Source organism: Lynx rufus, unplaced genomic scaffold, assembly GCF_022079265.1.
Source record: "Lynx rufus isolate CCGP_SWC_20201006 ecotype Redwood Valley unplaced genomic scaffold, mLynRuf1.p SCAF_2, whole genome shotgun sequence".
NCBI classification, from domain to species: Eukaryota; Metazoa; Chordata; class Mammalia; order Carnivora; family Felidae; genus Lynx; species Lynx rufus.
The window spans coordinates 208,024,338-208,095,096 of record NW_025814834.1 but is presented as its reverse complement, the minus strand read 5'-3'; the positions used below and the strand labels follow the sequence as shown (position 1 = coordinate 208,095,096).

General features: G+C 47.6%; 2 protein-coding genes across 2 annotated transcripts; one reads left to right on the top strand and one right to left on the bottom strand.

Annotated features, from left to right (window-relative positions):
* Positions 1 to 21,401: 21,401 nt before the first annotated feature.
* On the top strand, positions 21,402 to 51,389 carry OTUD3 (OTU deubiquitinase 3). The gene is made up of 8 exons (XM_047084605.1): positions 21,402 to 21,688; positions 30,139 to 30,287; positions 34,592 to 34,704; positions 38,695 to 38,817; positions 42,756 to 42,887; positions 43,349 to 43,445; positions 45,126 to 45,310; positions 46,347 to 51,389. The coding sequence occupies exons 1-8, from the start codon at positions 21,468 to 21,470 to the stop codon at positions 46,521 to 46,523; spliced, it is 1,197 nt and encodes a 398-aa protein (XP_046940561.1). The 5' UTR covers positions 21,402 to 21,467; the 3' UTR covers positions 46,524 to 51,389.
* A 6,297-nt stretch (positions 51,390 to 57,686) lies between these two features.
* Positions 57,687 to 60,931, bottom strand: LOC124514894 (group IIE secretory phospholipase A2). The gene is made up of 4 exons (XM_047083260.1): positions 60,892 to 60,931; positions 59,985 to 60,123; positions 59,712 to 59,818; positions 57,687 to 57,829 (listed from the first exon to the last, which is right to left on the bottom strand). Exons 1-4 carry the CDS (start codon positions 60,929 to 60,931, stop codon positions 57,687 to 57,689), a joined length of 429 nt encoding a protein of 142 aa, XP_046939216.1.
* Positions 60,932 to 70,759: the final 9,828 nt, after the last annotated feature.

The following is a 70,759-nucleotide window of genomic DNA, read 5'->3' as shown; positions in this document are numbered from 1 at the left end:
TGAACTCATGAACCACGGATCATGACCTGAGCCAAAGTTGGGCACTTAACCAACGGAGCCACCCAGGCGCTCCATCCTGGGAACCATTTTGATTGCTTGGCATAGATTCAGAACAGACGAGGTTGTAGTGGGAAATCCAAGCTAAGATGATAGGATAGTATCTCTACTGTTGCTCTTTTCCCTCCTGCTATTTGTGTTGTGGGATCTGTAGACTAGTTACAATAAATGAGATAAGTAACATAGCCCTCAGGGGGGCTCAGCATCTTCTTCTAGCCTTTCAGACCCCTCCTTTCTATCACATATCCTCTTTTTCCCTCTTTGCTACCCTCCCACCACAGAGTACAGGTAAGGGGCCCTAAAAATTATCTAGCACTGCCCATCAGTTTTACAGACGGAGCACCAACCTGCGGCTTCTCTCCTCTCCCACCTTCTAATCCATCAGTGTTCTTGCTCCTCAAGAGACAGAATTAGGTGGCATTAGTCTTTCTAGACCAAATGTTAAAAGTCTCCAAGTTCAAGTCCCCAAATGACAGAAGTACCAGTTGCAATATAGCCTGAGCTTACACTCTGGTGCCACGGTGTGTGCTGAGCCCTTTTGAATATGTTTTTTTTTTCTTGGCTGATGCCAAGACACCCAGAAAGATGTTTGAAGAAAGACAGCTTCACAGAATAGTTAATTCTAAAATATTAACGAATGCTAGCAGGGCCAATCCTCTGAATCCAGTGATTTTTAAAAAATTGCTCAGGTGCAAAAGTCCTTTTAGTCATAGTGCTTTTTGTAGAACATTGTAAAACGCATATCTACTCCCCCCAAGGAACAAGCTAATGCAACTATGTTATATGTTCATCTCCATTAAAAATTTTTCAACGTTTATTCATTTTTGGGACAGAGAGAGACAGAGCATGAACGGGGGAGGGGCAGAGAGAGAGGGAGACACAGAATCGGAAACAGGCTCCAGGCTCCGAGCCATCAGCCCAGAGCCTGACGCGGGGCTCGAACTCCCGGACCGCGAGATCGTGACCTGGCTGAAGTCGGACGCTTAACCGACTGCGCCACCCAGGCACCCCTGTTGATCTCCATTAAAAAGAGAGAAAGAGAGAGGTGCCTGGGTGGCTCAATCAATTAAGCATCAAACTCTTGGTTTTGGCTCAAGCCATGATCTCACAGTTCATGAATTCGAGCCCTGTGTCAGGATCTGTGCTGGTAGTATGGAGCCTGCTTGGGGTTCTCCCTCTCTCCGCCCCTCCCCCACTCACGCTCTCTCTTTTTCCCAAAATAAATTTTAAAAACTTAAAAAAGAGAGAGAGAGACATTAGGTGAAGCATGGATTTGTTTCAGCTTTCTCTCTAATTTTAGGCTGATACTTGTTTATTGGTTTAGTCATTTTTGGGCATTCATCAGATAGCAAACAGATACTGTTTATTGGGGGCCTTTAAAAATTTTTTTTTAACGTTTATTTATTATTGAGAGACAGAGAGAGTGCAGGAGCATGGGAGGGAGAGACAGAGAGAGGAGGAGACACAGAACTGAAGCAGGCTCCAAGCTCTGAGCTGTCAGCACAGACCCCAACGCTGGGCTCGAACTCACAAACCGCGAGATGGTGACCTGAGCCGAAGTCAGATGCTCAACCGACTGAGCCACCCAGGCACCCCTATTGGGGGTCTTTTAAGGGTCAGACTCTCAGCAGACAGATGGTAGTAGGTTCCAAACGTCTGTGAAAAGATATATTTATGTGGGAAAAAATGAAGATGGGCAGAAATTCAGGACCCTCTCTAGGGATGTTCACATTTTGGAAGAGGTTTCAGTACTTTTCACCAGAAGAGGACAACTCTGGTCGTGGGGCTTCAGCCAGTGTGATGTGTCAAGATAAGAGATGGATTTGGGGGCAGAGATACCCTTCCAAAGCCACTCAGCTCATCCACCTGAGGCTTCACTTTCCTCGTCCTGGGAGAGCGCTTCCCAATGGGGGGGGGGCTTGGTGCCAAAATACATTTGAAGCTTCATCCTAAGGTGAGATGGGGGCAGGGATCCTCGGGAGCTCCTTGATGGGATGTGGCCTTTGTACGAGTCTGAAGAAACAAGAAGAGAATAACTGGAAGAGGATGACCTGGTGGCACTTGCCCCATTAGTGGCCACCTGGGTGGTGGAGCAGGTGTTTCCAGGTGTGTCCAGATTGACATGTTGACAAACAGGTCAGTCTGCACCCACCCTGCTGTTTTCAGAGAAACCCTCTCCTGTTCCTCGTGTCCTTTGCTCTGGGGTTCAGCTTCCTCAGCTGTGACTCGGAATGAACCCAGGCCCCAAGAAAGCGCTATGTCCCCACTCTGTCTCTCAGTACCTACAGACATGTCTGTAGGTGGGGAAGGAAAGGTAATAGAAGATCACTGACTTCAGACTTCTCCTGGGCTGCTTCTCCCAACCAGGTGGCCATGGCAGGTTGTCTCAAGGCCCTTCCGGGCCTCGGTTTCCTAATATGAAAGTGAGAATAATAATAGAATCTTCATTAGAGGGTTGTCTGAGGATTTTTTAAAAAATGCATAAAGGTGCTTTGGCACACTGGTGAATGCTCAATTAATAGTAATTTGGATGGTTATTAATGTCCTAAAAATTCAAGATATGGGACCGCCCAATCCCCAGAGAGACTCATGGATCTTGTATGAATCTGTCTCCCACTGCCCTCTCCCTGGCAACCCCAAGTCTACTTTGCATATTTCTTAGAAGAGAAGTGGCTTTCTTTATGGGGTAAAGTCCCCCACTGCAAGAAGGAATTCAGAGGGGTGGAACAGACTGGGTGTTGGATTCTGATCTCTGTGGGTGACTCACCTGCTTTGGCTTGGAATCTGCCTTTGCCAAATGGGGACAATAAAACATTTTCTCCTTCACTGCCTCACCCTTGTTTCAATTTATGAGACTGGCGGGAGCACTGATTAGCCTATAAACTCTTCTGGTCTCCCGTGGAGAAAAACATCTGATAGACGATGAGGATGGCTGTAGTTTATAGAACTGCAGATTTGTTTTCAAAGCAATCCTTCCCGATAACTGGAAGTGAGGACTTTGTTTTATCTGGGCTTAGGAAGGTGTAAGTAAAAATAGTTTGGAAAACCAATCTTGGAGAACCCATAGTCCTAGAATTGATATTTGTGACTGAATCTATGTGGTAGGTTACATGATTCTCAGGCCCTTGGCAACAGGACAGTTTTGTTTAAAACTTTGCACTTAGGAGCACAGGCTCTGGAGTTGAACTCAGGTTTGAATTCCAGCTCAATCCTTGCTAGATGTGTGACTTTGGGCAAGTTTACTTCATCTGTTTGTGCCTCAGATTTCCTCATCTGTAAAATGGAAATAATGATAGCGCCTAACTCATAAGATGGTTGTAAAGATTGAATGAGTTAAAAAATCTAAAGTTTTTAGAACAGAGTGTCTACAGAGAAGAGGGTTAAGAAGTGTTAGCTTTTATCTATCTATCTATCTATCTGCCTATCTATAACATCATCATCTGGATTGAGCAGTGCAGTGTAGAACAAAGAATGTAGGATTTGAAACAGATCTTTCCAATCCTGCCTGTACTACTCAGAAGATTTGAGATCTCTGGAACATATACCATTCTTAAGTTTCTATATTCAGTAATGGCTAAAAGCTGATGATACTTAAACGAGCTGTATAAAATACAAAAGCATCTTAAAAGTATCAAAGAGCTAAAAAGATGGTGAAGCATACTGGCTTAAATCTGGGAACAGATAGGATCCCAGAGAGGTGAGCCATACACTTGGGGCCACCTTTGCTCAGGAACACTTGCTGATATCAAATAATCAGCTGAGCTATTGAGCTGTCTTTTGGCAGACCCTCAGAGCTTGGAGGACTAAAGTAGGATTTTGAATCCCATCAAGGGTAGTGATCCTAGTCAACCATTTCCATTTTTAGCTGAGACTCAAAAGTGCCATGTCCTGGAAGAAAGCGTGGAGTGGAACTAAACCTGCTCAGACTGGCACTAGTCTTTGAGTCATAAGAATGGTCCAGAAAACCCCAATCTTTTGGATTTGATTAAATTGTCCCAAGCAGTTAGTACCCTCAGGTATTTCACAGGAGCTAATGAAAACCTTTTTTGCAGAGAACATAACATCATTTTAGGCCTTCAATTATTTTAACAAATATACTTAAAAATACAATATTCAACGAGTACTTGAAGATAACTAGGCACACTAAAAGACAAGACACCACGAGCAAGTGTCAACAGAAACAACAGACAACAGAAACAGACCCATATGGAACATAAGAATGACCAGAAACCAAAAATAAAACAACAACACTTACTTTATTCAGGGAGATACAACCTAAGCTGGAAATTTTGGTTAAGAAACAGGAAATGATAAAAAAAAAAGTGACATAATAGATTTTAGAAAGAATCAAACAGAAATTTTAGAACTGAAAAATAGAAGAATCAAAACTAAGAATACAATGGACAGTTGTTTTTTTTTTTTAACTTTGTTTGTTTGTTTAGAGCAAGCAGGGGAGGGGGGAGAGAGAGAGAATCCCAAGCAGGCTCTGCACAGCTAGCATAGACAGAGCCTGATGTGGGGCTTAAACTCACAAACTGCAAGATCACTACCTGAGCCAAAATCAAGAGGCAGATGTTTAACCGATTGAGCCACCCAGGCACCCCTACAATGGACAGTTTTACCATCAGATTAGGCACAGCTAAAGAAAGGATTAACAGTGTATGCTATAAGACAGGTAAAGAAAATCTCCAGAAAAAAGGATGGGAAATCAAAAAGGTCTGAACCACAGAAGAGGTAAGCGACATAGACTGCCTCATTGAGGATTAATTCAAATCCCAGAAGGAAAAACAGAATGGAGCACAGGTTGTATTTGAAGAAAATGACTGGAAAATTTCCAGAGATGAGGGCACATCTCTCCACAGACACGAGAAGCCAGGAAATTCCCAGACAGAATGAATAGAAAGAAATCAGACTCCGGGCACCTAGTGGTGAAATTGCTCCAGTGGTTCCTATATCCAGAACATTCTTCCCCAGTGCCCATTCTAGCTAAATCCTATCACAAGTTATATCTCAATTTATATCTAATGTAAATTAAAATGCTTCATTTCTCACCTCTCCCCATTTCTGAGTTGGGTGGCCCTTCCTGTTTGCTCCTATAGTGTCTCGAGCTTACTCAGAATTTTATTTTTATTATTTATTATTATTTTTTTCATTAAAAAATGTTTATTATTTTGAGAGAGAGACAGAGCATGAGCAGGGAGGGACAGAGAGAGGGAGGGAGACACAGAATATGAAGCAGGCTCCAGGCTCTAAGTTCTCAGCACAGAGCCAGAGGTGGGGCTCGATCTCACCAACCGCGAGATCATGACCTGAGCCGAAGTTGGATGCCCAACCGAGCCACCCAGGTGCCCCCTTTTTTGAATTAAAAAAAAAGTATTTATTTCAGAGAGAGAGAGGGTGTGAGCCAGCGAGGGGCAGAGAGAGGGACAGAGAATCTGAAGCAGGTTCCATACTGTCAGCGCAAAGCCGAATGTGATGCTCAATCCCATAAACCATGAGATCATGACCTGAGCCGAAGTCAGACACTCAACCAACTGAGCCACCCGGGCACCCCATTTTTAAAACTTATCATACTAGAGACTGCCTCTTTACCTGGCTGTATCTCACACCAGGCTGTGAGCTCTATGAGAGCAAGGAACGTGTCTTTATTGCCTACTGTTGACTCCCAACACTCCAGCACAGAGCCTGGCACACACAAAAGTACTAAAGAATGTTGTCAAAGAATGAAAGTTGTTTATACTCTTTGAACCTCAGTTTTCTCATCTGGCAAGTGGGTACAATAATACAAATCTCATGCATTCATATATGGTTGTTAGAATTAAATAAACAAGGTATCAGACATTTACTGATATAATAAAGCTATGTATTTGACCTCCCTTGAGGCTCTGTTTTCTTATTTATCCACTGGGGAAAATAATACCAGTTAAGCCATTTTTATTATGGCTGAGATAAGCTATCAGTCATGTCATAGTTGGCAATGAACTAACAGGAGCTAAATGAGCTAAAGGCAGATCAGACTGATTTGTCAAATTTCTACTATGTGTCATTTGCTGGGATGGGAGCTGTATATTCATTATCTCATTCTATCTGTTTGTTTGTTTATATTTATTTTTTTAGTTTTTAGAAAAACCCCATTCTTTTTTTTGTTTGTTTGTTTTTTAAGCTTATGTATTTATTTTGAGAGAGAGGGAGAGACAGAATCCCAAGCAGGCTCTGCTATGACAGCACGGAACCTGATGTGGGGCTTGAACTCACGAACCATGAGACCATGACCTAAGCTGAAACCAAGAGTTGGAGGCTTAACTGACTGAACACCCAGGCACCCCCATTATCTCATTTTAAAATGGATGAAAAGGGATGCCCGGGTGGCTCAGTCGGTTGAGCCTCCGACTCTTGATTTCGGCTCAGGTCGTGATCTCATGGTTCGTGAGATCGCACCCCGTGTTGGGCTCTGTGCTGACGGCACTGGGCCTGCTTGGGAGTCTCTCTCTCCCTCTCTCTCTGCCCCTCCCCTGCTCGTACTGTCTCTTTCTAAAAATAAATAAACATTAAAAACTAAATAAAAGGGATGAAAACACGAGGCCCATAGTTCTTTTCTTCCCTTTTAGACGCCTGAGAACAAAAACCCGTATCACAGAAGAGTTGTCCTGGAGGAAGAGGAAGTAAAAAGAGAAAAGACGTTTTACATTCTGGGTGAAGCTCTTGATTTTCAAGCTCCACTGCAATCTCTGAGCTCAAGGAGGAGAGAGGTGAGAAAGATTCTTTTCTCCTGTATCCCCATCAATTAAAAAAAAATTGTTTTTTGGACAATACAACTCTGCTAAGTCCAAGGAACCTAATATCCCCATGTCCTATAGCTACTGATCTTCCCAGAAATAAATATCCAATATAGTAAAAAACCATCCCCTTCTGCAAGGGTGAGGAGGGGCAGAAGGTCAAAATCTCATGTGGCCCACTGGATGGGATTCAAAGCCCTGTCCTCGGTTATGCTCAGGCAGCTGCCACTTCCGGGGCTGCATGACACACACTGTAAGGCTGTGTGAGCAAGTCCAGCAGCGTGGATGCCGTCACGAATACACCCTTGAACTTCAGTCGCTGCACACAACCAACGCTTGTTTTTCCCTGACTTGGTCCAGTGAGGGTGTTCCTGGTCAACGGGTGCTTTTCCTCCTTAAGGTGACTCAGCGACCCAGGCCTGGAAGTGGCCCCCATAACTTCCATTCACATCTCAGTGGCAAAAATGTGGGTTTTGGCTGAATCTGGAGGCAAGGGGGGCTGGAAAATGGACTCCATTGTGGGGCAGCTGCCTTTTAGCAACAACTTGACGCTCTAGAAGAAGAACCATGGACTTTTGGTGGGCAGTTAGTGATGCCTTTTGTAAAAGTATTATTGCTAAATATGAATCCTCCTCCTCCTCCTATTTGGGTGGGGAAACTGAGGCTCCAGTGCTTAGGTAACTTGTCCCAGATCTGCAGCTGGTAAGTGGCGGAGGCAGGATTTGAGCCCAGGTAGTGCGGTTGCCAACAGGTCGCGGCGATGAAGGAGACCGAGTGCCCACTGTCAAGAAAAAGGTGATGTCAGGCACGTTCCTGGAATTCTATTTTCAGGATCGGAGCTCTTGACAAAAGCTAAATAAGTACTTGAAAACGAACACTTTCACGGTCATCCAAAGTCAGAGCTCAAACGCCACCTTCTCCGAGGGGCCTTCTCTGCCCCCCTTGCCTTCCAACCACGCCGAACCCCAAGGCACTCTGTGTCCTGTGCGTTTACAACCTCTGCAATTTGCTCATAGCGCTATCACCATCTGAAAGCAGACACGCTTGTGTTTCCTGGTGGATTGACTCTCTCCCCAGCTAGCATATAAGCTCCCTGCAAGCAGCAGGCTTGTCTGTCTCCCTTGATGTCCCAGTGCCCATCACAGAGCCTGGCGCACAGTAAACCCACAATAAATTTTTGTGAAATGAACAAGCAGTCGTATCTACAAAGTGGTGCTGGAGCAGACGCATGATCTTATTCATTCACTCATGTTATTAGTCACTCACTCATTCACAGAATCTTTCTCAATTGCCAGAGTCTGATCTGAGGATAGAGAGATGATAGTCTTTGGTCTAAGAGTAGCTTGTGAAACCCGGGAAGGCTTCTTGTAGTTAATGGTGTTAAAGGGGGCATTTAATTATGAGTTGGGGAGGAGGGTGTCATGTTACCTCTTTGGATACTTTTACAGCTTCACTTGACCTGTTACCAAATGTGTTGCTGCCCCTGGCTTTGTAAACTACCATGGTTCGGCAGGGAGACTAGCCTGGATATCGCTTTATGGTTGCAAAGCTCCTGAGCTGTAGAAAGACGGACTCACAATGGGACAAGGTGGGTTTGTCCTTTCTGTCTTATTTAGAGGGGCGTCGCAGGCAGGTTCTAGGTTCCTAGCAAACAGCTGGCAGCTTTTGTTAGCCTATAAATAAAATGACCCAGCCATTCACGGATGGCCAGCCCATCTCCAATTCCAGATGCCACAGCAATGCCAGCGTCACGGCTGTAAGCATGAGCGTCCCCAAGGAAAGGTACGTGATGTTTTTCTGAAAAATCTGAATTCCTACTCTCCAAGTTGCTTTTTGGGCAAGCCAAGCCAATGGGTACGGCAGCTCTTCATTCCTGATACTAATGAAGATGCTTAGACACTGTCCAAAAGGGACATGCATGGCGCAATCCAAAGTTAAGGTCAGCGACTAGAGAATGAAGGGTTTCCTCCATAAGAGGCCACTCCAGCCCTGGCCTTGGGAGTTCTGGTGCTGAGGGAAGCTTTCAGGAGCAGGTTTGGAACAAAGACCCGCGTGTTCCGATGACTACGCACAGCTTTTGGGAGGCATTTTTCTGACAACCATCGTAATAAAATTCCAGTGCCTAGAATTTAGAAAAATACAAACACTCAACAATGTAAACCGAAGAAAATAAAAGTCACCTCCACTTCCAAGAGCTCAGACATGATCAGTTTGGCAGTCTGACATCTATTCCTTCATTCTTTCTGTGTGTGTGTGTGTGTGTGTGTGTGTGTGTGTGTGTGTGTTTTAATTGTGTTTTTTACCTCTATAGAAATGGGATCCTTACCTTTGTGCAAACTGTTTTTTTTTTTTTCCTACTAATCCATTGCATACATTATTCCATTCCGTTTTCATTGATTGATTGGCTATTTGGTGTGGCTACAAATTGAACCATGCAGGGGTTAGGAGCACTGGCCCCATGCAGTTGAAAATTCTGCACTCCCCAGAAACTTAACTACTGATAGCCTACAGTTGACCGAAAGTCTTGCCGATAACACAACCAGTCGATTAACACATACCTTGTAAGTTATATGTATTATCTATTGTATTCTTACAATAAAGTAAGCTAGAGAAAAGACAGTGTTATTAAGAAAATCATAAGGGGGGCACCCGGGTGGCTCAGTCGGTTAAGTATCTTTGATTTTGGCTCAGGTTGTGATCTCACGGTTTATAAGTTCAAGCCCCGTGTCTGGCTTAGTGCTGACAGCAAGGAGCCTGTGGGAATTCTCTCTCTTTGCCCTTCCCTCTCTCTCTGCCCTTCCCCCGCTCACACTCTCTGTGTTTCTCTCTCAAAATAAATAAAACTTAAAGAAAAAAAAGAAATCATAAGGAAAATACATTTACGGCACTGTACTGTAAAAAATCCGCATACCTGTGGGCCCATGCAGTTCAAACTCGTGCTGTTCAAGAGCCAGCTGTGCTCTGTGGTATGGTGGCACCCTAGTTTATTTGAAAAAACCCCCTGTTGGTGGATCTTTAGGATGTCTACCACTTTGCCCACGATAAATGCCACAGTGTGGGTTTTTAAGGTTAGGCATTGAGTCAAACGGTGTGTACATTTAAAATTGTTTTAATTTATATATTTATGTTTTATTTGCGAGGGAGAGAGCGAGCGAGCACAAGCAGGGGAGAGGGACACAGGGAAGGAGAGAGAGAATCTCAAGCACAGAGCCTGACGCGGGGCTTGATCCCATGAACCTGGGATCATGACCCGAGCCTAAATCAAGAGTCAGATGCTCAACTGCCTGAATCACCCAGGTGCCCCAGGTGTGTTAATTTTTGTTGTTGTTTGAGAGAGAGAGAGAGAGAGAGATAAAGAGAGAGAGTGTGTGTGAGGAAGGGACAGAGAGAGGGGGACAGAGGATCCAAAGCGGGACCTGCGCTGACAGCACAGAGCCCGATGCAGGGCTCGAACTCATGAACTGTGAGATCGTGACCTGGCTCAGCCGACTGAGCCACCCAGGCACTCCATTTTTAAAGCGTAACTTAAAATGGCAGCATAGCGGGTAAATCCCATGGCTCTAGCTGTGCAAATTAAAAGACCAATTTAAGTGAAGTGTGTGTATAAGACATTACGATTAACTAAATACAAAATACAGACATTAGACGTTAACTTCTTTGAATAGATCTACCCCAAGGGGGTCAATTTGACCTCAGTTTCTTTTTCTCTAACTGGAAGAGAGAGAGAGAGAGAGGGAAACATGTTTGCCTGGGAAGCAGTAGGTGTGTTGGAACCAGCACATGTCCCCTCCTTTCAGGATGCTTGTGAGTTGTGCTTTTGCAGCTGGAGATTTCACAGGGGACACTGACGGGTGTGGGAACAGTCCATTTTACTTGAGACATCTTATCTCTAGGTCTGGGTCTCTGCTGAACTTTGCCGATACATACGCTTTTACTCAATCTTCTCGAAGAAGAGAAATGAACCCAGAACCCAAGGCAGCTTCCTGGGATGCCAAAGGACCGACGAGCTCTTGAGGGAGAGCCGAGAATGATGCTTCCCAGCTGCGATGCAGGACGGGAAGCTTGCAACACAGGCAGTCCTGGTGAGATTCTGGGTTTTCCTCACCAGGAGCAGTGTTTGCTCTTTCGCAACAAGCAATGTGCAGCGTCAGTAATCAATGGCAGCTCCCTGCCAACTCAGCTTGCTAATAAAAGCTGCTCCCATTTATAGAAGGTGCACCGGGCACCACACCTGGCAGGGTGCACCCAGCAACTTGCAAGGTGGTATCTCTGTTTTGCAGACAAAGAGACAGAAATTGAACGAGGTTGGCCGTTTCGGCCACGGTCACACATTCGGGAAGTGGGAGAGCCCGGCTTCTAACTCTGATTCCAGAGCCCCTCATTATGCCTCATTGCCACCATGGCTCACGGTTATCCCTATATTTTATAGTCCAGTTTACAGGCAAACTTTAAAGTCCTCGGGGTCAGGAAGATTTTGACTCTCAAAGGAATTAGTTGTTTGTTTGTTTGTTTCTGGTTGCCTGTGTTCTCAGTGTCATTGTGCACCACTCATAAGTTATAATTGTCTGAACAACTTGGAGATGAATATAACCAGAGAATCCCGCGAACACGTCACTGCCTTAATCTGAAAATGTGGGCTGTGGGTTGTGATGGTGAAAGGGACCTCTTCCTCTTTCAGGAGTGGGCTCAGGACCCTCAGGAAGCTTTTCTTCATGCTCCTGCCCTTCCCCTGCAGCTCCGGACAGGATGCCCTAGCACCTGTGTCTGGCACCAGGGAGGTGACATCCTAATGCTCTGTTCAGCTTTGACGTCTGCCTGTCAATCACTTCTCGGCCTTCTGGCTGAGATCAAGTGCAGCTTTGACATCTGCCCGTCTAGATCCGAGAGCCTTCTTGTCCTCAGGGTGCTCTGCCTTGGGTCCTCAACAAAGGAGGCTGGGTTTTTCTAGCTCAGTGGTTCTTACTCTTTCGCTCCCTGCATTTCTGTAACACCCATTTGTGGGCCCTCTCAAGCTGCAGGTAACTAACACAGTCTCGGCACAGAGAAGGCCGGCCTAGTGGAGAGAGAGGCACATAGTGAATCTGAATATTTAATAGCAAAAATGGAAAATGCATGAACAATGGGAATGCAAGCTGGTGCAGCCACTCTGGAAAACAGTCTGGAGGTTCTTCGAAAAACTAAAAATAGAACTACCCTACGACCCAGCAATTGCACTACTAGGAATTTATCCAGGGGATACAGGTGTGCTGTTTCGAAGGGACACATGCACCCCCATGTTTATAGCCGTACTGTCAACAATAGCCAAAGTATGAAAAGAGCCCAAATGTCCGCCGATGGATGAATGGATAAAGAAGATGTGGCATATCTATACAACGGAGTATTACTTGGCAATCAAAAAGAATGAAATCTTGCCATTTGCAACTATGTGGAGGGAGCTGGAGGGTATTATGCTAAGTGAAATTAGTCAGAGAAAGACAAAAATCATATGACTTCACTCATATGAGGACTTTAAGAGACAAAACAGAGGAACATAAGGGAAGGGAAACAAAAATAATAAAAAAACAGGAAGGGGGACAAAACAGAAGAGACTCATAAATATGGAGAACAAACTGAGGGTTACTGGAGGGGTTGTGGGAGGAGGGATGGGCTAAGTGGGGAAGGGGCATTAAGGAATCTACTCCTGAAATCATTGTTGCACTAGACGCTAACTGATTTGGATGTCAATTAAAAAAAATAAAAAATAAAATAAAATAAGTAAAAATAAATACATAATTTTTTTTTAATTAAAAAAAATCTTGGCTAGCAAGTTTATTAGCATTTACAGGAGGAAGGAAAGGAATGTGTTACAGATCCTTTCCCATGATGCACTTCACCTGACACAGTACAAGTCGTGGGGAGGTTGCTCAAAAAGCATTTATTGAATAGAAGTTACTGTAATATGGAGACCACCTGAATGGGCCACTTACTTTGCTTGGATGATTTGACTGCTCGGTTAGAGTGTAGGTTAGATTTGCTTGCTCTCAGAGGACGTATAGTGTCCACATCCAGAAAAAAATAAAGTGTGACCTAAAATTGCAGATAGTCCCAGGATCCATCCACTGGTGTTCAGTAAGTGGGAACTGGTTGATGGCCTCCCTAACAGCTGAAAATGATTGCTATTTCTGGTCACAGCTCTCCTCCCATTTTTAAATGGCGAGTTTATTTTAAACATATCTTTCAGTTTTGGGGCACTTGGGCAGCTCAGTTGGTTTAAGTGTCTGACTTCGGCTCAGGTCATGATCTCGCGGTTCGTGGGTTCGAGCCCCACGTCGGGCTCTGCACTGACAGCTCGGAGCCTGGAGCCTGTTTCAGATTCTGTGTCTCCCTCTCTCTCTCACCCTCACCCACTTGCACTCTGTCTCTCTGTCCCTCTCAAAAATAAATACACATTAAAAAAAATTTAAACATATCCTTCAGTTTTTCCCCATCCTGACATTTTCCTATTGATTGCACCACAATTGTGTTTTTATTTATTATTTTTAAAATATCTACTTATTTATTTTGAGAGAGAAAGAGAACAAACAAGCTGGGGGGGGACAGACAGAGGGGGAAAAAAAAAAGAAAATGTATGAACAAAAGCTATATGTCTTGACACGGATAAATGTTCAAAAGTATAATGTTCAATACGGTATAGAAGTCACAGGATGATAGGTCCTCTTTAGTATCATTTATGTAAAATTAAAAATGTTAAACGATCCTGCGTACTGCGTGGTGATGCAAACCTATGTATGATAAACACCAAGTTTATGAGAATGGCTCCCTCACGAAGATACGGAGGGGATGACCATCGGGGAGGGGCCTGTCTGGGGCTTCGGTTGTATGTGTGACATTTTATTTCTCAAGGGAGCAGTGGTAGTCGTGCTTGTGTACATACAGACGTTTGTTACTAATATTTCATTTGAAAAGACAGGTTTTGAAAAAATGTTTATTTTTTGAGAGAGTAGGGGTGGGCAGAGATGGAGAGGGAGAGTGAGAATCCCAAGCAGACTCTGTGCTGTCAGCACAGAGCCCGATGCGGAACTTGAACTCATGAACCATGAGTTTGGCTCATGACCTGAGCCGAAACCAAGTCACCTGAGCCACCCAGGCGCCCCTGAAAAGACAGGCTTTAAAGATACACACACATGTGTGCATATAATCCCATCTTGAATTTGTGTTTAAAAATGCATTTATGGGGCACCTGGGTGGCTCAGGGTTGAGTATCTGACTTTTGATTTCAACTCAGGTCATGATCCCAGGGTCATGGGATTGAGCCCCTCATTGGGCTCTGCAGTGAGCATGGAGCCTACTTAAGATTCTCTCACCGCCCCCCCCCCCCCCGCCAACTTGCACTCTCTCTTTCTAAAATTAAAAAAACAACAACACATTTGTGTTTGTCATACAGAAAAGGTGTGAGAAATACTAGGTTAAACCACATGAAATTGTCATTTTTTAAGTTAAAAATGCTCAGGTATCAGCCATCTCCTATGATTCAAGTCAAGACACAAACAGGCCTACAATCACTATCTCTGAGAGTGGGATTGTGGATGGTTTTCCTCCTTCTTTATTCTTTAATATCAAGATTTTCTCTCATGAACATGCCCCCTTTTTCGCATCAGAGACCTTTCCATGTGCGTTGTTTGAGAGGAAGGAGAGAAAGCTGCGTTTCTGCTGCCCCCTCGTGTGCCCTCCAGGACAGAGCTCCTCTTCCCTTCGCCCTGCCCTGCGGGGTTAACGTGGCCACAGGGCGGGGTCCTGGCACAGGTCCGGATGGTGTGGTGGCAGGTAGTTTACGTAGGGTCACCCTAACAACAGACTGTGTGAGCAATTAGGCTCTTTGGCACAGAGAGGCCAAACAAAGAAGTTGCTACGGAGCTGTAAAGATTAATTCTGCAGTTCAAGGACCAGCAAAGTCACTGAATGAGTATGAGTATCTAAAATCTAGCCCAAGGACAGAAGCCCCCATTCCCTCACCCCATGACCTTCCCCCCTCATCAAGGGCCATCAGTGAAATGGAGAGATCGAGCAAGGATCACCCGAAAACAAAAACTGATGCCTTCATTCCCCACGAGAGCAATGAATGTTCTCTTTAGTTGCTAGGAAAAAGAGGAATGGAGAATATTCAACTACTCATTTACATATTTACATCATTTAGTATATACGACATATTTCAGTGGATTATAGTATAGGGTATATAGTCATTTAAGAGAAAGTGGAGAGAATGGGTGGTGGTGAGATAGGACAAAAAAGAAGGGAGAGAGGAGGAAGGAAACTGGTATTTATTTAGTTATTTTTACTTTTTAAAAGCCTATTTATTTATTTAAAAAAATTTTTTAATGTTTATTTTTGAGACAGAAAGAGACAGAGCACGAATGGGGGGAGGATCAGAGAGAGAGGGAGACACAGAATCTGAAACAGGCTTCAAGCTCTGAGCTGTCAGCACAGAGCCTGACGCGGGGCTCGAACTCACAGACCGCGAGACCATGACCTGAGGCGAAGTCGGATGCTTAACCGACTGAGCCACCCAGGTGCCCCAAGCCTATTTATTTATTTTGAGAGAGAGAGAGAGAGAGAGAGAGAGAGAAACAGAGCACATGAGGGAGAGGGGCAGAGAGAGAGGGAGAGATTGAGACTCCCAAGCAGGCTCCGCGCTGTCAGCACAGAGCGCGATGTGGGGCTCAAACTCATGAACTGTGAGATCATGACCTGAGCTGAAGTCAAGAGCCGGAGGCTTAACCAACTGAGCCACCCAGGCGCCTCCCGATATTTACTGAATTAGGCATGAGTCTGTTAGGGTCGTGATCTCAATGTCTCAGACCAACTCTGAGAGGAAGTCATGACTGCTGTCATTTTCCACACGAGGAAACTGAAGCTGGAAAAGATTCTGGAAAATACTGCCGGTCACAGGGGTTTAAGCAACAGACATGGGATGTGGATTGATTTCAATGTGACCACTCCCCCATTCTTGTGCTTTTGGTCCACCAGGTGCTAAGTGAGTGGGACAAGGGGGTGCTGTTGAGGGCAGAGAAAGAGGATAAGGTCCAGGAGGGAGAGCGGGGCCACGGGACCAACCCCACCACCAAGAGCAGGAGCCACAAATGGAAAAAGAGACGGAGGAGTGACAAAGCTCCCTGTGTACACGTGCACAGATCCGCACACACGCGCGCGCACACACACACACACACACACACACACACACACACACGACAACAATAAACGTAAAAGATGCAGAAACAAAGAATGACCAAGAGAAAAGACTTTTGTTGAATAACATTCTTCCTGGTGGCCTACTATGGGACTGTCCCAGAGAGAAATAAACTGTGTGACATTTTCACCAGGGTTAAGTACAGGGGATGAAGTTAGAGACGTGGCTTTGGTATCAGAGGCTCCCTGCCCTGAACCTGTTCTTCTCAGACACTCTGCCAGTCAGTGAGCTGCACACAGCACCCATCGTGGCCAAGTTCACTTGGGGAGTGGGTCTGGGGGTGGGGGTAGGGTGATGATCTTCGTCCTGAGTATTTGATGTCTACATATGGTCTCTGTGTCCATCAAATAAAGGTGGCGTCTCGTTAATTCAAATTCTAGTAGCACGTAACCTGTGATAGTTTGGACATGGCTGAGTTGATACCTGATTTTGTTTCAAAGCCCTGTTCTCATAGGAGGAGCAAAATGACAATAAAACAAGATCGATCCAAGAGCGACATGGTGGAGATACAAGAGAACAAGATGCTGTGAACTCTAGAGACACGAAATACCCACTTCTCAGGAAAAGCAATATGCTTATTCCAAATTCATGTTGCTGATAAAGCACTCCCAAAAGAATTCTGTAGGGCTTCAGTGTGAAGGAAGGAATAGATGGTTAGTCCAAGGAAAATAATTTAGGTAGTGAAATTATATACATCATACACAATTACGCTGCCTTAATTAAAAACAAAAACAAAAACAAACCACATTGGGGCGTGTGGGTGGCGCAGTCGGTTGGGCCTTCGACTTCGGCTCAGGTCATGATCTCACGGTCCGTGAGTTCGAGCCCCGCGTCAGGCTCTGTGCTGACAGCTCAGAGCCTGGAGCCTGTTTTAGATTCTGTGTCTCCCTCTCTCTCTGCCCCTCCCCAGCTCATGCTCTCTCTCTCTCTGTCAAAAATAAGTAAACATTAAAAAAAACTTCAGAACGGATAATGAGATGTGGTGTCTCTGGGTCATCAGGCATTTAAAACCTTACCAGAGACTGTCCCGTTGCCCTCCAAAGTGGCCAGACTAGTTTGCCTCTGAAGAGCAGTGTGTGACAGTTCTCATCTTCCCATACCCTTCATGATACATTCTGGCATGTCCTAAAGCTGCATTTTTCAGGAAAATTCTGCCAATCACACTTTTTTTTTTCTTTTCTACTCATCCACAAGTAATCCCCACTTATCCACGGTTTTGCTTTCCACAGTTTCAGTTACCTGTGATCAACCCCAGTCCAGAATCAACCCCAGTCCAGAAGCAGATGATTCTCCAGATGGGTCATTAACAGACTGTCAGAAGGTCGATAGCAGCCTAGGACTACATCACATGACCTGTCATTCCTCGCAATTCACCCTGTCACGCGAGCATTTTATCATCTCACATCATCACAGGAAGAAAGGTGACTACAAGATATTGAGAGAGACAGACAGACAGAGAGACAGAGACAGAGAGACTCCACATTCACATAGCTTTTATTACAGTATCTTGCTATAACTGTTCTATTGTATTATATGTTATTATTGCTAATCTGTTACTGTGCCTATTTTATTAATGAAACTTTGTCATATGTTTGTATGTATGTATGGGGAAAAACATAGTATATACAGGTTCAGGTAGTATCTGTGTTTTCAGGCATTTGCTGGGGGCTCTTAGAATGTGTTCCCTGCAGAGACGGGGAGACTCCTGTACTAAATGCCACCCATGAGGTTTGATGAGTCTTTGGATGATCTCTGATCAAGCTGGCAGAGCATTCATGTAACTCACAAGGGCTCCTTCCCTTCCGCCTTTAGCTGTAATATAGAAGGAGTATTCATTTGCATTCAAAGGGTGATAATGGTCTAGCATAGGTCTCTGCTGACAGAAGACCACCTGTGGTCTTCTAGGTAGACCTGTAGATTCTAGGTGTGGGCTGGAAGGCCACCGACCTGTGGAAGACCAGAATTTTCCAAGAAGGGCAAGTATTTGCATTTCCACGTGTTTCCTGAAGACGAGCCTCCCTCTTCCGGTTTCCGAAGTTGCCAATGGCAGGCTTTGCCTGGCTCCCACGACCTTCCTGCCACAGAGGAATGATTCAACCAACATCGCTAAGTTGGCAGGCCTGGGGCTTTCCGTTCCTATTAATGTTGATAGCTCTCCCTCCCATTCCTACCTGAGTATGGCCATTTGACAGGGTAGAAAACTGAGGTGCAGCAGTGCAATAACTCAGCTGTGGTGAGACCAGGATGGAAACCCGGGGCTATGAGGCTCTAAACTGTGATCCGCTTTAGCGCAGAGAAAGTTAAATAGAAAATTGGACAACAGTGACGTGTGACAATAGGGGTGGTTGAAAGACCGTATCAGCGATGAATGTGGGACACATCAGAGAGTTAATAACAAAATAAATGCATGTGTTACGTAGAGTTTTGTGCAGTTTATGGAAAGGTATATGTGTGGTGGTTAAAAGCCTATGGTCCTGGGATACCTGGCTGGCCCAGTTGGTAGAGCACGTGACTCTCAATCGAGGGGTCATGAGTTCAAGCCCCACAGTAGGGCATGGGGCCTACTTAAAAAAAAGACAGGTACCTTGGTTAAGTGTCCAACTCTTGACCTCAGCTCAGGTCTTGTTCTCAGGGTCATGAGTTCAAGCCCCGCGTTGGGCTCCATGCTGAGCATGAAGCTGAAAGAAAGAAAGAAAGAAAGAAAGAAAGAAAGAAAGAAGAAAGAGTATATAGTCTGGAGTGAAATGACCTGGCTTAGGGGTGCCTGGGTGGCTCAGTCGGTTGAGCGTCTGACTTTGGCTCAGGTCATGCTCTCACAGTTCGTGAGTTTGAGCCCCGAGTTGGGCTCTGGGCTGACGGCTCAGAGCCTGGAGCCTGCTTCGGATTCTGTGTCTCCCTCTCTCTCTGCTCCTCCCCTGCTCATGCTCTGTCTCTCTCTCTCCTTCAAAAATAAATTTAAAAAAATTTAAAAAAAGAAATGACCTGGCTTCAAATCCTGGTTCTGTCACTTTGTGACTTTGGGCAAATTACTTAACTCTCTCTTTGCCTCAGACAGTACATATTTCATTGGGTTGTTGTAATGACTAAGTAAGATAGCATTTGTAAAGCAATTAGAATAGTGCCTGGCACATGGTAATACCATAGAAGTTTGTAATTACTGTCATTACTATTGCATTTAGTCTTTACTGTTATTATGTATGCTATTTTAAAGACAGCAAAAAGGAACTTGGGAGGTGAAGCAACTAATCCAAGGTCATGGAGTCCGTCAGTGATAGACCAGGCCAGAACCTAGGTCTCTGCCCTCCCGTCCAAGGGGTTTCCACTCCTAGCACTGTCCTGCCCCTCCACCTTACTAAACACAGCAGAGGGGTCATCTAAGGGCTCAGCATGTCTGTGCAAGAAAAGGCGGGTCCAGGCACAATTTACGCTCTTTCTTCCTGAGAACAAAGGAGGGATCTGTGCAAAAGAATTTCAGGAACTTCAGAGAAGCATGCGAAACATTCCAAGACAATTCAGTCCAGTTCCATCCGAACATGTGAGTCTATTTTCCCAATCTCCCTCTCTTCCACTCCGTCCTAGACCCAGCATCACATCACCGTCACCCGTCTTTGGACGTCTACAGGAGCCTCCTACGAGGCATCTGCCCTCTGACCATTCTCACCAAAGCTGAAGACACATTTCTAGACATAGGCCTGATCAGCTTTGTTCCCAAGATGGCTCCCCACAGCTCTAAGGACTTGGGCTGATCTCCTATGGAGCGGGGTGGAGCTGGGCTTTCTTCCCACTTCCTGCTCAAGCCGCATACTCCCATCAGATGGCACTTCTTCAGTTCAGCACTGCATTTGTCATGCAGTATTGTAATTGTGCTGTGTTCTTACCTATATGTCCCACTGGAATCTGGGCTGAGGGCAATTGCCCCGTCTGGTTTCGGGGTTATGCTGGGCACCTAGCACAGGGTCTGCGATGAGAGTTACTGATCCAAGATAAATACAGGTGCTGGTTCACACTGGGCTTGCACATGCTGCTTTTGGCCATGGCCCAAGAAGAACCTGTAGGTAGAGAAGACAATTATTAAGGGCAGAAGCATTAGGAACATTCTGAGGGATGGCAAGATTGGTTTAGGGGGCCAAGAGGAGGAGAAGGCAGTACCATGACTATGGGAAGGGAGAGAGATGGAGCTTAGATGAGGGAGGAGAGGGGGTTAAGATAAGTAGACAAGGAGACCATTAGACTGAGGTGGCTGTAACGCCTTATAACCACAGAAGTGAACCCAAACCCAAACCGAAGCCAGAGTCAATGAGCTGGATTCTCAGAAGATGCAACTTAAGAACGAAGCACAAACAGGTTTTCCCAAATAAGTCAACCGCTTATGCTACAACCAAGCAAATAATTTCCTTGCTTAGCTTCCTGTCTTCTCTATAAAATCCTCTCCTCTAGGTCCTGTTGGAGGAGCGCCCCCAACCACCTTTGGATTGGCACTGCTTGATTCCGATGCCAATGATGTATGCTCAAATAAACCCTCAAAATGTTGGTATACCTCAGTTTGCCTTTTTACAAAGGGATTACTGCAGGGGACAGGAGGTTACAGAGGGATTAGGTTCCAGAGTAGGTGGGTGTGAATGACAGCGACCAACGATCCTGGTTCGCCCAGGACTGTCCGTCCTAGCTTTAAAACTGAAAGCCTCGCATCCCAGGGAACCCAAGGCAAACCTAGGGACGGGGAGGGGTGGGGGAGGTCACCCTCGAGTGGAATCAACATTACCCTAGTTGCCAGAAGTTTTGGACAAGGGCAACTTCTCCCTTGAGTTATGAGGATGGTAGAGAGGTAGAGAAGGGAAGGATCAAATAAAGTGTATGGGCTTTGGAACAGGGCAAAGCTCCGCTTCCTTGATGTGTGATCGTGTTGAAATTACTTACCCTCTCAGGCCCAGTTTCCCGTAGTATGGGGATACTTAAATAAGACTGAGCCACGTGAATGCGCCTACTCCAACTGTGGGCTCATACGTAGCGTTAAATTTTTAAATTCCTTTCTCTCCTCACTTTTGCCGCTGCCCTCATCTCCCACTTTTCAACCCTCCCTTTGTCTCCCTTAACCTTTCCTTGCTTTGTTCTCCGGAGCCAGCCGCTCCTCAGTCAGCACCACCCACCACCAGAGGGAAGAGCGGAGCCAATAACGATGGGTGCCCCTCTAGCTCTCCGAGGCGAGCTCTCTATGGCGCCGCGCGCGGGGTGGGGTGGGGGGGCGGAGTTACGTCACGTGACCCGGGTGCCCGGCGCCCGCGCAGGCGCGGTGGCCGCGTCGCCGTCGCCGGGCTCCGTCGCCGCGTCGTTTCGCTGCCTTGACACCTGAGACAGCCGCCCGGCGGTCCTGCGGCTTTCCGTCTTGCCGCTGCGGGCCGCGAACCGCGGCCATGTCCCGAAAGCAGGCGGCGAAGGGCCGACCGGGCAGCGGCAGCCGGAAAGCCGAGGCCGAGCGCAAGCGGGACGAGCGGGCGGCGCGCCGGGCCCTGGCCAAAGAGCGGCGGAACCGGCCGGAGTCCGGCGGCGGCGGCGGCTGCGAGGAGGAGTTCGTCAGCTTCGCCAACCAGCTGCAGGCCCTGGGGCTGAAGCTGCGGGAGGTGCCGGGGGACGGGTGAGGCGGGCCCGGGAGCGCGGGAGGCGGCGCCGGGGGACGCGCCGGGCATGGCGACCGTCGCCCGCTCTCGTCCAGTCATTCATTCAGGCGGCGCCGGGCGCCACCGCTTCCCAGTGCGGGGGGTCCGGTGGCGGGCGAGGCGGCGAGGCCCCTCCCGTCGGGACGCTCGAGTAATCCCCAGTTGCTCTAATGGTGGCAGAGGCCACGAGGAGACTGTGAAGTGGTCCTGAGAGACAGCACTGGAGCAGGTGTCCTTTAGGTCGGTGCCCGGGAAGGCCTCTGAGAGGTGACATTTAAGCTGAGACCTGGAGGAATGAGATGGAGCCCGTCCCTCGAGGAGCAGGACAGCACGTAGGGCCGTCAGAAAGATGCTGAGACACGGAGAAAGAGGCGAAGCCCCACGTGGTGTAACGCTTTGCCCCTTTCGATTCTTACTGTTCGGTGTTGCCCTCCTTTTACACTCGGGAAATTAGGTCTGTGAGGGCCTGCTGTTTACTGAGCAGAAGGTGACTTCTCTAATTCTTACTTCCACGGGCCTCACTTTCTCCTCTGATGCTTACCCCAGCTTGCTTGGGGGCTTAGACCGGAATCTAGGGCCAGCTTTTTTAGGGAACACAGGCTAAATAAGTGGGGTGGGAGGGAGAAAATGGGGAAAGGGAAGGGGCTGTGGATCCAGGAGCATGGATGGCAGAAGGAAAAAGGTAGGGGAGGGGGGAGGAGAACAGCTAGCATCCTCATTGCAGGGGTAGGTGAGAGGGAGTCTGGTTACCGGGATGTGTCACTCTGGAAGAGACAGTATTAATAACAGCCTAGCTGTTCTTGTCCTTCCCATCATTTGAGGGCTCAGGGCAGAGGGAGGAATAAGATGAAATTAAAGGCTGTGTAGAAGTGCCTGACTTGTTAAGCATGGGAACGAGGGAAGAGAGTGTTTTTTTTGGATTTCACATTACATGTGGCTCATTAATCAAGACGGTGAATTGACCCTAATTTATGTATCCCACCTTTCCTACATATGCTCAATGCTTAGACACTTGGCTTTAGACCTTGGTTGCGTTTTACTCACCACCATCTAGCATAGTGCCAGGTACATAGAGGGCACTCAGTGCGGTTCTGTCGTATGAATGAATGATAAAAATATCACGGAGGCCCACTAGACCCTCAGCTGGGCCTCTCACAAGGACATGTCCCCCCTCCCTCCCTCCCTCCCTTCCTTCCTTCCACCCTCCGTCCGCCTGTCCCTTCCTAACTTCCAGAGCAGGGGAGAGGGGCAGAGGGAGGGAGGGAGGCAGGGAGGGAGGGAAGGAGAGAGGGAGGGAGAGAGAAAGAATCTTAAGCAGGTTTCACATTCAGCATGGAGCCGGACGGAGGGCTCGATCCCATGACTCTAGGATCATGACCTGAGCTGAAAAATCAAGAGTCGGATGCTCACTGACTGAGCCAGCCAAGTGCCCCTCAAAGGAACATTTTCTCAGTGGAGTCACTACAATTAAAGTCTTGCTTTGCTGTGTCTTGTTTTTAGCCTAGTACCTTGATTTCACCAAATACAGTTTATTAACTCTTCTGGGCCTTACTTATCCTAATCCAACTCACAAGCACAAGACGCTGCTGTATAAACCAGATGCCAGGAGACTACTTTACACTGGGATTGGGGTGGGACTGTTCCTTGCATGGAACTGCATTGTTGGCGTCTGTTATAGTGGACATATTCTTAGCGTCAGGGTGTCCAGGGCACCGAAGTACTCAACACAAGGTTGCTTATGAGTAGAAATTGCAGCACAGCGAATTGTAAAATCTCGAGGGAGCTTTCATAATGCCATGGGAAACTTTGGGGGTATTACCTCTACTCTGCCCCGCCCCCACGAGAACGTACTTCTTTAGTTAATTCAGCAGATGTTGGTTGAACAAGGTGCTGGGAATCCCTTGCTGACTAAAATACTGAAGGAGTTCACAGCCTGGTAAGAGATAAACGTATTAGTGGGCTCAAACATTTTGGTCTAGGGATCCCTTTACCCTCTTCAAAATTACCCAGAACTCCAAAGAGCTTTGTTTATGGGTCATAACTGTCAACATTTACTGTATTTGAAAGTAAAATGAAAATTAGAAACAAGAATACACAAACACACATTCCCTTAACTGTCAGAGTGATAACCTCATGTATCAGGGAGCCTCTGGAAATCTTCACTGTACAGTTGTGAGAGAATGAGAAGAAAAAGATAAGTCACACCCTAGTTTTGAACTCAAGAATACCTTGAAGGGGTCTCAGAGATACGCGCACCCCCCCCCCCAACTGGGCCACACTTTGAGAATGGATAATATAAATCAAGTCCAGTTTGGTATATTTTTAAATTTTTTTTTTAACGTTTACTTATTATCAAGAGACAGAACGTGAACAGGGGAGGGGCAGAGAGAGAAGGAGACACAGAATCTGAAGCCGGTTCCAGGCTCTGAGCTGTCAGCACAGAGCCCCACGCGGGGCTTGAACCCACAAACCGGGAGATCATGACCTGAGCCGAAGTCAGACGCTTAACTGACCAAGCCCCCCAAGCGCCCCAGTTTGATCTATTTTTAACAGTGACTGATTATAGTACCATTGAGCAGGAAGTGGCCAGCACTCCCTGAAGGGATCAGGAAGGCTTTTTCATTCATTCAGCAAATGTTTATTGCAACTTACACTGTGCTAGATGCCTCTCGGAGGAGGTCCTACTCAGACTGGGTCATGAAGGACCAGTAGGAATGTGCCAGGAGAACACTTCAGGCTGGAGAGTAATGTATGTACAGGTACAGGAGCACGTTATTTTTGAGACATATCAAGTTGTTTAGGATGACAGAGTATCAGGTTACAAGGTAGAACAGTGGCAGCAACTGCAGAGGCCGGCTTGCCGGGAGTGTTCGTGTCGCTCCCTTCCGAGGCCCCTGTTCTTGAGACAATGTGAGATAAGATGATAATGATAATTTCCTCTGTGAGTTCCAGGAAGCTCCCCGCTTTCTGTTCACAAATTCTTCCCATGGGTACCATGAGACGGACTGTGGTCGGCCCTCTGGTATTGTGATGCTTTTGGAGATGGTGACGACAGCCTTTATCACCGTGCAATGGGTGGCGTTTCCTGTGTGTGGGATGGGTTAGTAGCCATCAATAGAGTCTGTGTTCATATTCATTGGATACTCTTGGTGAAACAGAATAAAGTTATGGTAATATTAAAAAGTCAACAGCCTCCACTCTTCCATTCTAGTCCGATTCCAATATTGAGTAGCCTGACATAGCATCTCGCTATGGAGGCATAATCGTTGTAGGCAGTATGGTACTTACAGCATCCTCGAACCTCTGAGTGCTTGGGGACAAATTAGCCGGTGTCCTTTAATGTAGCCTTTACGTGAGTTGAGTCAATTTAGCAGAGTAATCACAGAGCTATTTATAGGGTTTTGTAATGCATCATGGGCCACCTTCATATTTGTCATGTTGTATGGACCCACATAAATTACTTTGTTTCAAAACAAGAAAGAAATATTTTAACCTTGGTGTTGTCCTTAAAAACATGATTGGCTCTAGTGTGAAAAGAATCTCTAATTGGATTAGGCAGTACAATAGCATCTCTCTGAACTGTATCCACTTGCATCTACTAAATGTTGCCCTAAATTACATTACTAATTAGTAGTGTTCTAAAATTAAAACATGAAAGAATCACTAATTTTAGCCATTTATCTCTGTCCTAAACAAGTTATTTTATTTTTTTTACTTACAAATTTTTTTTTAATGTTTATTTATTTTTGAGAGAGAGAGAGAGAGACAGACAGAGGGTGAGCGGGGGAGGGGCAGAGAGAGAGGGAGACACAGAATCCGAAGCAGGCTCCAGGCTCCGAGCTGTCAGCACAGAGCCCGACGCGGGGCTCGAACTCACGTGCTGTGAGATCATGACCTGAGCCGAAGTTGGACACTTCACCAACTGAGCCACTCAGGCGCCCCACAAGTTATTTTATTTTTCTAATTTTTATTTTGTTTTTATAATCCTAGGATTTTAGTGATGGAAGGATCTTCACACATCATCTTGTGTAATTATCCATTGGTACCTGCATCCCCTGCACAGCAGCTCTGTGTCTAGCTCAGTGCTTTTCAGCTGTGGTGGCACGATAGAATCACTTTGGGAACTTTGGAAAAAATACAGTGTCTGAGCTCTCCTAGACCAGCTATTAAAGAATTTCAGGCACTGGGGCCTGGTTATTGGTAACCTTTAACATGTCCATAGGTGATTCTGATGTGCAGCCATAATTGCAAACCACTGATTTGGAGTCTAGATTCTAGGCTAGTGTTTCTCAAACTTTAGAATGCAACAGAATCATTTGGGGGAGCTAAATTGGTAGATTGCCCCAGAATGTCTGACTCAGTAGGCCTGGGGTGAGGCCTGAGAATTTTCATTGCAAATAAGTTTTTAAGTAGTCAGAGATAACACTTTTGAGAATCAGTGATCTAGACCGGTACTTGTCCGATAGAAATAAAACAAGCCACTATGTAATTAAAAAATTTTCCATTAGCCGTGTTAAAAAAAGTAAAAAGAAATAGGTGAAACTAATTTTAATATATATATTTAAGCCACTATTTATTCAAATATTATAATCCATCAACGTGTAATCACTATAAATATTTTATTTTATTTTATTTATTTTTTTTTTAATTTTTTTTTCAACGTTTATTTATTTTTGGGACAGAGAGAGACAGAGCATGAACGGGGGAGGGGCAGAGAGAGAGGGAAACACAGAATCGGAAACAGGCTCCAGGCTCTGAGCCATCAGCCCAGAGCCTGACGCGGGGCTGGAACTCACGGACCGTGAGATCGTGACCTGGCTGAAGTTGGACGCTTAACCGACTGCGCCACCCAGGCGCCCCACACTATAAATATTTTAAATGAGATATTTTATGTCTTTAAAATACTGTTAAAAAATCCAATGTCTTAACAACACATCTCAGTTTCGATTAACCACATTTCAAGTACTCAGTGGTTACACGTGGCTGTTGGCTATGTTTTGTACAGCGCATAAATGTAGGCAATTCCTGAGGATTGCCAACAGATAAAAATTTACAAGATCTTTGGTTTATAGTCTGTTTCCATAGAGCTAAAACAAAGTTTCTTCTCATTTGCCCCAATCTGTGTCTTTGGAACTCCCATGTTTTAGTTTTAGTTTTATTGTACAGACACAGCATCCCTTTCATCATGACACATAGTTGGAGGTGGCTCTCATGTCCCCCTGAGCCTTCTTTAGGCTAAACATCACTAGTTGTTTATGCTTTTCATATTTTGAATGAAGTTTAAAGCCACTTCTCATCCGAACACGTCTCTCTTAAAATGTGGTAACGACAAATCATGTGTAGTACTCTGGAAGTAGTCTGACCTCAAAGAAGACTACAAAACCTGCCCCTCCACCCCACTCTGCCCTTTCTGAACATTTACTACTCTTATTGCAGCCTAGAAGGCCATTGTAGTTCTTTCGATGGCCAGAGACACAGAAACAATATTGTCTCATACTCAACTACTGAGCTCAACTACTGAACCCAGAACTCTTCATGCTACTGAATGTAATTGCTTATTTTTGGGAACTCAAATGCAAGGCTTTCCATGTATCCTGATAGTGCAGTGCTTCTCAAGCAGAGATGGTTTCGATGCCCCCCGGGGACATTTGGCAATGTCTGGAGACAGTTCTGGTTGTCACAAGTGACAGAGAGGGAGGCGGTGGTGGTGCTACTGGGATCGAGTGGGTAGAGGCGAAGGATGCTCCTAAACACCCTACAGCATACAGGACGACCCCCCACAACACAGAAGGGTCCCAAAGGTCAGTAGTGTGGGGTGGAGAAGCCTGCTGGAGGGTAACGGGGGAGGGTGTGGGTTCAGGAAGCAGTGGGGATCTTCTCGAGGGCCTTCGGGTTCTGGTCGCACTGTTCTTATGCCTATCATGAGTGCCCTTGCTGGGCCCCCGAGGGTACCTGCTACATTCACGATATAGCGTTTGCTCACTTTTCCCATGTCATCAGAAAAGGAAGTGATTTGTCTACCTTGATTTTTCCTTTTGACTATTTATTTGTAGTCAATTCAAGTGAATATAGGAAAAAAATACAGAAATACGTTTAACAGGTACTGCTAATTCCACTATCTAGGGATAACCACAGCTAACATTTTGGTGCCTGGATTTGAATCCTGGGTCTGCCATCTACTGGTTTTGTGACCATGGATAAGTTACCCTAGAGGGATAGTGTATCAGTACCCATCCCATAGAGTTGTGAAGACCAACCACATCTAATGCACTTGCTGTTTAGAACAGTCCCTGGCACATCGTAAGAGCACTTTAAAAGATGGTTTCAGGTGTTCTTCTTTGTATACATTCGTGTGTATTTCTGTGTCTGCCTATATAGTGTGTAGGTGAACTTGGTCAAGCTCACGCAGTGTGCCTAAGCCTATTTTTTTGGCTTATGTGGAGAACACTTGCCCGTATTACTGAAAGTTCTTAGAAAGCCTGTTACTTTCTGTAGAATACCATGAACTTAATGTAAAATAACTAAATACGTAATTTGGTGCTGAATCACAAGAATAGACTGACTAGAGGTGGCAGGTAGTAATGGTTTAAAGAAGTTTGAGAAACACTTAAAATTGAGAACGTTTCATCCATTACCTTACTTTATTTTCCTGTGGGTGAAAATATCTTGGCAACAGACACTTCAGGGTAGTGTATAGAAATGGCTGTATTCCAGTCTGTTCTAGATCTTGCCCCAAATCGACGCATAGTTTCTTGGTTTCCAGTTTATGGAATCTGCATTCTTTACATTCTCTTCTTCCCCTTTGCAAATATATATATATACACACGTGTGTATATGTGTATATATATGTGTGTATATACATATGTGTACATATGTGTATATGTGTATATACATATATATATGTGTATATATGTGTATGTATACGTATGTATATATATACGTGTGTATATATATACACACACACATATACACACGTATGTATATATATATATACACACATATATACGTGTGTATATATACACACGTGTGATACATATATATACACACACATGTACGTGTGTATATATATATATATACACGTATACATATATATACATATATACATATACGTGTATGTATATATGTATATACGTATATTTGTATGTATACGTATATATGTATAAACATCTTATACGTTTGAAGAAATTCCTGCCTTCTCTATAGCTTTCCGTTGAAAATTCACTTTTCTGAATTGAAAACAAAAAAACCTCTTTCTCCTACACATTTAGGTCTGAAGTTCTAAAGTGATGAGTTTCTATTTTGTGATTAGACTATCCTAGATTTTCATTTGGAAGAGTAAACAGTTCGGTGTGAGACTGGGCAACAGTTTGGCTTCTGAATGGCTTATTTCCTTAGTTTTAAGGATACTCGATTGTGGTTGTCTCACTTCAGTTTCTGTGTATCTGGGCTCTGTGTTTGTGATACAGTTTGTAACTTTAGAAGCCTTTGAGGGGTTTCCAAGTAAAGATAGCTCTTAAAGTTTATTACCAGCATCTTAATTAAAAAAAATTTTTTTTAATGTTTTTATTTATTTTTGAGACAGAGAGAGACAGAGCATGAGCAGGGGAGGGGCAGAGAGAGAGGGAGACATGGAATCGGAAGCAGGCTGCAGGCTCCGAGCTGTCAGCACAGAGCCCGACGCGGGGCTCGAACTCACGGACTGTGAGATCATGACCTGAGCTGAATTTGGGCATTTAACTGAGGGAGCCACCCAGGCGCCCCCCAGCATCTTAATTTTAGAAGCAAACAGTGTGTTTTAAAGTTTCCATTTGGTGGGAATAGCGTTGTGGCTCCCTGGATGGCAGGAGAGGAGCCAGGGAGGGGAGTATCGTTGCATAGCACAGCTGTGTGTTGTCCTCATTTTCTCCACTGTGTTTGTAGCACTCAGGATGTAGAGTTCAATTGCTTATCCTGGGAACTTGACAGATTGCTATCTTTTGGGTACTCTTTGTTAGATGAATGATTAGTTAGCCTGCAGCTTGTTTCAGAAAAGAAGCACTAGATACAATTTCTTATTTTGGAAGGGGCTCTAGGAATCCCAGTCCTTGGGTGTGGAATGGCCTGTAATGTCTGGACCCTGCCTTGAGGCGGGTAGCGTATCACCACCTCCAGGTGTTGAAGCAGCTGAGGCCCCGGGAGTCGAATGTCTCCTGAGTCAGCCAGCTGGTAAGTGGGGAATGAGGTCCGAGTTTGTTGCTTCTCAAGAAGGTAATGTGGTTGAGTGCCTGCCCTAGTGCTCTCCACACAGCCTTTGGGAAGAATCCTGCACTGTCAAGAGTTGAGGCTTTATCTCTGTGTGAAGGATTTCCGTGGATGGCCTAGCCATCTGAGTGTCAGATGAACTTAGTTCATTTTTAAAAGGTCTTGACCGACATTTTTGTTTTGATAGCAATTGCCTGTTCAGAGCACTTGGCGATCAATTGGAGGGACACTCCCGAAATCATCTCAGGCACCGACAAGAGACCGTGGACTACATGATAAAGCAGCGGGAAGATTTTGAACCCTTTGTAGAAGATGACATTCCTTTTGAGAAACATGGTAGGTTCACCGTGGGACACTGGATCCTCCAGGAGTAATGCATTGGGTAGTTAAATCCATCAGCGTTCCCCGCCCTCCCAGCCAGGGGTTTGATGACAAAATATGGCATTCGTTTATGCAACAAGTATTTATTTGTTTGCTCTGTAATAGGCAGCATGCTAGGCAGTTGGGAACTAGTAGGTTTAGGCATATGTACCTTTAATAAAAATGATGATGTTAATTAACCTGAAAAGTTGTTTATGACTTCTTATTCATTGGGGGGTAAAAGCAGACTATAAAATATATGTAGACTGATCTTAGTTTTAAAAGGTATACACGCTAGGAAACACACTAGGAAAAGTGGACAGATACTAACATTTTATGGTTGTTGGTGCTTGGATTCACTTATTTTCCACTCACTTTCAACAGCTTCTATAAAGGAAAGGTAATAAGAATACCTAACTTACAGGGTTTTTGTAAAGCTTAAATTAGATAATACAGTTAAAATAAGTTCTTAATAAATGTCAGCCATCTGGGGACAGTGGGACTAGGACTATTTTAAATGATCTTCTGCATGTTTTTCTGATTTTTTAAAAATGACCGTGTATTGCTTTTATAGTCAGAAAAAGCAACATTCATTTTAATTTCTCATCAAAAACCCAGACACAACCACTCTTCTTTGAGGCAAGTGAGTTAGTGATTTAAATTAGTTTCTTAATATGCTCAAATCTAGTAGGAAAGTACATATGAGCTTTTAAACTTTAAGGCTCTACTAAACTAGGTGTTGATATATTTAGTGTTTTACAACTAACATTTTCATCACACGGTCAGAGTCTTATCTGTCCCGTATGAGGAGACAGAATCGTTCTGTGTTTTAGGGAGCTAAGTCTGGAAACCATGTCAAGAATGGATGGAGAGAGACTGAGAAGGAGGATGAGTTGGAAGGCTCTCCGCATTGGCCCAATGAAAGCATAAGAGGGTCTCCACCAAGGCAGCTACTGGGGATAATGAGTAGGGTCCAGACCGAGACCCAGTTTGGCAGTGTGGCTGACAGGTCTCATCGGAGGTGGGGAGGAGGGGAGAAGGAAGAGACCAAGGTGATTCTGAAGTTTCTGCTTGGGGAATGGCTAAGTAGCTGGAGGCTTAGCCAGATAGAAGACAGCAGGAGGAAGACCTTTGGGAGGGAAACTATCCATGACCCCAAAGCCTTTCTCATTCCTCACTAGCGAAGGGCTCATTCACTAGGTACCAGCAACAAAAGGACACAGCAGCAGACTCCCCCTCCCCTCCTGCCCCCGCCCTTACCCCCATGAGTAGTTCGTACTCATGAGTAGTTTGACCGAGTTCTGACAGTTCTTCTCCCTGGCTCACCTTTGGGCCTAGCAGGTACCAGTTTACCAGACGGTCACCTGTTTGCAAGTGTCGGTTTGTGGGGCAAGGTTTGTAGTTGAGCGTTATATAAAATGACTTGTGTCATTAGTCCGATTAAAATAATCATTTTGGATGAAGAGAGTTTTTAGTTGGTGACTCGAAATTCCACTCTGAATACCTTCAGCAAAGGTCACGTGGTAGTTTGGGGGGTGTGGCAGGACAAGGAACTCAAACCCATCAGTTGCCAGTGTGACAGTGACTGCAGATGTCCAACGGGAAGGTGTGTTTTTGAAATGCCACTGTGTTTGCCTGATGGTTGGTCGGTGCTCTGGAAGGATCTGACATCACAGGAGTTGAGAGGTGGCTCTGATTGCCACAGCAGAGAATGGAAACCGAGAAGTCTGCACTTGGCATTTACATGGCGGTTGGAGACTATACTTACTGTTACATGTTTTTAATGCCTGTCTACCTTTTTATACTGTGAGATTCTTGAGGGACAGGGACTGTGTCTGCCCCCCACTTGGTAGGCACTCAGAAGATCTTTGTTAAGTGAATAAGTGAATGGTTCACTTAACTCTTTAGGGCTTGGTTACCCTTGGCTGTGGCTGTATTTTTTAGGACTATTCCTTTCCTTCAGACTCTGGCTTCTCCAACTGTACAGAGACCTCCTCTCCCTCTCTCTTCATGCCCCGTCATCCATTACTACCTCAGTGTTTTTTCTTTCACTACTTCAACCTCGTAAAGTCAAGCCTCTGTGGCCATTTACCTAGATTTCTTCAATACTTTTTGGACTGGTTTCACTGCCTCTTGACCCTTTGAGTTTGTTTTCCGCATTGCAGCCAGAGTGGTGATCTGAATGTACTTATTTATTTATTTATTTATTTATTTATTTATATGAAATTTGTTGTCAAATTGGTTTCCATACAACACCCAGTGCTCCTCCCAGCAGGTGCCCTCCTCAGTACCCATCACCCACCCTCCCCTCCCTCCCACCCCCCATCAACCCTCAGTTTGTTCTCAGTTTTTAAGAGTCCCTTATGGTTTGCCTCCCTCCCTCTCTAACTTTTTTTTTTCCCTTCCCCTCCCCCATGGTCTTCTGTCAAGTTTCTCAGGATCCACATAAGAATGAAAACATATGGTATCTGCTTTTCTCTGCATGACTTATTTCACTTAGCATAACACTCTCCAGTTCCATCCACGTTGCGACAAATGGCCAGATTTCATTCTTTCTCATTGCCAAGTAGTATTCCATTGTGTATATAAACCGCAATTTCTTTATCCATTCGTCAGTCGATGGACATTTAGGCTCTTTCCAGAATTTGGCTGTTGTTGAAAGTGCTGCTATAAACACTGGGGTCCAAGTGCCCCTATGCATCAGCCCTCCTGTATCCCTGGGGTAAATTACCAGCAGTGCTATTGCTGGGTCATAGGGTAGATCTATTTACATCTTTCCCCTAGCTTAAACCTGGGGGCAGCTCCCCACTGACCGAAGGATGAAGTCCAGACTCTTCAGCTCTTGTGTTTCTCTACCCTCGTCCTTTGCTGTCGCCACTGTGTCTTCTGCTTCCCCCACCCCTCTGTCCCCCTGCCACTCAGCAGTGTGAGTTCCTGCCATACCGTAAAGCATGCAAGCTCATTCTCTGTCTCCGTCTCCGTCTCTCTCGGCTCTGCTTGGAACATGATCCCTTCCTCTTCTGTCTCCTGCTTGCCGTTTGGAAATCAGCGCGGTCGTGTCGGCTGAGAAGCTTATCTGATACCCTTACCTCCCCCTCCCACTACCAGATGGGCTTGAAGTCCCCATCTGGAGTTAGCCAAGCGGCAGGGTTTGAGGGCACGGTCTTCCACAAGATACCAACTGAAAATCTGGGGTTTCCAAAAACCACCCTGAGGTTCGATGGTTTGTTAGAAAGACTCAGAGAACTCAGTGAAGATGATTGTACTCACAGTTATAGTTTATTACGGGGAAAGGATACAGATCAAAATTAGCCAAGGGGTAGAGTCTGGGAAGGTTAGACAGTCACAGAATATTTATTGTCAACCAGGGAACTCACACAAATTTCCGTGGTTGGAGTATTGGGGCTTCATTATGTAGATATTATTGATTGGTTGCCCTAGAACCCAGCTTCCAGTCCCTCCGGTCTTCCTAATACCACACGGCCAGAGAGGCCCATCATGTGTCACCTCATGAGCGCAAACTGTCAAGTGTGGCTAAGGGACCCATCCTCCTTGCGCTTGGGACATTTCAAGGGCTTAGAGGTTTATTACCCAGTTGCCAGGGACAAAGGCCAGATCTCTCTGGTGAGGCCAAATTCTTTACCACACATCCCTTTCCGGCGGCGCTTACGCAGTAGTGCCTGTCTGCTTATTTGACTCCCCACTGGCTGTAGACTCCTTGAGCTCAGACCGTGACAGGCTGCGTCATGGGGTGGCCACGAGCCAGGTCTTGGAGTCAGACTGCCTGGGATGAAATCTCAGCTCTGCCATGTCCTGGCTCTGTGACCTTGCGCACAGTTACAAACTTCTCTGAGCCTTGGTTTCCTTATCTGTAAGATGATGGATAATCTCTTTCAGAGAGTTTTGAGTAATAATCCAGAGGCGAGTGGAGGAGACGTGCTTACTACGTAATAAGCACTCATCAACGCAGATTTAAGATTACTCTGGTTCTCGTTGCATTTCCGGTGTCTTTCAGAGCTAGGGATGTAGGAGGCATTCCGTAAGCATTTAATGGAGGAAGAAAGGAATCCGTTCTTTATGAATGACTGGTTCTCTCCTGAGTAGCACTCGATGTACTCCTGTCCGACCGGCTGAGGTCCTAGATTCTGGCAAAGCTGATGGACTTCTCAAATGTATACTTTGTCTTTTACCATTTGGAACTGAATAAATAGCGAAGCATGTTTGCGTTTGGATCTTTCCGTTATAAAGGCTTCATTTTTCTTTCTTCTGTTTCTTTGCAGTGGCCAGTTTGGCAAAGCCTGGCACATTTGCTGGCAATGATGCGATTGTGGCCTTTGCAAGAAATCATCAGTTGAATGTGGTGATTCATCAGCTTAATGCCCCTTTGTGGCAGGTGGGTCGCCTACTGAGGGATTTATCTTAAGCTCTTATTTATAAATTCGCTTTGGGGGTGTCCTGCGATGGTGCAGCAGGGTGACTTGGACCTCAGGCTTAACCAAGATGGGAAGCTCCCGGTGGCTTGGACTTAAACCCCAGGCCATGTACAAATGGAGTCCGAAGTATAATTCAGGGACCTTTAAAATATCATTCAGCAAGGTGATGGGGATGATGCACATGTTGTGATGAGCACCAGCTGTCGCACGTAAGCGTCGGATCGCTAAGTTGTACGCGTGAAACTAATATTACGCTGTATGTTAACCAACTGGAATTTGAATTAAAACTAAAAGAAATAACCATACATGTGTGTGTGTGTGTGAGAGAGAGAGAGGGATATACATATATATAATTCAGCGGTCAGTTAACTGGGTAGTTTGAGGGTAGAGAGCCTAATGTGGAAATACTTTAGATGACTTTGTTAAAAATATTAAAGGGGAGGTCGAGAGGATTAGTGCAGACACGTTCTGGTTTGGAGTATGCCTATTCCACGTATATGTTTTGTTTTTTAGGTGGAGGGAAACACAAACCAGATGTACTCAATAAGCCTTGCTAACAGGGTTCTGAACAACAGAATTTATTTCATGGCTTAGGACGTCAACCTCTGTTTCCGTGCTCTGCTCAGGCATGCGTAACGGTTTTAATAGGTTTTCGACGGCAGATAAGATTTTATGACAAATGTTCAAGATGGCCTCCCCACCCCTGTTGTGAAGTACCTGTCCATTCAACTGTTTTCACTTTTCTTTACCTTTGGTATCCTAAATTAACCTCACCTCTGCCAAACGGTCCATCGGACCACGCATTCAAGTATGGAAGGTCACAGGGCCGGGGGAAAGGGTCTCCAGGCCACCACCCTCTTGTGCTTGCCCCTCGCGTTCAGGCTGCTTCTTCCGCTTTGCGGCTCAGCTCCTAAAGATGGTGCCTAGGACTTCTGTCAGTCCTCCTTCCCGCCACTCCCCCATTTCTAACCGTTCCTTTTTTAATTAGCTGAAACATGTTAATCATAGAAAACGGTGACATTTCAGAAAAGCCCGTCAGGCAAAAATCACCCAGAGTCACGTTATCCGGAGATAATCGTGATTACTGTTAATATGTTAGGCGTTCACATAAACTCTGAAAAAAAGCTGAAAACATTCATACTTAACCGACAAGAGACGTGTCACCATGGTTTTAAACATATTTTAAGCACCTCTGTTAAAAAAAAATTACAAAAAGAAGGCACCTCTGCACATGTAGTCATGTCCATATGCACGTTTACCCAGTCACGTATCGCTGTATGTTATTCGTCTCAAAGGCAATGGTGACTTTTTTTCTCATTTTTTTCCGTAGACCACCTGCACGCATATATTCCTCTGAAAGTGCTTATTTCTAGCCTCTGCTCGTTAAAAATACAGTTTATAGAGATACAATATATAGGTAGCAGAATTCACCCTTCTCTAGTGTGTACTTCAGGTGTTTTGACAGACACAGGTCCCACTGTGAACGTATGGTGGGACATTTCCGCCAGCCTAAGAAGTCCCCTTATGCCCCTTTGCGGTCACCCGTTCCCTCTCCCCATTCCTAATGCCACTAATCTACGTCTTGTAGTTTTGCCTTTCCAGAATGTCGTACAAATGGAAGGAGATAGTCTTTTGTGTCTGTCGTAATATTCTTTAATGAAATTATGTTACAACAAAGTAAATTAGACACTCCGTGGATTGGTGCAGGGTGCAGTGAGCAGGAGGGAGCCGGTGACTGTAGGTGTCATTTTTGGGGGGCGGTGTTGTAAGATGTACCGACCCCAGGGAACGCTCTCATATTTTGTGAGCCTCTCTCTTTCTAGGGAGGGTCTTTGAGCCAAGAATACTGGTTATGGCCTTTGTTGTCCCAAGTTTTGGTCATGAAAGTTTTACTGTTCAGCAGAAGTCACTGAAATCATTTGAATATTTGAAACATTTGAATAATGACCCCTATTCTTGGAGAAAAATATTCTGTGCCAACTTGGGAACCACACAGCCTGCCTTTCCCTCCATTGATAACTATTTTTTAAAGTTTTTAAATTAGGTGCTTGTAGAAGATAATTCTGCATAGTTAAAATTTTATTTCCAAATACATTTCTGTAGTGTTCTTTCTCATGGATTGCTAAACATTGAAAGTATATATATATATATATATATATATATATATATATATTTTTTTTTTTTTTTTTTTTTTTTTTTTTTGGCGGGGGGAGAGTGTGTGTGTGTGAGCAGGGGAGGGCCAGAGGGAAAGAGAATCTTAGGCAGGCTGCAGGTTCCACGCTCAGCACGGAGCCCGATGTGGGGCTCGAACTCATGAACCATGAGGCCACGACCTGAGCTGAAATCAGGAGTCAGATGCTTGGGGCGCCTGGGTGGCTCAGCGGGTTGAGTGTCCGACTCCCTGATTTCAGCTGAGGTCGTGACCTCATAGTTCGTGAGTTCGAGCCCCACATGCTACTGGTGTCAGCTGTCAGCCCAGAGCCCACTTCGTATCTGTCCCCCTCACCCTCTGCCCCTTCCCCACTTGTGCTCTCTATCTCAAAAAATAAAACATTAAAAAAAAAAAAGTCGGACGCTTAAGCAACAGAGCCACCCAGGCGCCCCGAAACATATTTTTAAAATAAGTATATTTGCTGTATGATGGAGCTCTGTGCTGGATCTCCCCCATCTTCCGCCTCCCCAGTGAGGCATCTTATACCATTTAAGAATTGAAACTGCGTTGGTTGCTACTGTCTTGGGTAGGAGCTCTCCCGTCAATAACAAGTGGGCTCGCACTCACACCATGGGGGTGCTGAAGCCTGCGTGTTTTCCTGGTGTCCAAAGGAGCTTAGGCTTCTGTGAACCGTAGAGGTGTGTGTAGCATAGAAAGTGATACATAAATGTAACGTAGTATCTTACTACCTGTGACTTCCAGTAAAAACAAGAAGGAGGTGCTGATGTTTTGGAGTTTTAACAAAGAAACAGTTACTGGGCTCTTTAGGGGCCGGATTCCGAAAAACTTCAGAGTTTCGGTGGAGGTGGTGGTTTTCTGGGGGGCATACCTGGGCTGGACCGTCACCCCATTCTTGTCCGACTGTGCTCCATGGGAACATTCACAAAAGACTGCCTTGGGAGTAATGCCTTCAGGGTTGGGCGCGGTGGTAAGTACAGCTGGACTACATACAATTTTGTTTCGAAATTGATTTCAGTGGGAGATTTTGGAGTTTGTTCTTGTTAATGTTTCTTACTATGTGGTTGATGGAAGATGCTATTTTTGTCTGAATGATGGGTAGAGGTACTGTGAAGCCAATAAAACCTAAATGTCTGGTCCCTCATTTTTATGGTCCCCTTTCAAGGTCTTGGGAGGAGTTGTAGCAATTTAATATTTGTAATTTTGTATTCTTCTTCTCAGAGCCCCAAGTTGTTTGAGCTTCAAGCTCCACAAATCTGCATCCTGGAACAACCCTTCCATCCTGGAAGGGGCCTGTGCATTTGAGGGGCTGATGGGTGCCCACCCCCACCCCCAAACTTGAGCTTATTTAATTTCATTGTAAATTTGCCCCTGACTTTTGATTATGTGTTTTCCTATGGATGTATTTCTGTATAGTTAACCATTAAGCACATGGAAGCATACTTACACGGCCACGTGGGTAGGAGAAAAGAGAATTCAGAAATTGCCTAAGCATTTTTTTTTTTTTTTAGAGAAGGTCTTTATTTTTTCCCCACACATTAAATCAGAGGCTCAAAACACAGGGCCCACAGTCCAGCTGTGTAGCACCAAATCTCTTGTTGCAGTCAGATACCTGTTCTTCCGGTCCAGCCCTCTGGCACATCCCGGGCATACCCTGAATTCGTGTCTGCATAGAGCCTGTTGGCTAGCCTTCCTAGACAATCCAGGTGGCGTTTCTCTCCCCCAGTAGACACCTTCCCCATCCTCGCTGGCATCCCTGTCCCCTTTCTTTTGCCTGCAGATTCGTGGCACCGAGAAGAGCAGCGTGCGGGAGTTACACATCGCATATCGGTGCGGAGAGCACTATGACAGCGTGCGGAGGCTCAATGACAACTCGGAAGCACCTGCCCATCTCCAGACTGATGTGAGTGAGGCCTCCGTGTTCTTTTGTATTCTCAGGCCTGGGTGAACTGGGGCAGGAGCTGCGTATCCTGCAGCTACAACCAGGGATGTTTTGTGGAAAGTTGTCTTTAAGAATCTGTGGGCTTGATTAAAAAAAATTCTTTTTTCAGCTCCCGTGAGATTGATAGATACAATTACAGGTCATTCTTTTGCTTTCCCTAATCGTCTTTGATGGCTATGATTGCATGAAATAGAATTTATATAAAATTCTGAAATTACTCTTGTGACTTAAAATTAATCCATGCAGGGGCGCCTGGGTGGCTCAGTTGGTTAAGTGTCCAACTTTGGCTCAGGTCATGGTCTCATGGTTCGTGGATTTTAAAGCCCATACGTCAGGCTCTCTGCTCTCAGTGCAGAGCCTGCTTTGGAAGCTCTGTCCCCTCTGTTTCTGCCCTCCCCCTGCTTGTTTTCTCTCTCTCTCTCTCTCTGTCAAAAATAAAAATAAAACTTAAAAAAAAATTAATCCATGCTTCATATATGAAGTTTGGAAAGTATAGAAAAAGTGAAGAAAATAAAAAGTGCACAGGGTCAACCACACTGGCAAAATTTTTGTTACTGTTCTGGTGTTTTAGATATAGCTGTGTTTCCTTTCCCACTCTGTTCAATTAACCTGATTTCGTGAGGCTCTTCTCGCATTATTACATGCTTTCTTTGTAATTTTAAAAAATAAAGTGAAATCGCTCTTCCAGCGTTGTTCCCCTGCCTGAACGCAACCCGCGTTATCCGTAGGTCATAAAATCTCCTGGAGATATTTTCCCCATGAAGCAAACGTGTGCGTGCACGTGCACGTATGTCGCTTTTGCGGTCTTTCCACGCACTCTGCCCCCGATTGTAAGCATCCTACACATACTGTTGTGCGCCGTGCTTTTCAAATGGAAGGTATCTTGGAGTCTCACTCACCGCAGTGCATAAGGAGCTTGCTAAACCGTGTTCAGTGGCCACACGGCATTCTGCTGCGTGGATGCACTGTCACGTGTTTGACCAGTCCCTTTGGCGGACTTTTAGGCGGTTTTCACACTTCGCTTTTAGAAGGAACATGTGGTGCCTTATACATAAGTCTTTTCACACTTGTACGAGTGCGTGTGTGGGATAAATTCCTAGAAGGTCCTCGCTGCATGAGAGGACGTGTGTATTTATAATTGTGACAGGTATTGTGCAGGCTTTACCAGTTTGCACTCCCACTCTCTGCGTGCGCCTCTCCCCGAGTCTTCGCCAGCAGAGCGTATCACATTTGCGAACCTCTGTCAGTTCTGTGGAAAGGATTGTTTTCCTAACAGTTTTAACTTGTGCTTCTCTTATTAGTGAGTTTATGCATCTTTCCCTGGGTTTGCAACCTATTTGTATTTCCTTTTTTTCGTGAACTGTATTCATTTTCTTTGCCCACTTTTTTCCCTATTCAGGTTTTTTTTTTTTTTAGTGATTTTTAGGAGCCTTTATAAATTAGGGAAATTAGCCCCTGTCTGTGGCATGAGTTGCCAGTATTTTTTCACAGTCTGTCATTTGTCTTTTTATTCTTTCCCCACTGGTCTTTGCAGTGATGAACTTTTAGATTTTTATGAGGTTAAATTAATCACGGTTTTTGTTTCTGTTTTTTTTTTTTTTTTACATGTCTTCTGGGTTTAGGGGTCATGATTAGGAATGTCTTTCCTACTCCGAGGTTAAAGAGAATTTTCCCATAGTTTATTTTAGTACTTTTGTGGTTTCATTTTTTCAAAAAAAAATTACACCTTGTCTCTCTTTGGAATTTATATTCATATAAATGTGTGAAGGTAGGGATCCAACTTTATGTTTTCCCTTGTGGTTACCTAATTGTACTCCAACCATTTATTATATATCTTTTCCCCACTGACTTAAAGCGCCCCTTTTCTCATCTATCAAATTCTCTGTTTCTGGATGTAGATTCTGTTCCACTGGTTTCTTTGTTCATGTGTGTGTTGTTTTGATTAAGAGTATATTTTAAAATCTGGTGGAATTTTTCATTTATTTTCTTTCTTTATAATTTCTGCATATTCTTGTTTTTTTGTTTTATATATGAATATTAGAACAAGGTTGTCATGTTAGAAAGAAGTCCTGTTGCCTTTATTTTTATTGGGCTCTCATTAACAGATTAACCTCAGGAAAAATTGGCATCTTCTTGGTGTTGACTCATTCTGGCCAAAAACCTAATAAGCTTTTTTTTTTTTTTTTTTTAATGTTTATTTCTTTTTGAGAGAGAGACAGAATGCGAGTGGGTTGGGGCAGAGAGAGAGGGAGGCACAGAATCTGAAGCAGGCTCCAGGCTCTGAGCTGTCAGCACAGAGCCTGACACAGTACTCAAACCCAGATGAGCCTCAAATTCATGACCTAAGCCAAAGTTGGATGCCACACTGACTAAACCACCCAAGCGCCCCTCTCTGATTCTTTCTTTCTTAAATGATGGCCATCCTACTAGGTGTGCAGTGCTATCTCATGGTTTTGATTTGCATTTCTCTAATGACTAATGATGTTGAACATCTTTTCATGTGTTTGTTGACCATTCGTATATCTTTGGAGAAATGTCTGTTCAGGTCCTTTGCCCATGCTTTAATTGTGATGTTTGTGTTTTTGTTGTTGAATTATAGGAGTTCTTTATATATTCTGGATACTAGATTCTTATAAATCTATGATTTGCCAAAATTCTTTCTGTCTGTGGTAGTTTTTGGTCGATTCTTTTCTTTTATATATATATTTTAGGTATAGAATTATATTATCTGCAAATAGGGATAATCTTTCTTATTTCTTTTCAGTTTTATACTTCTATTTTTTGGGGGTGGGGGGGACTAATTGCATCTGCTCTTATTTCCAAAATATTGTTAAATAATAGCGGTAGTGAAATCTTTATGTTCTTTACTTTAATGGAAATTAAGCATCATTGTATGGATTTACCGTGGTTATTTAATTATACCTACACCGTGAAGCCCTCAGGTTGTTTCTGGTTATTCGCTCTTCGTAGCACTGTGGTGAGCACTCTTACATAAGTCCTTAAATCCTTACTACAGTTGACATTATTTGACATTATTTCCTTTGGATAAATTTCAAAGACGATACATATCGCCAAGTTGTTTGGGTATAATTTTAGAATTTTATAGTAGATCACTTTTTATTGTGAGGAATGTACTGCACACTGCGAGACTCTCCTGCTTTTCCATGCAAACAAGTGGAAACTTGTCCTTCCCTATTTCCCATCTCTCTGTGTTAATAGGAAGCAAAGGAAGAAGGTGATGGGGCAGCCACAGAGGAATGAGTTTAGCTTTTCTGAAATAAGCTTAGGTCATAAAAGCCTCGTGGATACCGAGTGAACTGCTCTCTGTGTCTTTAGAAGTTGGATTGGCAGGTTCCCTGGAGTGGGCTGGTGTGCACGTGGTGTAGGTGAGGTTGGATGAGTTGTGCTCACCTGTGACTGCGGCTGGGACAGGAACTCCACACCAACGCTTGCTGGTGATCAGATGGGGCCTAGGGACACAGATGAGAGATGTATGTCTGTTTCTTCCAGACAACTTGTCCTGCTGCAGAGGCTCATCGGGTGAACTTCTGTCACTAGGCTCCCGGCTCTGGAAGTGGACGGACACAAATGTGTGCTGTTCGAGCCGGCAGTCCTTACCAGAATGTTGGTATCCAGAAACTATGTAGGAGCTGTAATGCCATTCGTACTGAAGCCCTAATCTTGGGCCTTTCTTTTTCATACTTCTCTTGTGGTCTGGAATCTCAGTGTCTGGCTGAAATTGAGCCTCGTCACTGCTATTCCCCTAAGATTGTTCCTGGGATCTTTTCCTCATAAATATTTAATAGAATGATTTTGAGATTAGAGTGTCTTCCTGTGTTGAAGATTCTGAATGTAATTTGCTGGCGTTCCATGATCGTTACTCTTTGCATTTCCTTTAGTTTCAGATGCTCCATCAAGATGAATCAGATAAAAGGGAAAAGATGAAGACGAAGGGAGGTGACCTCGACGACGACCTGAGAGATGAAGTAGAAGATGCCGTCCAGAAAGTCTGCACCGCGACTGGGTGTTCAGTCAGTGTCTTTGTCCTGCAGTAATGGTGGCTAAACACGCACTGCCGGGCCTGGTTCACCTGCCAGTCTCGTAGAGCCAGCCTAGCGTGCCGACACCTGAGGGGCCAAAATAGGTTCATGACCTGTAGGTTCATGGCCTGATTAGGTTCAGTGCCAAGAGCTGTTTATTCATTTTTCGCTTGTTTGCTACACTTTACCCAGTAATACTGCTCAAAATCCTAAGTATGTGGATTTTTTTTTCCCTCTGACCAGTGTTTATGCTAGTAAAAGTGCAGTTTTCTAAAGGAGTTCATTTATATTAAAGGGTTATTTCTGGTGGCCAGCTTTGTTGAAAATTAAGACCTTTTTTAAATGGAAGAGGTCTTCAGACCATGCCTCAGGTCTCACCGTTACGTCACTTTGTGTATGCGGTTGGTGGAAGGACGTGCCCAGTCCTAAGTGTTCCTTTGTTTCTCGGATAGGATTTTAACCTGATAGTCCAGAACCTGGAAGCTGAAAATTATAATATTGAATCTGCAATAATTGCCATGCTTCAGATGAACCAGGGGAAAAGAAATAGTAAGTCCATGATTGATATTCATAAGCTTTCAAGCTGATTACATTGGTGATTTTCCAAACATTTAATTTTAATCAAGTCACAGGTGGTAATTATACTGTCATTTGTTCATTCACCAGCAGTTGTTTATTGAGCACTTTCTACACATGGGCACGATTTACTAGGTCCTAGCCCTGCATCAGGGAGAAGGTAATCTGGGGTCGAGGCGGGGATGGGGGTGAGAAGTAAGTAAACTGATATAATAAACGGATTGGAGTGGTGTGGGTGCAGGGTCCCAGGGGAATGCGTGAAAAGGCCACTTAACCCCGTTGTGGCGGGATGCACAGTGTCAGGAAGACTTTGTTCTTTTCGAAAGAAGAATCCCTTATGAAACCAAAATGATAACTGAAATAGAATGGAAAGAAAAATTAGTTACTTTTCTGATGGAAATACTTAGATTACTACCATCTATCAACTGGTGATAAATCAGAATTTTTTTTTTTTTTTACTTGAACTGGGTTTAATTCTGTGACTCAGAAGAAGGAAGAAACGATGTGGGGTCTCACTGTTTCTTCACATTAATTACTTAAAATGATTTCAGTGCATATTGCCAGATACGTGCCAGAGACTGCTCCTGGCAGTACAGCCGTCTGTGTGATTGGACATTTTATCATCCTCTTTGTATATTTGCTGTGCTTTCTTAGAAAGCCGTAAGTAACTTGGTCTTTGCGACATTACAACAGTCATGTGTGGTGCCTGTGCATGTACTGTGGTGTGTGCTTGACATGTGTGGCTGAGACCAAGGAATTAAATTTGAACTTTATATAACTTTATTTATTTATTTATTTTTCAACGTTTATTTATTTTTGGGACAGAGAGAGACAGAGCATGAACGGGGGAGGGGCAGAGAGAGAGGGAGACACAGAATCGGAAGCAGGCTCCAGGCTCTGAGCCGTCAGCCCAGAGCCTGATGCGGGGCTCGAACTCACGGACTGCGAGATCGTGACCTGGCTGAAGTCGGACGCTTAACCGACTGCGCCACCCAGGCGCCCCTATATAACTTTAATTAATTGTAATTGAATTTTATTTTTTTTAAGTGTTTTAAAATTTTTATTTTATTTATTTTGATATAGAGAGAGTGACAGAGAGAGTGAGCAGGGGAGGGGCAGGGGCGGAGAGAGAGAATCCCAAGCAGGCTCCATGCACTAGCACGGAGTCCTTACGTGGGGCTCGAACCCACAAACTGTGAGATCATGACCTGAGCAGAAACCAAGAGTCCGATGCTTAACCAACTGAGCCACCCAGGCACCCCTAATTAATTTTAATTTAAATGGCTACAAGTGGCTGGTGGCTGCTGTATGGGACAGCACAGGTTTAGAGCCTGTTTCCTTTCTGGTTTTTGGGTGCAGATGAAAGCTTTCCCCCTAAAAACACATGTTAAAAAGTGGCTTAATCTAGTAAAACACTGTGCAGGTGGGAAGCCAATGATAAGGCTGGTCAGCAGGTTATTTTTAAATTTATCTTCCAAATATTACTAATTATTTCCCCCCTGTATTCCCCATTGTATTGATATTAGAATTTTGCTTCAAGGAAACTTGCTCTCCACACACAGGTAATTTTGGAGTCATTTAACAGTATACATTGTTACCCGTTGTGTAACGATCTCAGGTTCGTGATTTTAATAAAAGGTCTTTCTTTGGAAGATGCAGAGGAGAACCTAGAGTCCGGCAGCCGCGTGCCCAAGCCATGCGACCCTTTATGGGAGGAGGGTGGCAGTGGCACGAGAATCTTTGGAAATCAGGGCTTGACTGAAGGCAGGACTGAAAACAGTAAGGAGCGGGCCAGCCCGAGTGAAGACAACAAAGCAAATAAAAACCAACTCCCTAAGGTATGAAAAACGGGGCTGCATGGGCAGAGGGTGGGCTCCTGTCGTGCAGGGGCAGGGGCAGGGGCAGGAGCCCGGAGGTCATTTTAGTGTTTTCTTTTGATTTTTAAAAAGTAGTCATTGTAGAAAACAGGGATGGGAGCATAAGGGTATATCAAGAAGCAGAACGAGGACCTTGCTTGTCTGGTTTGGTATGTGTGGGGATTAGAGGTATACCCTGAAATCCTACTGTGTGTGTGCACCTACAGCCCTACAGCCTGCCTTCCCTGCACAGTGTCACTGTGTGCCTGTGTGCTTCCGTGGTAACCCATGTTGTAAGATTCCCTTAAATGCTGTCATCTTTAGTGGAAAACTCTGTGTATGAATCTTTGTGTTTTGCATTACTATTCATGTGTGTGTGTATGTGTGTGTGTGTATGTGTGTGTGTGTGTGTGTGTGTGTGTGTGTAGAGTCCCAGAAGAGGAATGGACAGGTTAAAGGGTATGGATAGTTGAATCTTTGTAAGGCTTTTTGATGAATTGTCCAATGCTTCCCAAAAGGGTGGTACATCCCCCTCCTGCAAGTAGTATATGGCACCATTCTTTTTACTGAATTTGGAATTTATTTTAAAGACTTCCACCAAGCAGTTCCGAGCTCAAAACGCAACATAATGTAAAAAGCCACAGGCAGAGGTAAAGATGCACTAAGCTTCTGAGGATTTTATGAGGATTCCCTGGGGCATTAAATTATGCAGAGAAAGGTGTCCGATGGCATGTCTGAGCGTCAGCTCGTGCAAGGACCAGGGTTACTGTTTCTTAGGTCACTGTGAATTGGATGAGGAGGAGAATGGAATTGATTTCATTTGCCAGCTCAGCGAGGGGACAGAAACTTCAATGGAAATTTGAGCAGTGATGGGAAATACATCAGTTCTGGTCTGATTGGTGGGTTTTCTGTGTTCTTGCTGGGAGGCGGTGTGTGCCCCCTCTCTCCGTCAGTCAGCCCCGTGTCTGCCTTCGGCAGGGGGTCGCCGTGCGGGCAGCTCACCTGCCTTCTCTTTCAGGTCACCAACAAACAGAGGAGGGAGCAGCAGCGCCTGGAGAAGAAGAAACGACAGGAGGAGAGGCACCGTCACAAAGCCCTAGAGAGCAGGAGCGGCCACAGGGACAGCAACCGGAGTGAAGCGGATGCCAACACGCAGGTCACCTTGGTGAAAACCTTTGCCGCTCTCAACATCTGACTCCCCGCCCCTCGGGGAGATGTGAGAAGCGAGCGGAAGGTGGAGTGCTGTGTACCGGGCTTTCCGAGCGAGGCCCACCTCTCACAAAATGAAACACAACCCACAGAGCTCTCACACGAGCTCACGCACTGACTTAGTTTCCTTCAAGCTGCCTCTTTTTTGCGCAGACTTTTGTTAGTGGTGTGTTTTATTTTATGGAAGTTCAGCGAAGCTATTCGTGTTCTGTAATTAAAATACCGAGTTCTAGGGTTGGATAGTTAGTCCAGGAAAAACCTTTTAAGTGTGGTTTCATTTGCCCCCAGAATCAGAGTTCAGTGACCCTGGGATTTTTCCTTAACACTGGGGTGAGGTTTGCTGTAATTGTTCATGAAGTAGTTTAGATTAATTGCTAGAAATTCAGAATGACAAGTTTCCTTCGTGTCTCTTTCATTTTCAAGCAGATACTCACATACGGGGTAGTTTATAAACGGTCTCCAACTCAGGAACACGTTTAGATTTAATTTTCTACTAATCCAAGTTAATCAGAAATTAATTCAGGAAGTATTTTCCCAAAGTAATAGGACATGAGAGGGGCTGCAGCCTGTAGTCAGGGTGGAAATTAAACAGCTGCTCCTTCCTGATTCTGATGTTCTTTCAGATGGGATGCGGGTGCTGTGAGTTTGTTTGCACTCAAGCCATATGATAAATATGCCCGACTGTTAATTAGGCCTGGACCTTGCTGGAAAAGCGATGACGTTGAGTTTTTGGTACGTGTTGCGTGACAATCAGAAGGTGGCAAGTCACTGCTTATGATGTAATTCTGAGATTCTGATGGTCGGGATGGCAGAGGCCGTTGTTGTAAAGGGAAAGAAATCAAGAGATTCCTGAGTCTTAAGGAAGGGTCTAAAGAGTTCCTTGGTTTTGTAGGGGCAGAAGGTCTGGAAGAGTAACTGAGGTTTTTCAGGTTCACATTTTAAGTGATGTATTTTCTTCCTTGCTATGCTAGACTTGGATGCCTTCAGAGAAGTCGTTTGACCTGTTGTTCAGTTTTCTCAGTACCGTGAAAATGGACTGCCACGAGATGCTGTATCTTCCTTTCCATTCAAGCCCTGTTTGGGATTTCGATGTGGGGAAAGCTCTCCAGTGCTCTAGTAATTGTCAGTGACCTAGGTTCGCCCAACAGGGCAGAGGCCATTGAATGACTCCACACACAGTTCTGATGTGGAGAGAGGTCGTTCCTAAAACTGGTAGATGGATGTGAGCTCTCAAACCGTAATGTCTGAAGTGGCCGGTCGTGGACAGTCCTTGCCTTTTAGCGACCCGGCATTTGGATGAATAAAATCTGCTGAATCAAAAGGTAAATGAGTTACTTTTCCGCTCAGATTTCAAAATTATGTAAGTTCCAGGGAGAAAGGAAAACCATAAAAATGTTTTGGCCGTACAGATGTATCATCGTCTGGGCTGGCCCTGGATTCATTGAATCGTCTTTATCAGCAGGTGATTTGTGTCCTTCGGTTGTAAGGATGTGTTTTAATTTTTTGTTTGTTTGGTGACTTTCTGTAGTTGGAACATCCATCAGTAGTTTCCTGGAGTCGCTCTCAGGACATTGCCGTTTGGGCTACTTCCTGGTACGGTGCATTGTAGTATTTAGCAGATTTAGAAACGGGTGCAGCATTTTTTCTTTGCACGTTGCAGAGTTCTGAGTGTGAAGTGCAAACAAGTGAAGGGTCCCTGTCGCCTTACCATTTCCAAGAGCGTGAGATCCAGTGCTGAAGGGTCTGTTGTTCTCTTGGTTTTTGAATCTGGACCCCGTCCCGACTGCAGCTGATCTTTTCTCAGTGAGTGCTCTTTCTTGTCTGTCTTGTACGGCAAGAGTGCAGGAGACCAGATCCTCTCTGCAAGAATTGAAATCATGTACCAGAAACTCAGCAGAATTAGGAGTCCGAAATAGCTTAAGGGATACCCCTTGTCAGAAGCAGTAGAATTGCTTTGTATACCTGGTTAATGAAGGTGGCCTTGGGCCCTACTGGGTTTTAGAAGTTTTACTAGAAGCTGCGAAAAAGTTACTAAGGGATATTGGGCACCCTTATATGCACGTTACCAACTTCTGATAATAGGCTTCGGCATTTCTGGGGTAAAATAACAGTGGTTTTAAAAACCAATCATATGGCTTTGGTAATTTTCTTTTATTACCATTTCATAGTTTTCCAGTTAAAATTGATCTGTGTTTAATCAGTTAATTATCAGGAACGGGGTACGTGCATCCGGCTTTAGTGAACTCTTCTAGCTAGGGGTTTGAACTTAAGACTTTCTGCCTCCGTCTCACTGAAGTGTGAGGTAATGGAATCCATACACTTAGTTGCTTTGTAGACATTTGAAAACTACGTTATCGGCAGCCTGAATGGAGGTGCAGACGTGGGTTTAGTTCTGGGAAGATACCGTCGGTGGCTGTGCCCTAGTATGTTACTCACGTGCACCCCATGTTAGGAGGCGCGTCTTTCTGAGTCTCTGTGTTACATCTTGGCTCTTAGAGGTTTGTATTACTGCGGGTTGTCTCGGTAGCTTTTAGGGAGGTCGGGAGAAAGGGGATGAGGCAGTGGTCTGTAGCTGCTTACTAGTCTTATAAGCTGTATATAAAGGTTTTATGGATTTTAAAACGATTTTTTTTAAAGGTCAAAATAAGAAATAAAATCTCAGTGGCAACAGCTTTGTACTGGAGAGGTAGGTGTATTAAAACAACATAGAACCATGTGTTCTAGATAACATAGTTGCCATCAGGAGATATTAGAGAGAGCTCCTGTGTATATTTAACCTTTCAGTAGTGTGAACATTCGCTTTCAGGAGCAGAGCCTGGTCGAGGGATTGTGGCAGAAAGAAGGATCGTGGATGTCAGCTGAGGCTGTTGCCTGTAGTTTCTTTTATAAGCTCTGAAAACCCTCCCAAACCCATTTTGATCCCGAGGGCTTATGAAATAGGGTCTCCGTGTGGGGCAGCTCTGGTGGGCGCCACGGGAACCTTCGAGTAGGTCAACTGTAGCGCTCTGCCTTGCCCCACCCCCCGGGGTTTACAATGTGAAATGGCACGGTCCTGGGGCGGGGAGGGCCGCGCTGAGAGGGGGAGCGCCGGTCACACGTTAGGTAGGTAGGTATCAGATGGACTTCGGCATTGAACTGTGCTCGTAGTGAGTCCCTGTCGTCCATGTGCAATTTCTCTCATTCTGAGAAACTCTAGACTCTGCCTGGGTTTTACTGGGTCAACATAGAATGCTGTCAGTTTACCTCCGTGAAATGTTCGACTCGAATATGCAGTCGGTGACGGGAAACTTGGATTTTTGTCAGAGTTGACTAACAGTCTTCCTGAACGAAAGGGCCTTTGTGGGAGGGATGAAGGTGGTTTCTTGGTTTCCGTGTGTCCCCTCTGTGGCCCACTCTGACTCTCATTTTGGGCAGACACATAGCTCTTCACCTTCACCTTCACCTTTTTACCTCAAGGCTCTGTCTGTAGCAAACATTTAGATTCAGAGCCTGACGCGCTTTTCTGTTTTGCCGTCCTCGTTATTCACCAAGTCGCCCATCTCAGCTTTCAGAACAGGTGTTGCTAAAACTCTGGGGCCTTCCGACAGTTGTTCTGAGGTGATTTAATGATGGCACTTTTTACGCGGTGTGTTTTCCTGACTCCAGAGCAAATTGTATTTTTCCATCGACACTGAAGCGAGGATCTTCAAGGTTGTGTATTTATGGCACATCTTCTGCCGTCACATACCAGAGGGGGACACGGACCACCCGTGTGAAGGGGAGATGGTGATCCCTGGTCGCGAAGTGTTGCACCGCGTGGGGCGCTCCCTGCGGGCCGCCGGGCCCTGCTCCGGCCCCAGCTAGCACTCCCTGTAACCTCAGGCTCTTAGCCACCTCTTCTAAGCTCGCTTTCTGGTCTCTCTAGCCTGGTTAGGGGTACTTCGTAGCTTGGAAAAATCTTTAGCATGCTTGCAGAGTTCCTTCGTGAGGGGCTGCTGTCTGTGAAGAACGTCTCCGCAAAAGCATGAACTTCCCTCGCGGTGGCTGTTTTCAGCAGGGCCTCCCCGGGATGCAGAAGTACCGCTCCCTGTGGTTGTCGGGGGAGGTGACGGTCCCTGGGCAGAACCGCTGTGATCCGCTCGTGCACGTGTTGGCAGCTGGTGGGTCACCGTGACCGGCCGTCCGTGACCATCACCAAAGCTCAGTCAGAAACCTCAGCCTGTGGTTGGATCCCCGGGCAGGTCCCGCGGCCAAACCCTGAGGAATGCCCGTGTGGGGCTGCTCGCGTCTTCCCACTCTCGTTCATTTCCCCTGGTGGGAGGCGCCCTCGGCCTTCCCGGCCACCCTTCCAGCAGCCTCCATCGGCACCGAGCTCAGCGAGAAGAAGGAGGTTGCCTGGAGGTAGACTTCAGACCTGCGCGCGCCTCTGGGCGCGAGCCCCCTGGTGAGGGAGGGCGGGTGTATCTGGAGAGCACGGGGCCTTGGCAGGCTCAGGAACCTTCTCTTTTTTCTAGTTGCACTGTAGTTGTTCTAGCTTCACTCTGGAGATACTTAAGACCTCCATGGGGTCATGATCCATAGACTTAGCAAGTCTTGCCTTATCTATGGAGCTCGACGGGGAGATGTGTGACCACTGTCCGCTGTCCATAGTTCCATTTCCTCGCGGTTGTCTCTTTCCACAGATTGTCTTCATCTGAACCATTGTATTTTATTTTTTTACCAAAGTACTGTACTTGGCTATTTGCAGTGTTTTCAAAACCAAATGTTTCCTTTTTTTTTGTGTTTTTAATCTTCAATACTTGGTGCAATAGAAGCTGCAAAGATGTGCCACTTTATCTACGACGTGGGGTTTTGTACGCCAATAAATTCTAGTTTAAAGACAAAGCTTCGTGTTGTTTTTGCCGGTCTGGCCAACGTTCGCGTGCGTGAGCCTGAGGGAGCCGGGCAGGAAGCGGCCTTTCGGAGACCTTTGCCTGGAAGACGGGAGGGGACAGTCGTTTGGGGATCTCACTGAGCTCGAGAGAGCTGACTAGCTCTGGTGCACATGAGCACCGGCACACACGTGCAGAGCCGCCCGTCAGTGCTGGACCCTGAAGCCTTCTGCCGAATCCTAAGCACATCTCTGGTAATTTGGAGTTGCCTAAGTATGGAGCAGCTGTCTGTTGGCTTCCACCTTGGCTTTCTCCAGAACTCTGAGGGTTGGTTTGGCCCCATTTAAGGAGGAGGCACAGCCCTCCCCCCGCAGACACGCACGGACAGCTGTGACCGGAGCACAGACACCTGCCAGAGGTCCTCCGAAGGGGGACGGAGAAGGGAGAAGGGCAGCCTCAGGAAACCAGTGGGTGGGGACTCCGTGCGTGCAGCCCACACGAGGGCTCCGGCCAGTCTCGAGGTCAAAGTCGGTACGGTCGCACCCCGCCTTCCGGTGTCCTTGGGCTTGTGGCCTTGAGACTCTCGCTCTCTCTTGTTCTGATTTTGTACTCGTCAAGCAGCCTTTGGATCGGCTGCACTGATACCTTGATATACCACTAGGTATCTATCCAGTACTACCCTGGAGGGCAGAAAACGTTCTGGCTACTGGCAAGGACATTTCCCCTTGGTCACCGTCCCTGTGTGATTTCCACCTCAGTCCACGACTGAGAGCTCCGGATGCACCAACACTATCTAGGTCCCGGGCCCGTGAGGCCTGGGCTCTGCACCTTGTTAGCCCAGTTTGAGAATTTTGCCGAAAGACCCTACCAGAACCAGGGTGGTGTCCCGGTGTAGGATCTCCGTCAGCTGGAGAACTTCCATGGCCTCAATTCCATCCCTGCAGTGATTCATGGGGGCCAGGGAGCCACCTGCTAGGTCGGGTGGTGGTCAGGGGCTTCCTGGCAGGGCCTGTCTGTGAGATGGCTGAGCCCGTAAGGACAGAGAAGAGTTTGGAGTTCTCAGGCCAGGTGGGGAATAACTGAAGTTCGTTATTTGTATTTTCCTCTAGGCCACGGCACTGCTTACTTGGGGTGAGTGACAGTTTATGATGCCAGAGACTGAAATTCCATAAGGGGGAAAGTGGCTGTTCCCGTGTCCCTTTCTGCTAACTTCATGGTTGCCTAGGAGAAAGCTGGGTTGAAAACCCAAGTTGAAAGTTTGTCGTTTGCCAGACACACTACAAGCCCTTACCCCCAGCACGTGGAAGGCGTACGGGTGCCTTAAGATACAATAAAACTTTGTCGTAGGATGTTCTGCACCCCTGTGGCTTTTATCTGGGCTGCTGGACAGAGTCGGCACTCAGATCATAGCGATGCAGCGGTTTAGAACTTGCTTGGTTGTAAAGGATCAGGATTTAGAACTTGCTTGGTTGTAAAGGGTTGAGATTAATCCTGCTACTTCATAGGTTCTGGTTTGGCAGAGGGAAATTTCCCCACCTTGGAGAAACTTGTCTGAACCTCCCTATGGTAGAGGGACTTAGATACCTCAAGATACCCTGTTTTGATTTAATTTATTCACCCATCCAGGCATCCAAGAATCCATCCAACTTGTACTGAACTTGTATGGCCTATGGGTTCTTATTTCTGGGCGTAGCATGAGACATGGACCCTGTCCTCAAACAGTTTCCAGTCCTGGAGTGAAAGAAGGCATGATCTCTCTCTCTGTCTCTGTCTCTCTCTGTCTCTCTCTCTCTCTCTCACACACACACACACACACACACACACACACACACACACGCGACGTAAAAGGAGGTACTGCTAACAGGTGCTGATCGCGTGGACTCAGAGGGAAATCAAGGAAGGCTTGGTTGAGGAAGTGACTTTTGCATTGGGCTGAAAGGGAAGATAGGAAAACCCCAGAGTGGGGGACAGAGTTTATTAGGATAATACAGTTAGTTTGGGGAAAGACTGGGAATTTCTTCAAACGTCTGTCTGACGGCTTTTGCTACCAATTCTACGATGAGGCGTACTTTTGCCCAGCATGACCATCTTACGCCGTCAGGAGTTGACCTCTGTGCTGTGTTTTGACTTTGGAACTCACCACGGTAGCAGCCCTTGAGGCAAAGTGCTGCGCACAGTCTCTCCAGCCAGTTTTGCCTCATTTCCTCTATGGGACATCAGCTCAGGGCAGTGAAGGTTAATGACTTTCAAACATGTGTCCACTTAAGATAAATGAGCCCTCAGAGCAGCGATCCCGGGGGCGATTCAAATAAATGAGCATAGAATTTATCATATGTGTGATGCCGCTTCCCTGAAATAATTCCAGTTATCATGTGTCTGTGGCTTGAACGGAACAGATGTTTATTTAGCACGTACTGTGTGACGGATGCAGGAGGGGAGGCAAATATACATACAGTGACCTGGCGTAGATGGGGCTTCCGATGATGCTTCAGGCACCCTGAATAGGTTGTCTCATTTATTTTTATTTTATTTTATTTTATTTTATTTTATTTTATTTTATTTTATTTTTAAAAAAAATTTTTAATGTTTATTTTTGAGAGACAGAGACATGGCACGAGTGGGGGAGGGGCAGAGAGAGAGAGAGGGAGATACAGAATCGGAAGCAGGTTCCAGGCTCCGAGCTGTCTGCACAGAGCCCGACGCGGGGCTCGAACTCACGAGCTGTGAGATATGACCTGAGCCGAAGTTGGACGCTCAGCCGACTGAGCCACCCAGGCGCCCCGAGGTTGTCTCATTGAAACCTTCAAACCGCCCTGTGAAACTGGTGGTTCTGTCCCCATTTTACACACAAGGGAATAAGTAACTGGCCCAAGATCACAGAGTGGTAGCAGAGACAGGACATGACTCTTTGGCCATCTGCCTCCACCTCATAGGAACCCCAAACAGGGACCCAAATAGCTGGGGTAAGCGGCACCAGAAAAGGTATAAAAACATTGCCTGGCAGTTCAGAGGAGGGTGAAATCCCCAGCTGGCAAAGCGTCATGGAAAAGGTGGCCTTTGAGATGCACCTAAAGCGTGTGGATTTTCACATGCGAACGGGGAAGCTTCCAGGTCGAAGGGAGCTATTGTGCAGAGGGGTGAAGGCTGGAAGGCAGCGGGCGGGGGCAGGTTCTGCGAACGATGGAGAGGATTAAGAAATAAGATATGGCTGGATCGGTGAGGCTGGAAAAGCAGATGATACCGAGCTTGAACGCCAGGGTTTGGGTGGACGATAGGAGCTATTTGATGGTTCAGGGACAGAGGAGGGACCTGATGGAAATCAAACTGGGGCAAGATGAAGCTGGCATCAGTGGACAGGATGGGGACCGGCTGGACGATGGAGGTCCTGAGAGTCCAGTCTTAGCTCTGTGAAAGCGGTCACTAGTGTAGAATAACTTGTGTCTGCCTGCCGGTTGGCCCCACGTGATTTGTCAAGGGACCAGCCGTGTACCCAGGCTTACCGAAGGAAGGAAGGGACGTTAAGGCAGCGTTCGGATCTCCAGCCGTGACACTGCGAAGAGCCCCAAAGAGGCAGGTGAATGTCCATGAAATCATAATCGGACTCTTAGGTTAACTCGGGAATTCCAATGTGATTTGATTTCTAATCACTTACTCAGCCAGTTACTTAATCAAACGTTTCGTGAAGAGCTCTTGTTAGGGGTTAAGTGGGAACAAAGCAAGTCAGTCCAAAGCATGTCATCAGCATTGGAGAGGTAATCCAAGAAACATTCAGGTAACACAGTCCCTCCTCTAGCCTTGATAGAGCCCTATGCCTCATTCGTTCATTCATTCAATGAATTAATAATCATAAAGCACTTAGAACGGTGCCTCGTAAATGCCAAGTACTTAATAAAGTGTTAGCTGTTATTGTTATGGCCATCATTCATTCATTCGTTCATTCATTCATAGAACATGAATGCTTATTACGTGCTAGGCGTTATTTCGCGTACTTTCACAAATGCCAACTTATCGAACCCTTGCCACAACCCCCCCGCCAGGGAAGTGTCATTGTTCGTTTGGCCACATGTCAGCGCTCTTTTAGATTTCAATGTGCACACAAATCACCCGGGGGTCTTGTTAACCTATCGATTCTGCCTTAGGAGGTCTGCGGTCAGGTCCAAGATTCTGTATTTCGAACAAGGTCCCTGCTCCCTGAATTTCGAACGAGGTGCTGCTGCTGTCCCGGGCCTCCCTGAGCAGCAGGTCTGGAACAGACGCACTGTTGCTAACTGGCTGAGCAGAGAGGTGTTGACCAAAACCTGTGATCTCCAGTCCAGGGTTTTTCAGTCCTTTCCCTGAGTCTGCAGCTGGAAATGAAGTGTGTGTACGGAAACATACGTGGAATTTAGACCCATTGATTCGTTCACCAAACATTTACTGATCAGCGGGAACACAGGCTACACCAGGTCCAGTCCTTGAGTTCCACTTTCCGGATGGCCACACAGCTGTCCAGTCAGCAGGTGCCTGTCTCGTTGCTGCCTCACATCCGTCACGCCCAGAACATGACCTCCCTCCATCTCTCCAAGCCCGTTCCCTCTTCCTGTGTTGCTCATTTATGTGGCAACGTCGGCCACTGTAAGATGTCTGTAAGGGCTTTGTGGTTATTTCTCAGCATATTTATTATTAACAATGCCAAGGAACCGCTTTCACTAGCCCAGAAGCAGTAGCCCCCACTGATGAAGAGAAATCCAAGTTTAAGCTGAATTTAGGGTTCCTCCTCGCAGCCTAACCCAAATGGACACCAGAGGGCGCCTCAGGACCACTTTCCCCCACAAATGCGCCCTGGCTCTTTCCCCAAATCCCATTCATTTCTGCTTTGAGACCTGGTCTTCCCCGGAGTCTTTACCAAGGATTGGCGTCATTCACGGCGGCAAAGTGCACATACCCCGACCCCCACTTTGTTTTTACTAACACAGGACTTCTTCACCTTTCAAAGTTTATGATGATCATCCCTTTGATTTCTTCCTGCTCTTTCCTGCCCTCAAAGTGTTGAAAGTTGCATATAAGTCATGAAAAGGATAGGAGTGAACACGTCTTACATATCTGCTGTGAGCTGCCCCCCGCCGTGTAATACCTTTTCACATGCTTGCCCATTGAATGGGTACATCCCAATCCTGGCAGATTTTATCAGCATATTATAGCTAGTGGAGATATTCTGTCCAATATTTAGGAGAATTTGGTGAAGTACATTGCTTCCAGGGTAGGCTGCATCCAACGTGGGGGGAATCCTTTGGGGCATTACATTCCTCGTGGGTCCAGAGTCAGCCCCATGGTGGCTGGAGGCTGAAGTCTTTCCTCTTCCCCTCCCTGTATCAGGAGGCTGACCCGGCCTGGGCACCCTCCCAGCGGACCTTCCCTGGCCACTCTAGGCTGTCCAAGATGACAACCAGAGGGTCGGGTTGACACGGCCACAGCAGAGTGTCACTGGTTGCTACCACCTTGTAAAGAAACAGAGACACTCAGGCTGGGCGTGTGGCCGCCCCCTCAGGTGGGACTTCCCCTCTCTGACCCCTGGCTGCCTCTCTGTCAAAGGAAGGGTCTGGATAAAATGATTCCAGAGCTCCTTTTCACACTTAGCCGCTCTGCTAATGGGAGGGATTTGAAGCCTGATGACACAGCGGGACAATATTTTTAGGTTGGTATTTTTCGTGCTTCTCGCATTGTGCCATATGGCCAAATATATTCCTTCTGGAGATTGCCGTTATTGTGTTGGATAAGATTGTAGGATGTTAGAAAAAGAGAATCACAAAAACTTACTATAAGGGGAAATTGAAAGGATAGAATATTAGAATTGCATGCAGGGGCCACCCATGTCCGATCTGTTCCTGCTGTGTCCCAGCGCTTAGCACGATACTCAAAAAAAAAGGCTCAAAAAAAAAAAAAAAAAAGGGAATGAATGAAAGAAACTGTAAACTAATTAAATTCTATAATGATAGAATCTGAGAATCAGGGAATATTAGGATTACGGGACATTATTCACTTATTCAGAAGCGGAAACCGAGATCTCAGGGCTGGGTTATAGAATCTTCGGGGGGCTAAAGGGTCCCTTGGCTCCTGGGCACGGTGGCTGTTCCCAGGAGGGGGGAAGATGTGGCCCAGGAGGCCAGCCACGGTCCAGACCACAGTCTGGGAGCTCTCAGGGAGGGATGGGTTTGCAGGTAAGGAATTTTCCGGAGGGAGGGCTGGTGGTGTCATTGCTGCCCAGGCCCCGGGGCTACAGCAGCTGGAGGCGGGACACAGGCAGGAGGTGGGGCCAGGCCCTAGCAGGGCGGCGTGGGGCCGCTGCACAGCTTGTTGGGGTAGCGGACGTAGCTGCGGTTGTAGGTGTCCAGGTTGTGGCGGAAGCAGAGGGCAGCCCTCCGGTCACACTCGCAGGTCTGACGCTGGCAGGTGGTTCTGCCGGCTGGCGGGACAAGGTGAGTCAGGGACCATGTGGCTCAGGTCTCCCGCTCTCCGGGGTCCACGTTCTCTGTCCCACTCTGCCGGAAGCCCATTGCCACCCGGGGCCGTTTCAGGCGTGGGTGAGAGTCAGGGCAGGGCGCGCGGGGGTGGGGGCGTGGGGGCCCAGGACGCTGGGGCAGGTGGGATGTCTGTGATGTCTGTTCTTCCTCTCCCAGGCCCACACATCACCCTTGGCCCTCCGGCTGGTGGGGAGACCATCAGGTTCACTACCACATCCGCTCCAACCTGGGGGGATTTCCAGGCAGCCCCTTCACCATGTGAGGCATGGCTGGTGGCCGAGTGAGGCCATCAAGCTGACAGGGGAGCCATGAAATGACAGCGACTCAGTCCCGAGTGACCTGTGTGCCCCAGAGCAGCCTGGGCCCAGAATGGAGCCTGTTGGGGCCGAAGCTCGGGGCCCGCTTGGGCCCTGGGCCCGTCTCTGTCTGAGTGGACAGAGCCCGCTTTTCTGGCATTTATCTTAGGGTGTGTCCCCACACCCAGCCTGGGATCGGAGCTGGCACTGGGGAGCCCCAGAGCCTCCTGTTCCCTCCACTGCCTCTGTCTGCCCTCAGTGGCTCTGGTTCCTCTCAGAAACGTCCAGCGTTCCTCGTTTTCCCCGCAAAGGTCAGCCTCCGCTTCCCACCAGGGTCCTGCCCACACCTGCCGTTCCAGCAAAACTCAGCATGGGAGGGGGCTTAATCGTTTCTCATCAGTCCTTTTGGGTGGTTCTTGCTAGGAGCTGGACTAAGCTGGGGAAGTGAGTGTGATTAGCACCATTTTATAGATGAAGAAACAGAGGCTTTGAGAGGTTACACCATTTGCCTGAAGTCACACGGTGGGTAGAAGGTGAAGCCCTGAGCCTCCGTCCCTATTTTCCTGACATCTCCCCTCAACCATCCTCTCAGTGCTATCCCCGACAGGTGGCTGTGTCCACCTCGCATGAACTGCCGGGGACGGGGAGCTCACTACCTGTCAGAGCTGTCTAGCTGAGTAGATAGCTGGCTGTAGGAACAAGGAACCGAGCTAAATCTGCCTCCGGTTGTCCTGGTCCTGGAGCTGCCCCTGCCCCAGGACGGACCTTAGCGATCTGAGCTGGCTTCTTTGACCCTCCTGGGTCTTTCTGCTGTGCCCCTCCCCCAGCTCCCCCTCCTTCCAGGCTGTTCCTGGTTTTGCATCAGAGACAAGGTTTGGGGCTCTGATGTGGGCTCCCTCCACTGGGCTGGGCTGCATGGAGCCCTTCACACGGTTGCTTGGGTCAGGTCACTTCCAGCGGATCGGTGCTGGGGACCAGAGGAAAACTAATTGGCCCACGTGGGCCTTGGATGTGGCCAAGCTGAGCCAATGACAGCCCCACGGCTGGGGCGGAGGGGGGAGTCAGCCTTTGGAGAGGGGGTTTGCTGTCCCACATCGCAGCTCCAGATCTCTCTGTCTGGGACCGTGCCCTCGAGTCTCTGTCCTGGGGACCTTGTCTTGGGCCTTGCTGCCCAGGCTTTGGAGCGGCCATGTGAGGGCAGCTTCCCTGACCCGGCTCAGCTCCGCCCCCTTTGTTCCTCTTCCCTGAGGCTGGAGTTGGGAGGCCCCTGGCCGGGTAGGAGCGCCTGGGGCCAGGGCAGGATGCCAGGGGTCAGGGGATCTTTCCTGCGGGTGCCAGATGAGCATCTGGGTGGAGGGAGGGACAGTCCTGTCTGCAATCCCGTGATAGTGGAAGACCCACCTCTCCCACGTCTCTAGCCCAGGGCCAGGCCCCGATGAGGAGTCAGCGACCACCATCAGGAAGGGCTTCCTGTCTGAAGCCATCACCCCTACCCGGCGTCTGGGGCGCTCCGGGGCCCTTCACTTACCGCAGAAGATGTTGTGCCTGCTGGCAGAGAAGAGATACCTTTCCAGTTTGGGTTCACAGCCCAGCTTCTCCACACGCCCATAGCAGCAGTCATGGGCATGGCAGCACCTGTAAGGGTCACGGTCAACCTGGGGAGGGGGGCCCGTGAGTCAGGGTGGGCTGGATCAGGGGCTGCTGGGGGGCCCAGGGCTCAAAGGGGTCTCAAAGGAGAGGTCGGCCTCCACTTGCTAGGTGTCCCCTCCTGGGGAAGCCCCTCCAGGGGCCGTCTCCTCACCAGTCTGTTGGGTCCACGGGCCAGTGGGAGCCACCAACGCCACAGTAGCAGCCGTAATCATTGTACTGCAGTGCCGGCTTCCCCGTCACCCTCTCAATCATTACCCCAAACTGGACCAGGTTCCCGCCAGCCAGGGCCACTGTGGGCAGGGAGGGCAGAGGGCAGATCTGTCAGGGCCCCACCCGGGGCAGCCAGCCTCCCCCAAGCCCCCTCAGATCGGAGTGCAGACACCTCCCCGGCTGTCCAGTTAACCCTCCCTTGCCGAGCACCTTGCTCCCAACAACAGCGCTAATCAGTAACCGTGTTCCGGGCCATGCACCCCACCTTGATCCCCAGTGCTCACCCCGCCCCCCATGGCAACACGCCCAGGGCCCGTCCCGCTCTCCTCCCTCATCTCCAGAGCACCACCCACTCATCCTGCTTGTCCCCACCCCCGCTGCCCCCTCAAACGTCTCCCAGTAGGCCCTGAGCGTCTCCCCAGGGGTCAGCGCCATGCCCTCAGAGCACTCTGTCCCCACCAAGTCCCATCAGATGCTACTGGATAGGCTTCATGACCACCTGTGCTTCCCCCAAATACCTCCAGATCCTGCTGATACAGCAGCGGTGGGGGGGGGGGGGGAGGGGCAGCCCACCCAGGCAGGTTGGAGCCCAGAACGGAAGCTAATGGGGCAGGGGGTGGAGTGCAGGTGGCAGGAGACTCGTGTGTGCTATCTGGGGTTCCCACCAGCCCCTTTCCTGTGCCCTCCCGGGCCACCCAGCCTGCATCCCCCTCCAGCTCCCCCCCTTGCTTGTGCTGGCTGGGGCAGAGCTGGCCTGGCCATGACCCACCACACCCTCCGGGACCTCCGGGGAGCTCTGTTCCCAGCTGGGGAGAAGGGGGGTGGGGAAGGCCACATAGGTCACTTACCCAGGAGGCAAAGGAAGGTCAGAAGAGGGGGAGGCTTCATCCTTGGGGGGGAGGGGAGGTGAGCAGGGGGCAGAGGAGCAGGGCTGCAGGAGAAGGAAGTGAGCGGGGTGCCTCTGATCTCAGGGCACCTCCCCAATTAGTTAAATACTGGGTCCTGTCCACTCCCCATCATTAACCCCTGAATACTCAGTGATGCAACCGTACTTCTAGGTCTTTGGCCAAGTCCCCAGGGGAGGGGCCGGCCTGGGGCCTGTGGGCTTTGCTTCCAGGCGGTTTTAGGGGAGCAATCTGTAGCTCTCTCCTTCCACCGCCTTTCCCTTCACCTACCCCTTTCCAAAACTCACGGTGCTAGCTCCCACCGCCTGGGCTGTGAGCCAGGGGTTGCGCCGAGGGCTTTTCATTCTTGGCACTTTCCCTCATCCCCATTTTACTGATGCAGCAACTGAGGCCCAGAGAAACTGAGGAACTTGAGTCCGCATGGCCAAGTCTGTCTGTTTCCCTGCCGCTAGCTACTTGGGCGTGCCCTCTGCTCCCTGTCCTCCACCCCCGGCCACCATGTTACCCAGAGAGACAGTGCCAAGAACAGCTGGACCCCTGGGAAGGCTAGACCCTGGGGACCTGCAGGGCCATTTGTCCAAGATCGGATAGGCCGGAGGCCGGGAGCTCGGCCAGCTGAGCTTTGGGATTTTTCTTCATTGTTTTTTCCCCGGGCAGGCTCCAGCTTGTTTGACGAGCAGTGAAAACGCTCCTAGAAGTGACTTCTGTCTCCCTAGATCCCCAGGCAGTGGGGCTGTAGAAGTAGGCTCTGTCTGCGTCAGCTGGAAAACCACATTCCGGCATGGACTGGAAACTTCTGTCCTTTTGATGTTATCTTAGGGGCTGAGTTGGGGAGATGGTAGCCCCTGGCACAGCTTGTCCCCCACCGTGAGCTGTTGTCCCCACGGTCAGGCCAGAAGGTGGAGGCCAGGCTTCAGGGCTTGGCTAGAGGTCAGGGGGATGGATGGAAGAGGGGGCCCCGTCCTGTTGTGGTTAGCAATTTCAAAGTCCCAGCGGTCGTGGGCTCACGAGTGGCCTCGTTTGCTGGCTGCTGCCCACCCCCCTGAGTCCACGCAGGCAGAACTGGAAGCAAGGTGGCCCTGTCCTGGCCGGTGACTTCCTCCTGCCCTGCCCTCCCCGTTCCTGGTCTGCAGCTGGGATAACTTGACCGGCCACGTCCATTTGCACAGGACCTGGGAGCTGCTTGATCTGCGGCCTGGTCGTCCTGACTCTACCACTTATTCCACGGCCTTAGGCAGATCCTTTCCCTTGTGCGTCACCTCAGTTTTCCTATCTGTATTATGGGGATGGAAGGCATCCCACCCTTGCCTGTTTCCTGGGAGGATAGGAAGCACAGATGCGAGCAGGCAGCTAGCCTCCCCCCCGCCCCCCCGAGTATTTACTGTGCTCTTTAGGCGAGATCTCAAGCAGCCCTCAAATAGCCCCGTGACGCCTGTGCTCCGATCATCCCCATTTTACGGAGGAGCAAACTGAGGCACACGTCTAAATACACGGTGAGCCAGAATTTGGGTCCAGACAGTTCCAAGGGCTTACCTAGTGCCCCCGGGAGGGGGGGGGGCACAGTGTCTATAGCGCGCACAATGCCTGTGGCGGGGGGCACAATGTTTTAATTTCTTTAGACTCAGAATGACAGGAATCCAGCCTGGATTCTCTCTGTCTTCCTACCAATGTGGTCATAACATTTGCTTTTCTCTTCTTTTCTTTTTTTTCTTCTATTTTCATGGAAGAAAGGGCCCACGAAAGCGTAAGTCATGATGTGACCAGGCAGTAAGGCCTCCCCCCTCAGGAGCTGATCTGGTGCGGAGGCCGGAGGCCGGGTCTCACTCCGCAGCCAGGTGAGATGCCCCCACACACGTCCCCTGACACCCAGGGAGGGGGAGGGTACCACCCTGGGAGGGGAAGAGACGGCTGGGTGGCGGGATCTCTGCCAGTGAATCCAGATTAAAAGTTTTTAACGCAAGTGTAAAGCCGGGTAAACACTGACGTAGTTGGGCTGCGGGCCTGCCCGCGCCCCTCCCATTTCCTGCTCCGGACTCCTCCTTGGAACTCATCCTCCTGGACAAGACGGGGTGGTGGGGGTGGGCGGCCAGGGAGGTGAATGCCCCTGGCCAGGGTCACCCAGCAGCTGTGAATCATGGTCTCCAGAGAGGGGGCTCCCCTTTGCTCACCATTGCCTTTTGATTTTAACAAGGGCACCTCCTGACAGCCCCTGGCTCCTGGCCTGGGTCATGAGAACCCAAACGGTGAGTCACTGAGGAGCCACGTCTAAACAGCTGAAAATGAGCTTTGATTCCTGGGAGGTTTGGCCCCCAGCCCTTCCTGCAGCAGCATAAGGGTGTTCCCCGGGAAGGGCTGGGTTTCTGAGGCAAGTCCTTTGGTGAGCCATTTTGACTCCCAGCCTGGTCCGGATGGGGCCCCTACCGGCCCCTGCCCCGTGTGTACCTGGGGCAGCAAACCAAGGACGGTGGGGCCAGAGCCAGGCAAGGAAATCCCGGCAGGCTTCCAGGCAGCGGTGTCCTCATCTGAGGTTTGGGGGGAGGGGGCTGCGGAGGACTCGGCTGTGGAGGAGAGTTTCAGGCATTTGGGAAATACGGGTGGTTTTCACACAGTGACGCAATGTGGTTGAGAGTGCCGGGGTCCCGGCATCAGCGAGATTAGAACCTGAGTGCTTGCCCTGCCGCTCAGGGCCTGTGTGACCTTGGCCAGCCCCATCACCTCCCTGAGCTTAGCTTTGTCATTCGTAATATGCGGATCATTAGAACCACCTTTGGGAGTTCGGGACCAGACAGAAAGGAAACGAAGGGTGTCAAGTTCTCTGCAGGATGCCATGCCCATGGGAGGCACCCACAGGTGCCGGGCCCCTCCTTCCCTTCCTCCTTCCCTGGCCAAAGGGGCGACTTACCCCTCCTGGGGCGTATCAGTGCGGCCAGGCCAGGGCCCCAGCCCTCGTGCAGGACGCTGGCCCCCGCTCGGCAGATTTTACCTTCCTCGATGAAGGGTGGTCAGCTGGGGCTGAGGAGAAGGAACAGAGCCCAGTCTCGAAGCAGCGTCTTCTTTCTCCTGGTGTGAACGTGTTCCTAGTAGCTTAGAAGCCGTCACCATCATTGTCATCACCTTAACAATAAAAATGGCAAAACCACTACCGTTTGCTAAGCTCCCGATGTGTGGCAGGCACCATGCTGGGGGCCCTTCGTCTGCTCGGTCTTGTCACTTCTGTTGCTTCCCTCAGAGCCCGAAGAAGCCCGCAGACCTCTCCCAGCAAAGCGGGGGTAACCTCATTCCTGAAAGGATTCGTTGCCTGTTCGGTCAATAACCTATACTGAGGACTTCCTCTGGGCTGGGGATTACGCTGACGAGCGAAAATACACTGTGATTCCTGCCCTCATGGAGCTGACAGTCCAGTAGGGACACAGACCTTAGTAATTACATACGGAAGGGAAACTTGCAAATAGGGATAAGTGGTTTGACAGGATGTTCCATGGGGCCATGCGAGCATTTATGATGGTGTCTGATCCGGGCAGGGGACCAGCGAAGACTTTTCTGTGGAAGAAGAGACTTAGCAGGGATCTCAACAAGTTAGCTGGGTGAAGAGGAGAGCAGAGAGAGTTTAGGTAGAGAGACAGCCTGTGCAAGGGCCCTGTGGTCTGAGGAACATAGATCCAGGAGGGGCTGAAAGGGGGCTGAGGTAGCTGTGCTGTGGCGGGCAGGCCTCCACGGGCATGATTCGCTGGGAAGCTGACCTCGGGAACTTGACCTCCTGTTCACCTCACGGTATGCTTTTTCCTTGAGCATGCTGGGCAGGTGGTCTAGAGCTTATAGAATGTTGGAGAGGGCCCCAGAATCCCCCATGAGGAGGAGAGATCACTGGTATTTTCATCCCAATGGGGGAGAAGCTGGGGACACCTGAAGCCCGGGGAGACTCGTCCCTCCACTGGAAACAGGCTTTGTACAGCTGTGGTCACACAGTTGGGTTCTTCCATTTGTGATGGAGAGTAAAGAACAAGACTCCTTGGCGTGGGCCTGTTGTCATCTTTTATAAGGTCGCCAACGCCAACGTCCTTGTAAAATGGCACAGCCGCGCCTTGTTGGTCTTTGTCCAGGGAACAATGGAACACCAGTGAAGGGTTTTACACCGGGAGGCATCCCTGCTCATATCTGAGTTTGGACCAGATGGTGCTGGCTGCCGAGGGAACCAACAGGAGGGGCAACAGCAAGGAAGAGAAAAGCCCACTTAGCAGGTGCCGCCGGCTCGGGGATCAGGTGACAGGAGGGGCTGGGCTGGGACACACTGGGTAGTGGTGGCGTCTGAGGGATGGTGAGAGTGTTTCGGTCAGCGCTGTGTTCACTGAGCCTTCATGGGTGCGGGGGTCGTGGGGAGGGACAGGAAACAACAGATACTTGTCCCGTGGAACTCTGCTCCAGGCTGACCCTAGGAGGTAGAGGGACGGGATGACTCTGGGGCATAGGGACACCCACATAGGTGTGGGCGGATGCCTTGTGCAGCACAAGAGCCCGTGCGTTTTGCTGGGACTTGTGTCGGGGGCCATGTCAGCCCCTTGGCCACTGTGTGGGACCCCTTTGCTCCCGAGTGCCGCAGGGTCCTGGCTGATAGGATGCCCTAGGCTTTGCATCCAACTTCGTGGTCAGGCTGCCTGGCTTTGCCACTGGCTAACTGGATACTCTCAGGCAAATCGCTGCACTTCCCACGGTCTCAGTTTCCTCACCTGTACAATGGGGATAATAATAGCACCCATTTGTGATATGGTTGGGAGTTAGTCAAACAGTACCTGCAAAGCACAGTGGTTACAGCTATTGTCAACATTAGGAGCACTCGTCCTAGTTGACGTAGATTTGTGGGCCTCCTCTATAAAACCCCCTCCTGCTTGGAACCCCCTCCCCATCCCTTCTTTCCTGGAAGCCTCAAGAACCTGTTCTGGTTGGTGGCGGTCAGGCTCACCCCTGATGCTTGAACGCTTGTGGGTCTGGGGCAAGAGTACATGTGAGGGTCCCCACACCGTGTGTCTAAATATTTTAAGTTTTCAGGGGCGCCTGGGTGGCGCAGTCAGTTAAGCGTCCGACTTCAGCCAGGTCACGATCTCGCGGTCCGTGAGTTCGAGCCCCGCGTCAGGCTCTGGGCTGATGGCTCGGAGCCTGGAGCTTGTTTCCGATTCTGTGTCTCCCTCTCTCTCTGCCCCTCCCCCGTTCATGCTCTGTCTCTCTCTGTCCCAAAAATAAAAAAAAAAAATAAAAAACGTTGAATATTTTAAGTTTTCAGTCAAGTCGCTAAAGTGGGAAATAAAGTATGTTCTATCCTTCTATCTAAATATACTTTCCCGGGGCGCCTGGGTGGCTCAGTCGGTCGAGTGTCTGACGTTGGCTCAGGTCATGATCTCACGGTTCGTGAGTTCGAGCCTCCTTTCCTAACAACAGATTAAAGAACATATGGAGAGCCACAGTTTTTGTATGACTGGAAGTCAGAAATTATGTCCCAGTCGCTGGAGTTTAATTATTATTGCATGTGTCCGAATGACTCATAAAATAATAGACATACATACTTCATAAATGATTGCATCTTTGTTCCATAAAATTTGTTTTTCTTGCTTTCATTTTAGCAACATCGCCATTACCTTCTAATCAAATTTTTACATAATTTTTGCTCTTCTGACCATAATGACCTAAAAGATTTTTTAAAATGTACTTGTATTCAAAGTGCATAAGATCTGTGTTTCATTAAACAAATGAATCTAAAGAGAAAAATTGAAATTATTTTGTTATGTTCTCAAAAAGATTTCTCTCCTGGAGCGCCTGGGTGACTCAGTCGGTTAAGTGTCTGACCCTTGATTTCGGCTCAGGTCACGATCTCAGTTCCTGAGTTCGAGCCCTGCTTGGGATTCTCTCTTTCTCTCTCTCTCTCAGAGTAAATACATAAACATACTTTTGAAAAGGGTTTTCTTCTAAAATACTCTACACTCTATTAAAATTCATAGGCAAAATATAAATTATTGCTAATGAATATATAAAATTTAAAAGAATTTGAATGAAGTTCACTCTTGGGAAGTATTTTCGTTGAAATTTAATTACAACTCGCCAAGTATTTGTTTATTTATGTATTTATCTGCATGCTTATTTATTTATGTGTTTATTTATTTATTTTGAGCGGGGGAGGGGCAGAGACAGAGGGAGAGGGAGAATCCCAAGCAGGCTCCGCCCCGTCATCGAGCTCACGAACCGTGAGATCATGACCTGAGCCGCAATCAAGAGTCGGACGCTTCACACTGACTGGACCACTCAGGCGCCCCACGGCCAATTTTTTTTTTTTTTTTTTTTTTTTTTTTAGATTAAACTGTTCGCCATTCCAGTGTTCAGTGTCATGTAGCTGCCAGTGAAAGCGTTGCTATCATGACCCAATGTTATGTGTCCACCCGCATTATATACATTTCCGCGTGATATGCGTTGTGTGATACGGCCCCGTGTTCCTTAGTCGCCCTGGGAAACTGTGGCCCCCAAGCGGCTCCACACTGTGGGCTGGAAATGACCAGGCACAAGGAGATGGGCGAAGTGACATTTGCTAAGCAAGACCTGGAGTGTCTCGGAGAGGAAGGGTCTGGCAAGCTGACCCCTTCCTCCAACGACCAGACGACCATGTGGCTGCAGTGGGGCACACAGCCTTCCGATAGTTTGACCCTGGTGCCTTTTGTTGCCAGGACAGGGGGCACGAGAGGCCGGGAAGCCGTTCACGGGGCTGAAAGGTGTTAGTTATGAGAACAGAGGAGAGAATTATAACCAAGGAGCCGAGAGGCCAGAAACAGGGCTGACCCAGTGCTGGGTGCCTGGCAAGGGACAAAGGCACTCAGGCGCCTTCCAACAAATTTGGGGTGTGTGTGTGTGTGTGTGTGTGCGCGCGCGTGTGTGTGTGTGCGTGTGCCTGCGTGCGTGTCTGTGTGACACGCAGGTCCTCTCAAGCACGGGACCCAGGGTGGGGCCTTTTGCCTGCATCCCGGGCTGGCGCTGGTGGTAATGAGGCCATATGTGTTCTAGTCTTTACATTTCACCTCACCACAACCCTGTGAAGTGAGTATTATTGTTTCTGTTTTACAGATGATGAAACTTAGGCTCAGCGCCCTGCCAAGGAAGCGACCAGCCAAGGCCACCTGAGGACCCAATTCACAGGAAGCCCGCAAGCCCGGAAGTCCCATGCTGTTGCTCCATGCTGCCGCCCAGTGGTGAGTTTGGGAACAGACCCTGATGTGTTTGGTCTGTCAGATGCCCTGGAGTCCGGGGTCCTGAAGACTGGTGTTTAGTTCCATGGATGCCCTGAAGCTGACCTCGGTGGCCTCCTCTGACCATTTGTGCTCTGGTTTTCCAGAACCTGCTGCTGTGCCCTCCCTGGAGGCACCCAGGTACCCAGAACCCAATCCTTAGGGTTTCTTTGGCTCCTGACCTGGATTTCTGGAAACTGAGAATTTCCTCGCCTGGGATCCATCATCTGACATCATCACTGCCCCCACGCTCAGGGAGCCTCCTCCTCAGAACCTAAGAGGCCCGAGACAAAGGCCGGAGGAAAGAATTCCAAACAAGGAGGTGAGAGGTCAGGCTCCGGTTCTGCCACTAACCCAGAGCACCAAATCCAAACCAACCCAATAAAATGGTGGGGCTGAACCATTGTGTGTGTGTGTGTGTGTGAACCATTGTGTGTGCCTGGAGAAAATCCAGAAGAAGCCCTGCTGGGCGTGGGACAGTTCCGGAGATCTTTTCTCTAAGCCCTGGAGTCTTAATCCAAGAATGTGAATCGTGCTGTCCTGAGTCATTGGGAGATAACGTAGGTGATATCAGGAAGTCCACAGAACAATGGATTCCCTTACAGAGAAATGCCAGCCCCAGGAACACAGCCCAGCAAGATAAAAATGCCAGAACAAAGGGAACATCTCAAAAACAAAGCAAAGCACCTTGGACGCTCACAGCAAGTCTTTCTTTTTTTTTTTTTTTTTTTTTTAATTTTTTTTTTCAACGTTTATTTATTTTTGGGACAGAGAGAGACAGAGCATGAACGGGGGAGGGGCAGAGAGAGAGGGAGACACAGAATCGGAAACAGGCTCCAGGCTCTGAGCCATCAGCCCAGAGCCTGATGCGGGGCTCGAACTCCCGGACCGCGAGATCGTGACCTGGCTGAAGTCGGACGCTTAACCGACTGCGCCACCCAGGCGCCCCGCAAGTCTTTCAACACAAATAAAGGAGCTGCCAGAAGTCAGTAGAGAAACTTCCAGAGCAGCAGTGAACACCCCAGTGTTGCCTGGAGATCCCCAGTAGGTGCAAATTAATGGGTACCAAGTCCTCACAAAGAGGGAAAAGAATCCAAACACATTTGTGAAACGCGGGGTCCCCAACGTGTGTCCACCGCCAAGATGAAAAGGCTCCACGGCTGACCCCAGGGGACAGAGAAGCAAAAAGGCCAGGGGCTCCAGCAGCAGTGTGGTGGAAAGCGCCAGGGAGCCACGGGAGGGCCACGGAGGGTACAATTCACGCTGCCTGCCTGGCCTTCAGGGAGAGCTGCAGGGAGGGGCTGTCGCCTGAGCTGGGCTCGGAAGGGTGAACTGGGGTTCAGCTGATGATGGCCGTTGACGACAGCCCCGAGGAGGGTGATGCCGTGGCTACAGAGGCTCAGGGGCTCAGAAGTCCTGCTGACATCTTTGCTTTTCTCGGTTCAGAACACTTTCTCCCCTCCTTTAATGCCATCATCCCATTTCTCTCCTCTCATTATCTGTGGTCCTGGCGGAACTGCCAATCACAATGAGGACCCACCCCCCAAAGGCAGGTACTTGACCCAAGCCGACCAATCAGGCGGGGGCTCTCCCTCTTCAGGCCAATGCGCTAGTTTCAGGCCAACGGACAGAGCCTTTCTGTCCTTAGTGTTCTAAGACCCTTGCTAGAGACTCCTTCCTTGCCTTCCGTCTTCCTCCCAAGGCCAGCTAGATCAGCCTTTCCTTTTCCTTTTTTCTTTTTTTTTTTTTTTTTAAGGTTCATTGATTTTGACAAAGACAGAGAGAGCGCTTGCAGGGGAGGGGCAGAGAGAAGGGGGGGAGACACAGAATCTCAAGCAGGTTCCACACTGTCCGCTTGGAGCCTGATGCGGGACTGGAGCTCCCCTGTGAGATCGTGACCTGAGCTGAAACCGAGATCCCAAGCCTTAACCGACTGAGCCACCCAGGCACCCCAAAGCTTTTCCTTTTATTTCATGAGACACCCAACTTCCTTTCACCAAATTCTTCTTTGGCTTTGGTCCATCAGAAGTTTCTGCAGCTTGCAAGCAAAGATATTTCGTTGATAAAGGAAGAAGGTGGGAGGCGAGAGGCCCCGAGGGGAGAGGTGGAGTGGTGATTTGGCACACTAGCTGCCCAGGACACCCACAGTCGCTAAACAGGCACCTGCTCACCAAGGGCAAAGCTTGGAAGACGGGCGGTTCCTACCCTTTGGCAATTTAAAGTGGATGAGGACTGGGGAGGCCTCAGGATCGGATGGTTGTTTTGACAAAATAAGGTACTTACAGACCGAGATATTTATCCTAGCTGGCACCACTCATACATTATATGTCAGGTGTCTTTATTTCCCCTGTTCCCCCAGAAAAGAGTGTGTGTTCCTCGAGGGCAAGCACTTTTTCCTGAGCACATCTCTATCCCCTGTCCTAGAACAGTGCCTGGCACACAGTAGGTACCTAAGTATTTGATGGGTAAAGGGTGTGAATAAACATCAGGCTTAAGCTTGGGATTTCCAGAATAATATGCAGAAGGGTCATCCCAGAAAAAATCCAAGGGGG

Excerpts from the sequence above, each read along its gene's own strand:
- LOC124514894 (XM_047083260.1), bottom strand. The coding sequence starts at position 60,931 with ATGAAGCCTCCCCCTCTTCTGACCTTCCTTTGCCTCCTGG. Across the intron at positions 59,819-59,984 it reads CCCGTGGACCCAACAGACTG|GTGCTGCCATGCCCATGACT; the intron begins GTGAGGAGACGG and ends TGACCCTTACAG. Across the intron at positions 57,830-59,711 it reads CAGGCACAACATCTTCTGCG|CCGGCAGAACCACCTGCCAG; the intron begins GTAAGTGAAGGG and ends TTGTCCCGCCAG.
- OTUD3 (XM_047084605.1), top strand. The coding sequence starts at position 21,468 with ATGTCCCGAAAGCAGGCGGCGAAGGGCCGACCGGGCAGCGGCAGCCGG. Across the intron at positions 34,705-38,694 it reads TTAATGCCCCTTTGTGGCAG|ATTCGTGGCACCGAGAAGAG; the intron begins GTGGGTCGCCTA and ends TTTTGCCTGCAG. Across the intron at positions 45,311-46,346 it reads ATAAAAACCAACTCCCTAAG|GTCACCAACAAACAGAGGAG; the intron begins GTATGAAAAACG and ends CTTCTCTTTCAG.